Genomic DNA, 71907 nt, shown 5'->3' on the forward strand with positions numbered 1-71907 from the left:
TGTCTATTTATTTTTATGCATGATGCATTGGAGTGAAGTGCTCATAATTGAGTATAGTAGGCTTAGTGATGTAGTAGTGATCACGTTCAAATTAAGAATTTATTACTCTAAGAGACACTTTTTATCTTTATATTTACCTCATTAGATACATGTTGATGGCCACATACAAGCCACACACTTTCTGTGTGTATAAAGGCCAATATACCTTCAGCTATTTAGTTACTTCACGAACTCTTACTTCACATGTGAACAAGACAATATGATTTAGTTTTTTTATTAATTAATTAATTTATTTATTTGCTTTAATTTTTTGTTTTAATTAAAAAATATAAAAACAGAATCCTTAACCCTAAAACGTCTCTGTTTTTGTGTATCAAAACTCCCACCGGAATCAGCCTCTGTCTTATCCATGCCACAACCTTGCTTCTATTGCACCTTCAACCAATCGTGATAACCACTACGAGCCTAGCAGATTTCTTCCTTGTATTTTCATAACTGCGATTGTGTCCAAGCCGTGGCAATCTTCCACCACGAGATCTATCGTACAAGTCGCCTCCACGCCGTGCTCAGCTTGCCTCCACACCGTGCTTAGCTTTCCTCCTCGCCATCCTCAGCTTACCTCCTCGTCATCCTCAGCTCATAGTGTCCAAGACGCCTCCTCACCGTGTGCAAGCCGTCTCAATCCTCAACCATGAGATCTATCTTCATCTTGTTCGTTATCTCAGTCAAGTTGCGGTGGTTCAAGCTTGGGGCGCCATGGACAAAAGCTCGCCGTGTCCAATCGTCTTTTTTCTCGGGATTGCGATAGCGAATATCCCTAGATTCCTATCTGCGTCCACATCTACAACTAAACCCTCACCTTGACCACAACCCCATTGTCCATCACTAAAAATTAAATTTTACCTTGTCCAAATCCATAATTTCAGCAGTTATCTTGTCCACATACTACATTCACAAGTACAATGTTTACCGGTATTTGTCTTTTGTCAATGAACCTTACCTTGTCCACATACACAATTTCAACAGTAACCTCGTCCACATACTATATTCACATCCACAAACAAATAGCTTTTTCACCTTCCAAAACCTACATCGAAAGCTACATTAATGCACGTCACAATCGTGCATTAGACTATCTACAATCATAAAATTATTCAACACTCTCTTTTTCTCTTTTTAACACTTCACACCATCTTGTCTCTCTTCCACATACTTATTCAACAACCACTTCATTTTTAACATCTACAATAGTATTGTTTAATAAAATTCAACACCATACCCCACTATTTCCAATTCATCTTTCTTTATATATTTTATAATTTAATAACTATTTATTAAGTACACATGATATAACATACAAAACAACAAATAAAAACACACAACTTATTTGGTACTATAAACACAAATAAAAACATACAACTTATTTGGTACAATAAGAACAATCACACACGACAACTTTAAGTTTTTTTAATCACGAAACATTCCGAATTTCGCCCATATGTGTTTGACTAGATCTGCTTGCAGTTCGTGATGTACATTTGAATCACGTAATTCAGATCTAGCTCAGACATGATTTGCAAATACGGGTAACACCTCTGTCGAAAATGAATGTGGTGTGCTTGTTGAACCACTTGCCTCAGATTGATCATAATCGGTCCAGTGTTGAGCATATGTATCTCGTTCATCCTCAACAATCATTTTATACAATATGATACATGACCGCATGATGATAGCCAAATTGGATATGTCCCACATGCGAGCTGGTTCACGAATGATTTTGAATCGAGCCTGTAACACTCCAAATGCACGTTCGATATCCTTCCGGCATCCTTCTTTATGTTTTGCAAATAACTTGTCTGGTTCACTCTGAGAAAGTCGGATTGATTTGACAAAAGTTGGATAAGAAGGATAGATACCATCAGCTAGAAAGTATGCCATGTCATACGGATGTTGGTTGACGAAAAAGTTCACTCTCGGAGTATTTCCTTGTTCAACATCATCAAATACCGGCGAACGATCTAGAACGTTTATATCGTTTAGTGTACTCGGACATCCGAAAAATGCATGCCAAATCCATAGATCATGAGATGCAACTGCTTCAAGTATAACAGTGGTGGTTCCCTTATCTCCCCTAATAAATTGACCTTTCCACGCCGTTGGACAATTTATCCATTCCCAATGCATGCAATCAATACTCCCGACCATTCCAGGAAACCCTCGCATTTCACTAACATGGAGAATTCTTTGTAGGTCCTCTTGAGTTGGAGCTCTGAGATATTCTTGCTCATAAAGTTGGATGATTCCTTTACAGAATCGACGCAAGCACTCTAATGTTGTAGTACCTCCTATTTTGATATATTCATCGACTGCATCGGCAGCAACACCATACGCTAGCATTCGCATGGCGGTTGTACATTTTTCCAAAGGAGATATACCTTCTTTATTGGTTGCGTCAACTCGTTGGGTAAAGTAGTTGTCACTGCTTGATAGGTCTCCAACTATCCGAAGACAAACATGTTTTCGCATCCGGAATCATCGACGAAATATTGCATCATCATATGTTGGTTGATTTGGAAAGTAATCATCAATAAGCCTTTGATTTTCCGCTACATGATCTCTTTTGAAGTATTTTCTCTTGCTACGAGGCGCTTGATCTTCAACAATTTTTTTTCGACGCTCTCTAAACCGATTAACGATATACTTCTCTTCAATTTCAGACTGTTTTTTGTAAGCTTCAATATCAAAAGAAAATTTGAAGGATCCATTGGTTTTTTGGTAAGCTAAGATTTGTGTTGTTGGAAAATCATTAGAAAAATGAGTCTCCACTTATAAAAAAATAAGTGGCTGTAATTTTTGGACGTCAAACAAATATCAAATTGACATAAATAACAGATAAGATTGGATTCTCCAACAATAACTGAAAGTCATAGATTGCATACAAACAAAATTCGTAAAGTAGACATAGACATACACATTATTAAAGTAGAATGAAACAAAAACACATTATTAATGTAGAAAAAAACAAACACACATTATTAAAGGAAAAAAACAAACACACATAACTAAAACATAAAAATACACACATAAACTTGAAATCAACTAATTTCCAAATAGATCATGGCTTAACTTCTCCAACAGTGTTTGTTCTTGTCATCGAGATGCTCTTTTTCACTTAGCTTCGTGAACATCTTCATCTTTTTAGCTTGAGTCTTTTCTTTCATCAATTGGTTTGCATCTTCTTGTCTCTTGGCTATTGTGTCCAATCGTTACAATTCTTGTTATTTGAATTGTTTGAATTCATTCTACTCTTCGTTGACTATTTCCAAAGTTACGCCCTTGTTTTTTTTTTTACCTTTTTTTTGATGTGTCCCTCCCAATTGGACAAATGTTTGATCCTACAGAGTTTGATCCAATAGAGTTAGAGTCACTTGTATCATTCTCGTGGGATCTCTTAGATCAACTACTTGAGCCGATGTTTCCTCCTACGTGACTACCATAACGTGGTTGATCACGCAGAGCATTTCATTCTGACATTAAATTGAAATATTCATTCTTACTACCTGAATATATTTCATGCGCTTTTACCAAGACATCATTCTCCGACCACCCACTTTGTTGCATACGCTTAGCATTATCGTACACGCCAACCCATTTGCTCAACTTTTTGTTCATATAGTTGTAATGGTTTCTGCACGAAGCTCCATTTATACTACTCAGCAATTTTCCCCCAAAATGCTTCACTTTTTTTGTTCCTGCCAACAACACTGTCAGTTCCATATTTAATTCAACCACTAATTAGAACCAATTTTTGACCAGTGGCCCATTTTGGGCTTTTCCGGCGAGCATGAGTTGAATCCTCTTCATTTTTCTTTTGTGCGTCTTCATTGATACCACTTGTATCACCAAGACCTATTTGTGTAGAAAATTCTGGAAAATCCGTTGTTCTAATATTTAGAACAAATTCATTACCCATTGAAGTTGAAGAAATATGAGGTCTTGGAGGTAAATATGACATCATCGATCCATAATATGAAGGATAATTTGGAATAGATGATGGCATAAAGAAATTTGGTGCAAAACCAAAATTTGGTATATTTTGGGGTGTGTTTGAAGACTGGTTTTGAAACTGATAATTACCGAGATTTGGATAGTTAAAAGGAAAATTACTCGAATTTTGAGTGTTAAAGAGATCATTATTGTGATCCATTTAACTAAAAAAGGAAGTTTAAACACAAAAAAAAGAAATTTGCTTGGAGACTAATATAAAATTTATCTGAAATTGGCATTTTTTTTTCTGTATCTAAATGAAACAAACCTAGACTCTATTTGTAGACCATAAAAAATTATGAATTTTGATACAAATTTTAATTAAAAAAAAATTCTCATTACAAAATAATTGAGTTTCAATGATTTGGAGAGAAAAAAATCTCCAAAACTTAGAATAGCCAATAGGATGAGAGTAGTTCTTTTTACAAGATAAGGTTTTCGACATGTGATCACTCTCTTCCTTTTTCTTCCTCTTAAATTTTGACTGTGTATGTGTAGGTCCCATAATCAATGTATTCAACTAGTTGAACTGATTCAACTCCAGTTAATCCATGTCTGATTTTTTGAAAATTCAACAACTCCATTGTGGAGTTCAAAGCGTTGAATTTATTATTTATCTATCCTATTGCTCCTAGTCTTAAAACATCCCCACCGTTGGATTTCTTTTAAAATTTAAATTTTGTGGCCACGATTTAATCTCACCTTCCCATAAACCAACTTTCTTTAATATCCTAACCAAACCAAACAAAAGTTATTTAAACAAACTAGAAAAAAATAATTACCCAGACCAAATACTTGTGCTTGTTTCTCCAACAAAAGGTAAAAGAAAGGTTCTTTTCGTCCACACAGTGGCATCCGTACACAAAAAGTACGTCAAATGTAGATTGTGTCTTTAGAGGTTAACAAAAGACATGAAGTGTCTTTGTGTGTAACTCACTCAGCAGTTTCAGTCATTCCCTCTTGAAATGTCCAACCTTCCAACATCGGTATCAAAACTTTGAGCCATCACTTTTCATCTCCTCTTGTACTTGAGCCATTCGCAGGTAGTTCTGGATCACATGATCTGTAGTACTGCATATATCACATGCTCATGTTGCTTTCCAATACTTTACAATATGCATCTTTCGGCAACTCGTGCATTCACCGCACTTCCATGAGGACTTGTTTCTATTATCAACAATTCAACATGATCCCATTTTCTTTTCTGATCACCTGTCTTGCAAGCCTCACTCAGCTGTGACTAAGTCCATGCTCGGTTTTCTGCCGTAATATTATTCATCAGCATCGCCGCCTCTTCCACAAACTTCAAAATGGTTTTGAGTTACAAAGTAAGGAATGAGTATGAATTTCCACCCTTAAACCACATAGAAACAACAAATTTGTATTGCCCTTTACTCAAGTTATTCTACTACATAGTGTTTGAGTTGGTTGAATTCTTCATCGTATTCCCAAACCCAGCTTTGTCCTTAGAACATATATTTTTTTTCTCTAAAGCCCACCCCAAGCCTCAGATACGAAATATTTCTGGTCGAAGCTGGTCCCAATATCCAAAAAGGTTTGAGCGTTTGAACACAATCTCTTGTGCGCTTATCAAATCGTAATCCACCAATTATATGCTTATCCTTCCAGTATTAATAATAAATCTCATACAGACTATTAGATGTGAAGATGGTGAATCGAAAGAGATGAAATCTTGTGAAGATAATGAACAAAATCGTTTTATTCAGCTCAAGTTTCTAACTGTACATGTGTAACTATATATATAGCTGGTTAAGCAAAAGGAAACTTAAACCAACTTAAACTAGAATAAGATAACCGATTATAACTCTAATACCCCCCCCCCCCTCCCCTTCAAGATGGAACAAACAGATGATGAAGACCCATCTTGAGTGTCAACTGATGAAAAAGAGCAGGCTGAACAGCTTTCGTGAAGATATCAGCGAGTTGATGAGCTGACTTCACGTGCATAGTCTTCAGAAAACCACTATGTATTCGTTCACGAACCACATGGCAATCGATCTCGATGTGTTTGGTGCGTTCGTGATAGACATGATTCGACGCGATGTGTAGAGCTGACTGATTATCACAGTAGAGCGTTGCAGGACCAGTCAGAGGACAATGGAGATCACAGAGTAAGGCAGCTAAGCAAATGAGCTCACACGTAGTATCTGCCATGGACCGGTACTCTGCCTATGAGCTACTGCGAGAAACCATTTGTTGTTTCTTAGCACGCCATGAGATAAGTGAATCTCCCAAGAAGATACAGAAGCCAGTCATAGAGCGGCGAGTATCTGGACAAGAAGCCCAATCGGCATTACAAAAGGCAGTCAGACTCACCGAAGACGAGGCTGAGTAGAATAGCCCTTGAGCAGGATCATTCTTGAGATATCGAACTCTTTGAGCTGCTTTAAGATGATCACTGCGAGGAGCAGACATAAACTGGCTAAGTTTATGAACTGCATATGCAATGTCAGGACGCGTGTGAGTCAAGTAAAGCCTCTTTCCAACGATCTTCCTATAGATTGAAGGATCAGACAGAAGATCATCCGAGGAATCAGAGAGTTTGGAATTTGGTTCCATAGGAACTGAGACAGGTTTGCAGCCAAGGTAGCCAGCGTCTTGAAGCAATTCCAGCGTATACTTCCGTTGATTAATGGAGATCCCATCAGCATTTCTCGCAATCTCAAAACCAAGGAAATATTTTGCATCACCAAGATCGCGTAGTTTAAAAGCTTGTTTTAGAGAATCTTTGAAGTTCTAAATAGCAACATCATCATCACCCACGATGAGTATATCATCAACATACACCAGAGCAGCAACAAACAAAGATGCCGAGTGTTGAACAAATAGAGAATGATCAGATGATGTCTGAACAAAACCCGCAGAGGAAATGACTGTGGATAGCTTGTGATTCCATTGGTGAGAGCCTGTTTAAGTCCATAAAGAGACTTATGTAGACGACAAACTGAATTAGGAGGTAAACTGCGGCCAGTCAGCTCTGTATATCCTTGAGGAATAGTCATATAGATCTCCTCATCCAAGTCGCCATTAAGAAATGCATTACTGATGTCGAGCTGTTTAATTGACCAATTCTTAGCAGCTGCAAGACTCAGTAACAGCCGTAGAGTACCCAACTTAGCTACTGGAGAGAATGTATCCAGATAGTCCAAGCCTTCAAGTTGGGTGTAGCCCTTTGCAACCAAGTGTGACTTAGGACGCTCCACAGTGCCATCAGGATTGAACTTGTACGTGTTCACCCATTTACAACCAACGGGGTGCTTCCCTGGAGGCAATTGACAGATAGACCAAGTACCAGTATCTTCTAGAGAATTCATTTCAAATTTCATAGCTCCCTTAAACTCATCCAGTAAAATGGCTTCATGAAAGGTCTTAGGGGCAGTAACAGTGGTGATGGAAAGAAGGAAATTGCGATGAGAATCATCAAATTTGTCATAGGATAGAAACGCAAAGATAGGGTAAGATGTAGTATGAGTCTCATGGGTAGGAAATGTAGGAGTTCTATTTAAAAGATAGCAATGATACTGATCTAGAGAAGCAGGAGCCTTAGTTTGCCTTCTATTGCGTGTGTTAGGAACATCAGTGTTAGTAGATTGTGTTGAAGAGTTAGGATGATGGCAAGGAGAAATAAAAGTAAGATCAAGAGATTCTTCAGGAAGGGAAGATGAATTATCACCAAGATCAAAGAAAGCCAGAAAGGGAGAGTCAGGAACATGTAATGGTAAAACATGTTGACCAAAGATACATTATCATGTGAAGGAAGACTCTCAGAGAAAGGGAAACTAGACTCATGAAAAACTATGTTGCCTGAAATGAGAATTTGGTTAGTGTGAAGATCAAGCACTTTGTAGCCTTTATATCCGTGAGGATAGCCATGAAATACACAAGGAGTGGCACGTGGTGAGAACTTATGAAGATCTTTTAATAATGTGGAAGTGAAACAGAGACAGCCGAAAACTCTGAGATGACTATAAGATGGAGGTTTAGACATGAGAAGTTCAAAAGGAGATTTGTTTTTCAAAAGAGGAGTGGGAGTTCTGTTGATCAAATAAACTGCTGTTTGAATGCAATCCCCCCAATAGTCAAGAGGAATGTTAGATTGAAAGAGTAGTGAGCGAGCCACATTAAGGATATGCTGATGTTTTCTTTCCACAATAGAGTTCTGTTGTGGAGTGGAAGCACATGAAAAGTAATGTTGTATGCCTTTGTTTTTTTTTTAGATGTAAAAGAATGTTCGGGAGCGTTATCAGTTTGAATTGTTTTGACAGAAGTTTTGAATTGTGTTTCAACAAAGGTTAAAAATTCCGGAAAAACCGTGATGACAGAACTCTTATCTTTCAAAAGATAAACCCATGTGACTTTTGTGCAATCATCAACTATAGTCAAAAAGTATTTATACCCATCAACTGTTGGTACACGAAATAGACCCCAAATGTCTAAGTGTAAAAGATCAAATGCAGAGACAGACATGTTATTAGAAGAAGAAAAAAACAAGCGTTTTTGTTTAGCTAAAGGACACACTTTACACAAATGATCGTGACCTATGTTTTCCTAGAAAGATCTAAACATTTAGAAAGAATTTGAATTTTATTTGGAGAGGGATGTCCCAAACGTTGATGCCAAATTTCAGAAGATACGTGAGCTAGGTGATGAGTTTGAGCTATAGTTGACAAAGCTGGAGGAGGAGAATCCAAGATATAGAGATTTTGACAAAGATTACCCTTCTCAATCATGTAATCCGGAGTATGCTCCTGAAGAAAATGAAGTGGATTGTATGACAAAATCTGACATGAGTTTGAAGAAAACAGAACGGAAATGGTTGTGTTCCAAGTTAAAGCACTAATGCTCAAAAGGTTAAATTTAAAAGCCGGAACAAACAACACATAATGCAGAGTTAGTGTTTCAGAAATAACAATTGTGCCAGAGAGAATGACTTCAATTCGTGTTCCATCAGGTAAAGTAACAGTTGTGTTAGTAATTGGGTGCGTGGCAGAAAACATGTTCAAGTTAGAACACACATGGCAACTAGCTCCTGTATCTATGATCCAAGTATTTTGCGAAAAATGTAAGGTTGTTTATGATTCCTGCAGAAGCAATAAAGTTGGAAGAATTCAAAAATGTACCTGAAGTAGAAGGATGAGATGATGTGATAGGAATCAAATGAGGTTGAGGTTTCAACATGGAGATAGAGCCATCTGCGAGTTTAAGAGTACTGCCTGAAATCTGAGTGTGATTGTTCTCAATGCTCTGTGTTTTAGCCTTGAGGACACTTAGAAGGTGCTGAATTTGATCTGATGTAGCCGTCTCCAAGTGAGTACCCTGCTGATCATGCATGGTGATGCTGCCAAAATCCTTAGTGATCATGTTCACTACATTGGTGCCCTTGCTGGAAGAATGTGAGTGCCCGCAGCCTGTTGTTGAGAGGACTGTTGACCCTTGTAACCAGACGTGTTGGTCCTATAACCTTGGGGATAGCCATGTAGTTTGTAACAACGATCAACGGTATGACCAGAAAGACCACTGTGAGAGCATATAGGACGAGACTTTTGCTTGTTGTAGCCTCTACCATAAGCAGCGATGATAGGTTCTGGAGAAGTGATGGACTGAGATGCCTGAAACGTCAAATTGCTTGTGGACTTCATAGAGTGTTGCCTCTCCTCCTGAGGAACCATGTTGAAAACCTTGGAAAGCAATTGGTTTGGGTCCATCATCAAGATCTGCCCTCGTGTAGCAGTAAACGATTCATTGAGTCCCATAAGGAACTTGAGAACCCGGTCTTGCTCTTCCGTCTTCGCTAGTTGTTTGTGACTCGCACAATTCATCTGGCCACAACAACATGTATATGGTTCGTCATGGTTCTTGAGCTCTTCCGAGAGTTGCTTGAGTCTTGTATAGTACTCACTCACAGTCTGAGAGCCTTGTGTTTCAGCATAGATCTGCTGCTTGATCTCAGCTGTTCTTGGACCATCACTCTGCTTGAACTGATCGTGAATATCTTGCCACATCTGCCGAGCCGTTTCGAGATACATAATGCTCTTAGCAATCGGCTTATCCACAACATTCACAATCCAAGTGCATACAATATTGTTGCATCTTGACCAAGATCCAAAATCAGTATGAGTATCATCAAGATCTGGATAAACACCCGTAACAAACACATCCTTGTTTCGAGCACCTAACGCCAACAACATCGATCTACGCCAGCTATTGAAATTCCCAAGGCCAGTAAGCTTTTCTGAGACAAGAGAGATACCAGCATGATCCGCATTGTGAATGAACAACGGATTGGAGTTTGGATCGGAGAGAGACGGCGTCGAAGGAGGTGGAATTGGGGAATAATCGCGCGTAGGCATCGTAGAATCAAGAAACAGAATCGGAGAACTTCAAATCGCAACTAGAAGAGAGTGAATCGTCTGCTATCAAGATCGTCGCAATCAATGGCGGCTGAAGAGAAGCAGAAGCGGAAAAAGAAAGACGAAAACGGTGACGAGGAGCGAAGAAAGAAACTCGAGGATCGCAAAGAACGAGAAATCGAAGTAAACACTCATGATCGGAGCTGAGGAACGATGAACGGAAGCGGAAACGAGAAATCAAAAGGTCTCTGATACCATATTAGATGTGAAGATGGTGAATCGAGAGAGATGAAATCTTGTGAAGATGATGAACAAAATCGTATTATTAATCTCAAGTTTCTAACTGTACATATGTAACTATATATATAGCTGGTTAAGCAAAAGGAAATTTAAACCAACTTAAACCAGAATAAGATAACCGGTTATACTCAGGACCTTCATAAATTTTGAACCAGTACATGAGATTTTCACTCCAGCGATTATTCGTCCTCAGTCACTTTTGTATGATGAATCTATCCTTGTATAATCTGAAGCATCACCAAATCTCTTTGTTATTTACAGTTGCAACATAGCTCCATGAATTGTCGATTATTCTCTTGCAAAAATATTTTTTCAAGTTGAGAACATCCGTCAAAACATGTACTCGCGAAAGTATTACGTGAAGTACTACAACGACTGAAATAGAGGTTAACTGGAGACTAAGCAACCAGAAATTTATCATGGAAAAGAGAATTTTTCTTATGAAATATTTAAGAAAAAACAACTTTGTAAAAGATTTGGAAATATTCGCAAGGATGATTTGGAATATTTATTTCTTGGAAGTTGGCTTGAGTTAGCCACAAAATTTACTAAGTCTAAATAAGTTGTGGAGCTTTTATATTGAGTTAGCACATAAAAAGTATTATTATCAAAAAGGTTTCAGAACTTGTATAGTGAGTAAAACACAAATGGTTAAAAGATAAAGAGTTTTTTGGATCATATTTTATATCATAGTGCGTTTTCTATTTAAGCGAGGCTTGCAAGTTCGTTTGAAAAAAAATAGTAAATACATAGCTTTTTAGTAGAGAAATACTGTGTTCATTTATCATACTCGTACCACTCTCTATATCAGATTCATTTTGCATTTTCAATAGTTACCAAACGTAAGCAATACAGAATTCTTCAATGAACAAATATTCTTATAGGTCAAAAAAGTATTCCTCAGGTGAAAATACACTCGCTTCTCCGTAGATGAAACCGTAAGCCAGCGTCAACTTGTATAACTCCGTGAGCTCATCCATAGCAAATCAATTCTCCATCCAGTCGGATATATACTGGTAAAGAAAAGTATCTCTACAACTCCATGACGATTGCTTTCGAAATCCCCAATGGAGTAGTGTCCTTACTAAACGACAAGAACACAAACACAGTTTATAAAATTATCTTGAACCCAATATCGAAAAGATAAACTCAAATTGAAGAATACACTTCCTTTTACAAGAACTCAAATCTCAAGTCAGATCGGGTATAATTCTAAAACAGATGATAACTGCTCATACTCTCAATTCGGCTTTCCTCCAGAATTATTAACGGACAATATTTGAAGCTAACACAAACTGAGTGAAAAGCCGTGTCTTAGATAAGAGTACTGACTACTAGAGTCTCAACAAATCCCATTCAGGTTTTGTACTAGCACAAGCTCGATTTAAATAATAAAAAAAAACAAACAGAAAGATCAATTCTTCTTATCACAAGAAGCTCCTCTGTTTAGTAACCGCCTCCATCACCACCTCCTCCATAGCCACCACCACCTCCACCGTAGCCGCCACCACCTCCATAAGCCCGGGGAGCACTTGGTCTATCGTTAGCAACATTCACTCGGATGTTGCGTCCATTCAGTTCCTGAAAATAAAAAAAATCCAAAGCATTAAACCATAGAAAACACACAAATAATTACCATTTAGAAAGTTTATTGACTGAGCATTCAAACACAAACCTTTCCGTCCATCTCTGAAATTGCAGCATTAGCAGCACTCTCATCAGAGAAATTGACAAATCCAAACCCCCTTGACCTTCCGGTTTCCCTATCAACAATGACCTTAGCTGCACAACAACAACAAAGAGTAATAAATAAACTCTCACCCAATGCAACAATAATCGTCAACGTGCAACCATTACTTACAATCGATCACTTCACCGAAGTTGGAGAAAGCCTCCCTCAATGACTGGTCATCAGTTCCCCATGAGAGACCTGAACCAATCAATACCACACGAGTCAAACCAATTTTCAAAACAAATAAAACAACTCGATCTTCATAAGAACAAAGACAAGATATTTACCACCGACAAAGAGCTTGGTAGACATGTACCGGAGAGACCCGAGCATAGACTGAACGGGTACATTCCCTGTCTGAGAAACCGCACCTTGCCTCAATAGACCACCGAGATTTTTGCAGAAAGCCATTTCTACACAAATTTGAAACCACAAACTCTAAATCAATCTCAAATCCTATTCAACAACGATAACAACAAGTTCCTAAAACTCGCAGATCTAGATTCAACTTAAATAGAAAAAGAAGATCGAGAAGAAAATGGAGTAGATCGATACCTGGAGAGTAAAGCTTTGAAACTAGGGTTTTGGTAAACTGAGAGGCAGAGGCAGAGGCAGAGGAGTAGGGTTTAAGTGGTGTATATATACAAAGGTCCTAAGAATATCTCATTTTCTTTTTAAGATTTTTTTTATGGCCAAATTATTATCAGCTGGATACAGGTGTATATTGCTAGTGTGTACTAATGCATCCATAGTTCTCCACGTGTATTGTTTAGTGAATCAATCCTGGTTGTACCATTCTGTTTCTGAGTGTAGGTTGTAGTCGGTGTAGAGGAAATATATTTCGAACTTATCCGAAAGTTTTAAATTTTCGGCCTATTTTATTTCTCAGAGATTTTTGTATTGGGCTTACAAACTAATGTTTCATTCCGATCTAGGTTGATGGGCCATACAAGAGAAAATACTATTGACGTAAACAAAACTAATAAAACATATAATTTTTTTTTGTGCACCTAGTAAAATTCTTCTAAGGGAAATTGCACCAGTTGTTCAAAAAAAAAAGGGAATTTTTTTTTCTTTTTTCTGATATCCGTGGGGGATCCCAGGCGGTAAGCCCAAACTAATCCCCACGAGGTCTTCCATCTGGGCATGCACAGTTGTAGGCGGGAAGGTGGCCAAGGCGACTCGAACCCAGAATGGACACTCCAGCTGGAGTTCCATTACCACTAAACCAAGAGCTCTTGGTTAAAAAAAAAGGAAAATTGCACCGCAAAAAAATGTTATAATTCAGTGTCCGACGAAAAAACCTAACTTACACGCATATATCGTATATTTTCGTATATCGCAGGTTTTCAGATTGTTAGGTTAATTGAAATTTCAATAATTAATTACTTAGAAACCGTATTGTAGCCTGATACATTGAACCAATACTTATGGAAATGATCAATATTTACCACAAATATATTTGTAAAGTTGTTTTCTATGATCGAAATAGTAGACTTGTAGACAAAGCATAATATTTTCTTGAATAAAACTTACCGTATATAACTGATTCAAAATTGTGTATCAAGTTTTAATATATGCTGGAAACATAATCACTTTAAGGGTCTGACTGGTGACCATTCGGGAAACAAGAGAAACAAATAAAAAATAAATGTTCGGAAATAAAATAGCAGAAATGAAAAGGAATAGTTGTTCTTTATCAATTTTAACAAGGAATAATTTTGTTCTTTAATTCTCTATAAAAAAAAGGAATGAAAGAGAATGAGAGGGAATTATTATTCCTTGTGAATGGTGATTTTTTAGGAACGTTAAGGAATGCATTATTCCTCGCCGTTCTTTGGTCACCATTCATACCCTAAATTTTACGTGAGATGGATGTTATACACCGGTACTATATGAGAATCGAACAATCCACATATTTGTTAATCATTTTTTTAAATTATACTCTCTCTTTTTTGTGTGGAAGTCCCTTTATTCCAGTAGTTTAACTAAAAGTTCATTAATGCTTCTCCACCAGCAGGTCCAGGTTCAATTTTCAGAAAAAAACGTTTATTAAATAATTATGCAAACTATGGAGGAAAAACTTACAAAGGATCTTTAACATGGTGCAAGTAAACTCGGCCAGGCGTAGATCTTCATAGAGCGGCTCTTGTGATGCAGTTAGACGTAGATTCTCATAAAGCAAATAGTATTGTAGATTGTCGAATCGTCTATGTAATCTTTTTCATAATTGTAATATTCTAATAAATCAGCCTTAAAAACTATACTATTTAAAAAAAATTCGGACATATGATCTAGACGTTTAAGTCCTACTAGGTGACTGGTCCGCACCATGTGCGGGCATAAGAACATGATCGGTCCGCACCCTGTGTTCTCTCTCGGCCCGTACCTCACGAGAGGGAACACAGTAACGTCAGTATGAAGAGGCAGATATTGTGTGTATGTATAATTGCAACGTCACAAAATATTTTGTGTGTTTACGAAGATACTTTCATTCAAAAAATGGAATAAATAGTGTATAGTTCTAGAAGTAACAAATTTTATATTATCATTAATTAGAATTGTATTGTATATATTTCGTAATTCTTTATTTCAGGTGAATAATATCATTTTTCCATAAATAATAAACAAACATTTATGTAGACATATTAAAAGAAAATATAAAAAAAAAAAAAAAAAAAAAAAAAAAAAGAAAATATAATAAAAATCAAAATATTATCCATAAATAATATAAATTATGAAGTACATTTCTCGATAAAGAAAGCAAATTCAATTAGAAACTTGCAAAAAATTAAATAAATTTTGTAAGCAATTTGACGGGTTAACATTATTTGATAGATTTATAAATTTTTAAATTTTATTAAACATGAAATAATATTAAATTGACATACCGTCATCGGTCTCCTAACTCATCACAACCCATCTAGCAAATACAAAAAATAAATAATTGCAACAGTTTATTCATTTTAAAATTTGTATTTGAAAAAAAAGTAGATTAAAATTACGTACCGTGACTACGAAATATTCTGAAAAACTTGTTTGTAGACAACATTCAATATTTTTGTATGCGCCTTCCCTTCTTTACCAGTTATTAGGATTTTTAATCCAGATCTCGACTTAACTCTTGAAAGTAAAACTTTGCCTTGCATTTTCTAAGCATTTTATAAATTATTTTAAAATTATGATAAATTTATTCTTTAAACAACGATAAATAATTTAAAAATAATATTAATAAACATTTTTGGATTTTGAAATATTTAAAATAGTTATTATATAATTATATTCGAACATAATTCATCAAGTAGAGTATAAAACTATTATAATTATCTTATATAAAATTTCGTTCATTGTATTTTATAGTTTATAAATATTAAAAGTAATAAATAAAAGATTATTAATCTTTCTATAATACTTCCAAGGTAAAGTGGGTGGCAGAGTCAATGAAAGTGGGTGGCAGAGTCGATTCATCAAGTAACATATAATACTTCCAAGGCAAAGTGGGTGGCAGAGTCGATAAAAGATGAGGAGCCTTTGCGTCTAAACACATTTTTCTTAGCACACAAGCAACATCGTCGTAATACCTTAATAGTATGAGAGGAGAGATTTATGAATAATACTTTAAAGAATGAAAAGAGAATGTTTGTATTTTAAGACCTTGGGTGTCTCATATATATGTACAGTCGATTTATTTCTCATATTAATGACGCACAATATTTTGCACAATAAATAATGAAATCGTTTAAAGGAAGATATTAAATGTGTATTGTCAAAAAATGATTTGCATATGATATGATTTTAACTTGTGCAAGTAATCCATATTAGAAAAGTAAGTTATTAAAAACAAACAACCTAATTAGTAGGGGTGGACACTTTACCCGATATCCGAAGTGGCACCCGAACCCGATCCGAAAATGCATGTCAAGTTTTTTATTTAAAAAATTACATCCAATTTTTTTTTAAAATAACTAAATTAATGCCTTTTTAGTTTTAAATTTTATGTATAAATCTATTAACCATTCAATCTATTAAAAATAAAAAATTAGTTAACTGAAAGTTATATTTTTAAATATAAGAAACTTGAGAAATTTTAATTTTAATTTTTTTCTTCAAAATCTAAATATCCGAACCCGATCTGAAATAACCGAATCCGAACTAAAAATACCCGAACCCGACCCGAAGTACAGAAATACCCGAACGGGTTCTACACCTCTATACCGAAATACTCAAAAATCCAAAATACCCGACCCGAACCCGAACCCGAACGGGTACCCGAACGTCCACCCCTACTAATTAGAAACATTATAATATTTTCTAAGCAAATGTAATTAATATGATATCAACATGCGCAAGTTTACTGTTTGAATAATAAGAATTTTTTTTAATATTTGTCTTAGTTCTAAATCTTACCCAATGCTAAACTAAATCGATAATTATTATCCCCTAGCTATATATGGGCTTAACGAAATCGACAATAGTTTTGGACTTGTCTACATAAGCGATTGATTAAAATAAATGAAAAATAAAATTAAAAAAAATCGACCAATAGAATTATAACAATTTTTCTGAGAAGCTCTATATTAATGTCATGTCAGCAGAAATCACTAAAGTGACTTCTCTTTTAATGTATAGGAGGATTGTATATGTGTCGTAATTCTTTATTTAGGTGAATAATATTATTTTTCCATAAATAATAAACAAACATTTATGTAGACATATTAAAAGAAAATATAAAAAATCAAAATATTATCCATAAATAATATATATTATGAAGTACATTTCTCGATAAAGAAAGCAAATTCAATTAGAAACGTGCAAAAAATTAAATAAATTTTGTAAGCAATTTGACGGGTTAACATTATTTGATAGATTTATAAATTTCTAAATTTTATTGAACATGAAATAATATTAAATTGACATACCGTCATCGGTCTCCTAACTCATTACAACCCATCTGGAAAATACAAAAAATAAATAATTGTAACAGTTTATATATTTTAAAATTTGTATTTTAAAAAAAGTAGATTAAAATTACGTACCATGACTACGGAATATTTTGAAAAATTTGTTTGTAGACAATATTCAATGTTTTTGTCTTCGGCATCCCTTCTTTACCAGTTATTAGGTTTTTTAATCCAGATCTCGACTTAACTCTTGAAAGTGTAACTTTGCCTTGCATTTTGTAAGCATTTTATAAATTATTTTAAAATTATGATAAATTTATTCTTTAAACAATGATAAATAATTTAAAAATAATATTAATAAACATTTTTGGATTTTGTAATATTTAAAATAGTTATTATATAATTATATTCGAACACAGTTCATCAAGCAGAGGATAAAACTATTATAATTATCTTATATAAAATTTCGTTCATTTTATTTTATAGGTTATAAATATTAAAAGTAATAAATAAAACATTATTAGTCTTTCAATAATTTCGAGAATAGTTTCCATAAATTGTTATTTGTAATATTCGTTAGATTATATGGCAAGTGATGTTAAATGTCAATAAGTTAAACAATTCTTCTATATTTGGAAAACATATATATATATATATATATATATATATATATATATAACAATGACAAATTAAATGGTAGAGTATGTAAACATCTGTTTTCTACCAGCGTGAGTTGGAACACCGCCGTATTTAAGAATCATAAGGGCCTCTACAGGTCTTTATTCTTCGCCTTCACCATCCCACTTCAGCGGCTTCAGTTGAACCTTCCTGTATATCCTTGAGTAATTTCCTCCCTGCGCCATTCCAAAATATTCTCTGCTGTGAGAAAATGACCTCATGAATTAAATAAAAAATGCATAATGCTAGCTTACTTATAAGATAGTATATTCAACAACAAAAAAATGATATAAGATATTATTACTAAATGATACTATGTAATACTTTCCCGGACAATATTCAAGAAAGAGAGAGAAAGTACTAAAGAACCTCTTCAAGAACTGCTTTAACTTGGCGAAGCTTCTCAGCATGTTCAATCAAGGTTTTCTGGATCACTATCACTCTCACGACCTGGTCTACATATAAAAAAAGGAAGACCATATTGTCGTTACCAGTATTCAACACATGAAAAGGATAGACCAGACATGCTTTTTGTCACCTAGAACACAAAGAGTTGAGTTCAGGGTTCTAAAGATGATGAGCCTTTGCGTCTAAACACATTTTTCTTAGCACACAAGCATCATTGTCGTAATACCTTAATAGTATGAGAGGAGAGATTTGTGAATAATACTTTAAAGAATGAAAAGAGAATGTTTGTATTTTAAGACCTTGTGTGTCTCCTATATATATACAGTCGATTTATTCTCATATTAATGATTTTAATATTTTGCACAATAAATAATAAAATCGTTTAAAGAAAGATATTAAATGTGTATTGTCAAAAAATGATTTGCATATGATATGATTTTAACTTGCGCAAGTAATCCATATTAGAAAGGTAAGTTATTAAAAACAAACAACCTAATTAGAAACATTAAAATATTTTGTAAGCAATATAATAAATATGATATCAAAATACGCAAGTTTACCGTTTGAATAATAAGGAAAGTTTTTAATATTTGTCTTAATTCTAAATCTTGCCCAAGGGTAAACTAAATCAATAAAATTTAATGATTTCAACTTGCGCAAGTAATCCATATTGTGAATAAGTGATTTGCATATTTAATGATTTCAACTTGCGCAAGTAATCTATATTAGAAAGGTAAGTTATTAAAAATAAATTTTGTCAATAAGTTATTTGCATATTTAATGATTGAGTAAATTAGCTCAATATACTGCAAAAAGTGAGATACCATACAATGGGGGGAAATTGGTAATGATGGGGGGGAAAAAATTAAGGGGAAATAGAGTATGGAGTGCAAATAAGGGAGGTTTGGTGGGTAGGGAATACAAATTCTCTTAATGATTTCAACTTGCGCAAGTAATCCATATTAGAAAGGTAAGTTATTTAAAACAAACAACCTAATTAGTAGGGGTGGGCACTTTACCAGATATCCGAAGTGGCACCCGAACCCGATCCGAAAAACCCGAACTGAAATCCGAACCGAAGTAACAAAATACCCGAACGGGTATTGAATAAGAAGAGATTGGATACCTGAACCCGAACGGATAATACCCGAATCCGAATGGATATCCGAAGATAACCGAACATATGTATAATTAACCTTATATTTTTAGTTTACATCTCTCATTTTATATAAAATATTTATATTGATACTACACATACTTTAAGTTCATATGATATACATACAATTACGAAAAAAATGATTTGCTACTCACTTAAAATGCATGTCAAGTTTTTTATTTAAAAAATTAACAAAAAGTTACATCCAAAATTTTTTTTAAAAAAACTAAATTAATGCATTTTTAGTTTTAAAATGTTATGTCCAAATATATTAACTATTCAATCTATTAAAAATAAAAAATTAGTTAACTGAAAGTTATATTTTTAAATATAAGAAACTTGAGAAATGAAAATTTTAATTTTTTTTTCAAAATCTAAATATCCGAACCAGATCCGAAATAACCGAATCCGAACTAAAAATACCCAAACCCGACCCGAAGTACAGAAATACCCGAACGGGTTCTACACCTCTATACCGAAATACCTGAAAATCCAAAATACCCGATCCGAACCCGAACGGGTACCCAAGGCTAAACTAAATCGATAATTATTATCCCTTAGCTATATATGGGCTTAACGAAATCAACAATAGTTTTGGGTTTGTCTACATAAGCGACTGATTAAAATAAATGAAAAAGAAAAATTCAAAAAATCCAATCAATAGAATTATAACGTTTTTCCTGAGAAGCTCTATATGAGTGTCACTTCAGCAGAAATCACTAAAGTGACTTCTCTTTTAATGTATAGGGGATTGGACCTATGCTTAAACTATATCAACGCTCTCTTTTGCTAAAAGTTTTTATATTAACGTTTTAAAAACTTGTTGGACTTATTATTATGATCAACTCAAACATTCTTCCTACTCTTTTATCTCCTAGCCATTGTATATGATAAATTCATTTCTATTTAAACAGATCTAATGGAGATGGAAAATAGTCATAGTCTAAACACTCATCTCTATTGTCTTTACTAAAATGAGGTTTCTAATCTTTAATCCAATGGTTTATTTCGTCAAGTTTAAACAAAGCAAAAACAATACTATTGCTTGTGTCGAAGACAGAAGAACCAACGACTACTCTATTATAAAAAGTTTTTATGCAGTTAAAGTGTGAATTATTATATTTCCTACTTTTTTTACTTAGAAGTATGTCACTATTTTTTTTACGGGTTTCTCGTTAATATAAAATGTTTATAACAATGTACAACACATGGCCGATTTATGTTATGTTAATTGTTAATCCAAAGTTTGTCCAAATTCATTATAAGATTGCCACGTAAGTAATAAGAAGATGTTAGGTGTTGACACTTCAGTAAGTTAATATTGTAATTAATACAAAATTGAAGTTACATTTTATTTTAAAATCATCAAATAATATATAGGATATATCTTTTTATAAAACTGGTAAAGCCTGCAAAAAAACAAAATTTTAATTAATAATTAGTAACTGTGAAAAATAAGACGTGGTCCTTTGTTATTCACACACTCTCACAAAATAAAATTTTCAATGGTAAAATTTGGAAAAACAAATAGATTTCTTCTCAGATTTGAGCGATGAAAACACCACCGGATGCATTTTAGGAGAAGTTTTGTGGAGAAGAAGATCGTTTTAGAAGGCTTTGTCTGTGACAGAAAAGAGAGGCTCTCGGATTTGAAAAGCGACAGTCGCGAAAACACCGAAACATATATGTATCTAAATCTGAAGTAATTTTCTGTTGCAAGTCGGTATGTGTAAACAATGTAACCCAAAATTTTGAGGAATTGCATTTGGACTCTACTGTTCATTCTATTATGGTCTCAATTTGTTTATCCTACATGAATACAAATGATATAATTTTTAGAAATCTGAATATGAAGTAATTTTCTGTTTTATCATTTTATGTCTAATTCATTATTTGTAACCGCATTAAACCAGAAGTTTGGGCCTTTGTGTATGTTCTTATGAGCTTAATATAATACCCATTAACAAAACTAAATATAATAATGTTTAGTGGTGTCAAATACACTATATTGGTTAAGCAGCGATGTATATAGAATACTACTTGCATGATAAAATATAATAGATATGTCTTACATGGTTTCCATTCTACATTGTTGTTCTACTCTATTTAAGATTTTCCATGTACATACATTTCTGTATCCATGCTAACACATTTACTTTACCTTAGGTGTCTCAGGTTTAGCTTGAGCTGATCAAGGCTGCCTTAAAAGATGACAATTTGGAGATTTTGCGTGCATCACAGTTCGAGAAATTATTGCAGATAGATCCCATACATTTTTTGTAATGTTTGTTCATGATATTTTGCCCCGACGGTTAGTAACTGTAAAATTTAGTCAATATAATATTTGCTAATTTTAGACATATGTAGTATAGTATTTCTACATCATTTGATAATATCAGTAACTTGTACTATACTATCTTACATGTTCCAATGTATATACATATTTATTTATATACAATGTTCCAAATTATTAATTTTTATAATATTTGTTTGTCAATTTATTATCATGTTCAATGTACTTATAGCTTCAATTATAAATAATTTTTCAAATTATAATGTTGTCTTCTATTATTAAAATATAGAATATGAAGGTAACACAATATTTATTATGTTTATTGTAATTTCACCTTGAACATTAGCGCCACCACAACCATCAATTGTTTGACCGTTGCCACTGTCTTCTCCTTCGTAACTTTGATTATTTGGCAAATTCACTGTTATCACTTTCTAGTTCGCATGTCTATTCTATAATTTATAATTTATAATTCTATAGTATAGTTTAACATTACATACTATTATATACTATTTTTTATTTTGATATTTAAATTTAAGGTTTATATTTAAGTTTAAAGTTTATAGTTGAACATAGAGTTTAATGATTAAGGTTTAGGATTTGGTATTTTGACGGTAGAGTGAGGTTTGGGGATTAAGTTTATTATTTAAAATAAATTAATTACTTTACATAATTGTTTGACAATTCATTAACTTGTACTATACTATATATTATCTTTTAATTCATTTGTATATTCATTTGTATTCAATGTTCCAATTTATTAATTTTGTATACTATATGTTTATCAACACTAATATAAGTTTCATACTATTTTTCACTAATATAAGTTTCATACTCTATGAATAAGTATGTGGTATATAAGTGTGTGACGTGGACTTTATTGCGCGATGGAATTATAAAAAGTTGCGTTTCACTTTTGTCCATAGCTATAATCAACAACGTCATCTATTTTTTCATTTTTCATTTTTCATTGGGTACTTGCAAGTGAAGGCACTTACAACAATAAGTGTGTGTTTGAGGTTGGAGCAAGACATCTTTTTAAAAATTATTGACAAAGAAGTCATGATTGTTTGTGGGAAATGATCAAACGTGTCCAAGGTATTACCATATGATTAGTATCATCCATATTTTTTAATTTTTTTTTGGTGAAATCATACCTCACTCACCATTCACCACATTAAATGACATTTTATCAAATTTTTTTGCAAACATTGATGACACATCATTTAATTTTGCTGACGTGAATGTTATTATACAACAAAGATATAACTTTTATATAAGATAAAAGTTACTCATTTTGATTTCTTTTTGGTTAATTTTATTTATAAAATTAAAGTATAAAATGGTTACTTTGTTTTACATTTTATTTTTATAAAATGATTGCTTTTGTTTTTAATTTTTAAATGAATATTTAAAAAAAAAAATTTATATAAAATGACTATTTTTTGTTCATAATTTTTCTCTATAAAAAATTAAAAGTCATTTTTATATTAAAAACTAAAAAAATGTTGATTGGGGATTGAAGACTTGCAACAACGATTTTCATCAGGATTGTATTCATGAAGTGAATTGCGGAAAGAATCAGTTTAGATAAAGATATGATTAGGATGGTCAATCAAAGAATATACAGTCAAGCAAGGTTGAATCTTTGGAAATCAAATCGATCGATTTCCAATTTTACTGTAGTAAAGAGAAGATTGTGTTTCATATGACGAGGTGATTGAGATTCGAGGGGATCAGGGAGATACAGCTAGGATGATGATTAAATAAGAATTGCAAGATTAACATATGGATTCTCAAGGCAAGGGGTTTTGGAGATGTGATAGGAATGTTCTTCAATGTTTGAACCAAGTTCGGTAGGAAACAAGTAAAAGAGACGAGACTCGTCGGTGGGTTAGTTCAAAGACGTTTTATTAGATCAGTAAATGGTTTGATTACAAGTAAGAAAATAAGAGAAAGAGTAAGCCGGTGCTCGGAGAGCTCGGCCGGGAAATTTCAAGTTGGCAAGAAAGTAAAAGAGTAAAACCCTAGTTTCTAACCGCCAAGTAAGTGTGTGTGAAAGGTTTGGATCCCTCTTCTCGTCACCCCTCCTTCACCTTTTAAAATCGAGCTCCCTTCTCCCGTCTACCCTAGATCATCTTGTAGTAATGGGCTTTAGCTTTCCTCGGGCCTGATAAAATGCCAGAGTAATCAGCCTTACAGCTTAGTCGACGCCGGTAGTTCATGGAGCCGAGATAAGTGGTCAGGAGCCGAGACTGCACATTTAGCCGTAATCCATAAGCAGTTTCCTTAAGCATACGTCTTGGGCTGTCTTGCCAGGCCAAATCATCTATCTTATGGGCCTTGTGGAGGGACACAATGCATCTCCTACAATAACCACCCAGTTCACTTGAGAAGCGTAGTCATTCTCAAATGAATTTGTGGGGTAAGGTTTATGAAGATACATGATTTGGACCGAAAGTCGGATGAGAGCGGTTCTTCGTTTGTAGAGACAGAGACGTTCATCGGTTTCTCGACATTGGTCAAAGAGTAAGACCATTCTGTCGTCCTCTCAGGTAGTCTTTGACTCTGGGACCGTGAAGTTCTCTTGAGACCTGGTTAGGCACTTGAACCGATGATTCGGGTTTGACTCAGTTTTGAGGTTGGTTTTTGCAGAATAACCAGTTCGATTTCAACCGGGCCTCCTCCTGGTCTCTCTGAGAAGCCGAAACGTCGCGAGTAATGGGTGGGACTTTTGAAAGTTTCTAGGCCCAAAAGGCCTCATTAGACCTAATGTTGACATTCTTAGAGATTAGCGTCGTCTCTCTTATAAATAATCCACTCCGCCTCGTTTTCTCCATTCTTCTCCGTGTCTCAGGTTCTCTCTCTCTCTAGCTCTACTTCTAGGTTCTTTGCTTAAACCAGAACTAGGGTGTTAGATGATACAATATTGTTTGCTTCACTTAATGTAAATTCTTAGTTAGAATTGTTTGAGACAGATACAGAGTGAGATGTGCTTCTGTACACCGGATTGTTTGGAGGCTACAACCAGCTTTAGTCGACCGGTTGGGCCGTTGCTGGAGGGTCGATAAATCATCTACGGGCGGTGTCCAAGCACTATCTCGAGTGGTTGATTTTTTTGTTCTGTTAGTGGGCAGCGAGTGCACATCTCGCTAGGACCATTGCTTATTGCTTGGGTACTTTAGGTACCGTCTTTGTCATGTGTTAGATTTAAAATATACTCGGGTCCATGGAGTTCGGGGTAGCATCCCATACCTCACTGAGCGACTCTCTTGTTGGACGAACTTGGTGCTACTGGACTTTTCTTTCGGATTTTATTGGGCTTGGGTGAGTGTAGTTAGGTTTATGGGTTTTATATTTCGAGATATTGTTGGTGGCCCGTCTTCTTCAGCGAGGAAGAGACGGGTGTCACATTGTTGTATGATGATGCGTCGAGAATGACACTCTGTCCTCCATATAGGAGGTGACAAGTGTCACAATTTTGGTATAAGAGCGGGGTTCTGTCCCGGTTCTGACCCGGGATGATGATTAGGGGATTCAATTTTCATTGGTTTTCAATGTTTAAAAAAAATATGTATAATTTAGAAATTTTGTATGACATCATTCGTCCTTCGAATAACAGGGTCCCAGCCAGATGTTCACCTGTTGGGCAATGTCTCAGTTTGTCAGATTGCTCAGGAGTTTATCAGTTTCTTCTGTCATTGTTCCGAGGTTATCCAAGAGTAGATACATGATGTTGTTGTCGCCACCCAACTTCAAGACGTCGCTCCACGAGTTTTGATACAGGAAATTATGTGGTATGAGATGTGAGCCATTAGTTGGCATGTGTTATATGTGTGTATTAGTATATTCACTATTTTAGAGGTATGTTTAGTTTGTAAATATGTGGGAATCTTTTGGATTGGGGGTGCAGAAGCTTGCGTTGTGTTGATATTGGAGTTACGCTTGGTTTTGTTTGCCAGTTTTTGGCATTGTTGACCGTTTCAGAGATGTGTCAGTTTGGACAGATGGCATAGGAAGTGGGAGCTATTTATATTCATCACGGTATACCAGTTATGCTTGGAGGGCCGATTTGTTTGGATTCTCTTCAAAGATGGAGCTACATTTTTACGATGTCATCCTTGGAATGGATTGGCTGTCACGACATTGAGTAGTGTTGGATTGCCTGAGGGCAAGAGTTCATATTTCTGGAACAGATGGAAGTTTTTATTGCGTGCATGCTACATGCTTATGAGTTATTGGATGTAGGAGTAGTGGAATTTTTGGCGACCATTTCAATGGTTATGGATGATGGACAACATGAGTTGTAGGATCTTCCAATTACTGCAAATTATGAGGATATACTTGTGGCCTTTAGAATGGCCATCACCAGACACAGGAGACGTTCTTACGATTGAGTTGGAACCAAGGACATCACCGTTTTCAAGAGTTCTATACCAATTAGCGCCAGCAGAGATGGTCGAGCTGAAAGAGCATATGGAAGATTCATCAGACAAGAGTTTTATCAGAACGAGTACTTCACTATGGGGAGCATTATTATTGTTTGTAAAGAAGAAAGATAGGATTTTCAGTCTTTGTATCAACTACATAGACTTGAGCATGGTAACCATCATATTGATGAGTTGTTGGATTAGATGGAGGGAGCTTCATAGTTCTCGAAGGTTGTCCAAGGGTCAAGACACCATCAGATTGCTATAGCTGAGGAGTACATACAGATTGCGAATTTCTATATATGGGATGGATATTATGAGTTGTAGTGATACTATTTGGCTCGACGAATGCACCGTTAGCATTCGTAAAGCATATGAATGACGTTGTCGTGAACACTTGGATAAGTGCACGATTGTATTCATCGATGACATCTTGATTTATTCTTGGAATTGAAAAGAGCAAGGTAAGCATTTGCGGATTGTGTTGGGACAGTTTTGAGAGCATCAGTTGTCCGCTAAGTTAAGGAAGTATAACTTCTGGCAGAGGAAAGGGTTGATTTTTGGGCAACGGGGTTTTGGAAGCAGAAGTTCGATGGATCCAGAGAAGATTAATACAATTTTGGAGAGGCCGACACCTAAGAGCGCTACTGCGATCCATAGTTTTTGGGTTAGCAGGGTACCACTGGAAGTTTATCAAGGGTTTTGCCAGTATAGTAATGTTGAGACGCGGTTTACATGCAAAAGTATAAGTGTGATTGGAAAAGTTTTTGTTCAAGGAGTTCATTGAATTGAAGCATAGCTGACAAAGACACCATTTTTGGTTCTACAAAGGACGAGGTTTATTAAGATGTGTCATATATTGGCTTGGATTGTGGATTGATGTAGGAAGATCAGGTCATTGCTTATGCATCAAGCCAGAGACGCTATAGTGGTATTTGTGTTATAGTTTTGGAGATCGTAATTGTACGGGAAGGAAGTCCATATTCTATGGGATCATTAGAGTCTGATATTTATCTTCACTCATTAAAGATTTCACTTGGCAGTGTAGATGAATCGAGTTGACAGAGACTACGGTTTGGATATCACTTATCATCTAGAATTGGCCAACCAGGTGGCAGATGCCTTAAGTAGGCACATGGTCGACGTATCGGGAACCAAAGAGGTTTATTAGTTTACTAGGACACTTGCTAGTCTCAGATTGTGTGTCATTACTGTCGAGGGAGAGACAGATGGCCTTGAGGCTTTGGAGCAGGCAGATTTGCTATGCAGGATACACCAAGCATAGGATAGGGTTTTGGCTTAGGTTAAGCAGATCGAGATTGGGAGTATTTGATGTCATACAGTTTTGAGCAAGATGTACATGTACCTGTACCAAAACCGAGTTTGTGTGTTGGACGATAAGCTGTTGGAAAAGGGATCTTACAGCAAACACACCACTTGTATTTATCTATCCACCCGAGAAAAACTAAGAGGTACAAGATAGGAAGTCCTACTATCATTGGCCTAGTATGATAAAGATTGTAGCTACACTGCATCGTGGTGTCAGGCATGTCAGATAGTTATGTCTGAGGATCGGGTACCTATTAGGTTATTGTTGAGTTTTCTTTTGCGAGAGTGGAAATGAGGCATGGTGATCCTGGATGTTATTGTTGGATTGTCGATCACCACATGTCGAAAGGATGCCACATGGGTAGCCATGGATAGATTTACCAAATCATCTTAATTCCTAGTAATTGAGATGGCAGACCGAGCTGATCAGTTGACACAGACTTATATTGGGGAGATTGTGAGGTTGCACGGAGTTACTATCAGCATTGTATCGGATCGAAATATGAGTTCACGTCTGCATTTTGGAGAGTATTTCAGAAGGCACTTGAGACAAAGACCTGCATGAGTACAATTATCATCAGTAGACAGATGGTCAACCATAGAGGACTATTCAGACTTTAGAGGATATGCTCAAAGATTACGTTTTACAGTGAAAAAGAAGCTAGCAAAGCATCTACCTCTAGCAGAGTTTCCTACCTTGACAGCTATCATTCATGTATTGAGATGGCACCATATGAGGTTCTTTATGGTAGGCATTGTTGTATACCACTTTGTTGGACCAAAGTGGGGGAGTGACGTGAGATAGAATCATCAATGGTTCAAGAGACGGTAGAGCAAATTGACATGTTCAAATTTTGGCTTTAAGAAGCCCATGGCAGTTAGAGGAGTTATGCAGCTAAACGTCGTAAGGATTGGAGTTTCAGGGGATCGAGTAAACCTGAAAATAAAGACATTTCAGGGAGGATCTAAGACTTGAAAGCTAAAGAAGCTTAAACTGAGGTTTATGAGACCATATTCTATTGTGGAGCGGATTGGAGCAGCTGTTTATAGATTTGATTCATCAGCAGAGTTATTAGACCTCCATGACGTGTTTCATGTGTCTATTTTGAGAAAGATTGTAAGAGTGCCATAATTCATTTTGCATCAGCCGCCAAATGGCCTTGGTAAAAATTTGTTGTACCGTGTTAGCCTGTAGAGATTTTGGATCATCAACTGAAAGCAGTTCAAGGAATGTCGACCGTGTTTGTCAGAGTTTGTTGTGAGAGAGATGGGATTCAGGAGGAGACTCCACAGATCGAGCAGATTTATTATTCAGAGTTTTGTTGCAATGATATTGGACAGTCAGCTCAGATTTGAATTCAGGGATGAATTCTTTACTAGTGGGGAAGAATTATAACGACCCAAATTTTAGACTTGAAAATCTTGGCCCGTCAAGGCCCAAGCCTATTCTCGAAGGCCCGAGTATTTTCTATAAATACCCATTCCTCCAGCCCACCATCATCTTTGTTTTGTCCTCATAGTTCCAAAAATAATAAATCAAAAAGAGAGTATTAAGAAATAGGAATGTGGAGTTTTTGTAGACTGAGCCAACAGGACTCGCCGTGGGAGCCAAAGCAAGCTGAGACCACGTTAAGCTCATCACTGCCAATCCCACCCCAAGAAACCGCCGGAAAACCGCCATGCAATTAAGCTTAGTTTCGTCCGTTTAGTAAATCGTCAATATCTGTCTAACCGTTGTGAATCTCGCATATGCACCAATGTGTTCCTCTCGACGAGACAAAGCCGTAGCCACCGACCACGCCTCAATCGGAGCTTGGACGAAGTCGCTAGGGCCTCCAGAAGTTTTCCCTCCGCCTGTGCGTGAGCCACACAAGTTGCCGGACCATCACCTCGCCACCGCCGGACCACCGCCTTGCCGTTGCCGGACTGTCGTCAGCCGCCGCTCGCCACCGCTTTGCCGCCATCAGACCACCGCCTCGCCGCCGCCGGTGACTCGTTGACCGGTCAAGTTGGTTTGGTTCATTAATTTAATTTCGGTTAGTTTAAACCGGTCGGTTAAAAATTAATTGGAATCCAGTTATGTCAAACCAGTCGGTTTAAATCAATTCCAATGTGGTCAAAGGTTGACATTTGACCAGGCAGGTTGACTTTTAGACCAGACTTTCGTTTATCCGTTTTCAACCGTTCGAAAGGCGTTTCGCCCTGATTTCAGATTTGGAGTCTATTTGAGCAGCTGGAGTTCATAGACACCACTTTTCCATATTGCTAAGGTGAGAGCTATTTTCGAACTTCTCGTACACGGCTTAGAATTTTGAACAAATATAGTTTAGTTTTTATATGTTCCGACTCTATGAATCGAGTATGTCTTGCGTCTTGATTGGAGTCATTGCGCGCTTAGTTATTTAGGTTCTTTGCTTAAACCGGAACTAGGGTGTTACATTCAATATTGTTTGCTTCACTTATTGTAAATTCTTAGTTAGAATTATTTAAGACGACTACAGAGTGAGAGGTGCTTCTGTATGTTAGATTTTTTGGAGGTTACGGCCAGGTTTAGTCGACCGGTTGGGCCATAGTTGGAGGGTCGATAAATCATTTACGGGTGGTGTCCGAGCACTATCTCGAATGTTGTTTTCTTTTTTATTTTGGCCTGTTAGTGGGCAGCGAGTGCACACCTCGCTAGGATCATTGCTTGTTGCTTGGGTACTTTAGGTACCGTGTTTGTCATGTATTAGAATAAAATTATATTTATTCAGAGTGCTATGTCCGGGTCCATGGACTTGGGGATAGCATCACATACAATGAGCGATTCTCCTGTTGCTCACCCCTCTCTCTTCCCCATTTCAAATGAGACAAACAATTATTTTATATTTGGATGGACTTGGTTCTACTTGACTTTTCTTTTGGATTTTGTTTGGTCTTGGTTGAGTGTAGTTGAGTTTATAAACTTTTATATTTTGAGATATTGTTGGTGGCCCGTCTTCTTCAGCAAGGGAGAGACGAATGTCACATTGTTCTATGATGACGCGTCGGGGATGACCATATAGGAGGTGACGGGTGTCACATACCTGGCTTTGAATTTGAGTTCCTTGTGGTACTGGACCTTCAAACCTGTTGTAGGAGAAATTCATCCACGCCAGAAAAGTGAGTTTCCCGAAATCCAGTGGCATTAATTCTCTTTCGTATGTTTGTTTCAGTTGTTCTCTAGCTGTCAACGCGTGGCTGAAGTATGTTATTGAATTCTTGTCCTGCATCAAAACGGCTCCTAAACTTAAACCTGAAGCATCCGACTGCACTACGAACACTGGTTGAAAATCTGGTAAGGCCAATACTAGAGCACGGACCATAGCATATTTCTATTTTTCATAGGCTGTTTGTGACTCCATAGACCATGAGAACTGGTCTTTCTTCAAAAGATTGGTCAATGGCCCGGCAATGATTCCATAATTCTATATAAACCTTCGGTAATCCACCAGCCCTAAGAATCTTTTCAGTTGTTTAGTAGTTTAAGGTGTTGGCCAGAGTTAAACAGAAGCTCTCCTTTTCTCTTTTAAATGTTTGAATTAACTTCCAACGGCTTGCCATGTCATTGTTATCTCCCAAGTCACTCTGGTTTTTCTTCTTGCGGTAATACGCATTCTGATATATCTATCAGGTTGATTCGAAACAACATAAGAAATCTGAAAATGAAGAAACAATTGATTTATACCGACTTAAAACATGACTTGCATTACTTCAGGCCAGGTGTCCCTGCGACAAGATGATAGAGTTTTACCTATCGATTCTCTTGTAACAACTCAATCACAACACTCCAAACACTTTATTGAATCAATGAGATAGCGAACTACACTTTGGATCTCGAACCGTTGAGATGCGTCGGCTTAACCCGAGCACAATCTCCTCAAGAACACTGGCTTAACCCAGCTGCTCTCACTCAAGTCTCGCGACTCAATTCTAAATCCAAAGCTGCCCTTTTCGGAAAGGACGATTCTGTATATTTATACTTGCTGGCTCGTGCAACGGCAAAGACTCTGGGACAGTTAGAGTATCTCTTCAAATGCCAGCTCAGCAAATAGAGCTACTGCAAGCTTATCAATACCCCCCTCCTTTTGACAAGCTTGCCCTCAAGCTTGGGTATGAAACACGGCAAACATCTCTTAAGGTTGTGCTGCCATGACTGAAAAGAACAGTGCACTCACAAAGAAGAGAGATGTTGTTCTTCCACCGGTGCCAAACTTTGTGAACTTTGTGCAGTATAGTCTGAGCTATTGACAGAACCAAAGACCTGAAAATGCTCGCAGTATATGATCTGGTTTGCAAGTTGGTGAACCACAGCCTGTACCATGAGTGTCGTTGCCAAACAAGTGTATTTAGCAAACTCTCTTCTGCCTGCACTGAGAAGCTTCTTTTCTTCCCAGTATCTTTCGGCAAACATCCCATCACCAATCTGCCTAAAGCTTCCTGTGACTTGTTCTTCAACCCTACGAGAAGTGTGTCTTGGAATTTATACTTAAGCATCCAAGTCTTAATACACTTTCTCTGCTTATGTCTTCGTTGTTCTTGCAAATGTAACAGACTTTCAACACATGTTTGCATAGGCTTGTTCCCATTTGAAAACTGCATCAACATCACCTTATTGCTTGACTGCTCCCAACTAGAATTACCAGACATGGTCTGAGACTGCAGACAGACCAGAAGAAACAGATCAAAAGCTGAAAAAGTCTGAAATATCTCAGATTTATTCTTCCCCCAAAAACAACTTCTGTCACTGTGCCCTGCTGTAGCTTTGTACTTAAATCCCCAATCTTTGCACAATTTTGTCTTCTGTACATCTTCTTTTATGAACTGAGACAGCAACGTCAAGACAGTTTCTAACGTAGCATTGCCTGATAAGCCAGTTACATAATCATGCATCTGTCTCCTCTTTTCAGTGGTGGAAGCTACGACAGAAGAGACTTTGGAAGACCTTGTACAGTGCTCAACAAGTACCATATGACTGGATTCAGTATCAGCAGAAGATGTCACACAAACTACTGAGTAGGTGGTTGTGCCACAGCTGAAAAGTTCTGAAGTCAGCTCCATTATTGAATTCAAGGCGTCATTCACTGTGATCCTCTGTTTACCACAATTTTTTTTGTTGTGAAGTCCTGCAAGATTTTCTGGTCTTCTGTCTACGAATCAACCTCCCATCAGGAACCTCATCATCTGCCTTTCTTAGCCTAACATATGTTCTCTTGCTCACACCACGATCATCTTTATTGGTAATACTCACCAAGGAATTAGAACTCTCCTGCATAACTGAGCCCATTACTTTGTATTTCTCCACCTGTAAAACATTCTTTCTCTCATCCTTGTATTTGAAATGCACAGCAGCACCATCGTTTCTAACAATACTCGACAAGGCATCAAAGATCTCAAAAGTAGCAGAAACCATTCCCTTGGTCATCTCCACATTTTGAAAATTTGTTTCCTCATCTTTGTATTTGAAATGCCAAGTCTTAAGATACCTCTTGTTCTTCTTCTTACTTGTAACCCTTATAGAATTTTGATCACACCGTTGATGTACACAAAAAAACTTCAACACAGTTGGCTCACTTTCTGTCTGTCTGAGACTAACATCCGCATTCTCATTCTCACCGTTACCGGTAATACACACCAAAGCAGCAGCCTCTGAAACATCGTTGGCAACAGAACCCCTTCCATTAATCTTCTCCCAAAGTATGTCATCCATTCTCAGCTTGTGCTTCAACAACAAAAGTTTCTTTCTTTTGTGCAGCCAACCAAATCTCATATCATTCACCATTGCTAAACCCAGAAGCGCACTGCTTATACTCAACTTCATCTTCTTCTTATATTTAAACCGCCAAGATTTTGGAAACAAACGTTGCTTCCGCGTCTGCTTTCTTGTTTTGTCTCGAAGAAACTTTTTGTTTACCAGCTTGGATACATAAGGTATGGACTCAAAATCGAGGGATGGTGGTGTAAATTCATCCTCTGTTTGAACCTGAAGTTTCTCAAACGTTGTACTTTCTACTGGTCCAAGTGGCAGAACACAAGTAGGTAAATGTGATTCAGTCCCAAAGGTGTCAGATAACACTTTCTCACAACTCAATTCTGTCTTAGCACTCATAGACACTGTTTCCTCCGTCAGTATCACGTCTGACTGGAAACTACGCTTGGTTGGAGAAAGGTGAGCAAGTAATCTCTTCTTAAAATTTGACCAATCCATAAAAGCACCCTCTGTCACCTCCTTAGTATACCAATCCAATGCAACTCCTTCTAAGCTCGCAGACACAAATTCAAGCTTGTCCTCTTCGCTAACTTGGAAAGATCTGAAGATTCGTTCTACTCGAGATATCCAACCATAAGGCATGTCACCGTCAAACTTTGGCATATCCTGAGGATGAAGATTGGAAGATTTGGAAACTCGTTTGCCTTTTGATTCAGTCCAAGAACGAGAGCTTCGCAATTGTTCCAAACCTTTCTCAATTTCCATATTGTACTTTATATTCTCCGGATCATCATCGCTTCCAAACCGCAACCACAAAGATTTCTTCAGTGCCTCCCAACTGTTAAACAACCACAATGATTGTCTCCACTGGAACCACGATATAGCTTCACCATCCATGAAGCTTTGAGCGAAATTAAGCTTATCATCATCATCCGTGAAATCCTCTCGCACAAAGAACTTCTCCAACCAAGAAATCCATGATCGCAAATCATCTTCGGTGAAGATTCGGATCTCTATACTCTCCGTAGCTACTGATTCTGCTCCCGACGTCACCACGCGATTCTTCGATTCTCTCATCGTCGCGATATCAGCTTCAGCTTCAGCGATCCTCCAAACAACAAATCACCAACGATCGGATCTTCTTGCGTTAGATAGGATCCGAGCTCAACTTCACCGTCGCAGCAATCGAATGGCTCACCGCACCAATTGATAGAGTTTTACCTATCGATTCTCTTGTAACAACTCAATCACAACACTCCAAACACTTTATTGAATCAATGAGATAGCGAACTACACTTTGGATCTCGAACCGTTGAGATGCGTCGGCTTAACCCGAGCACAAACACATAAAGGGAAATAGAAAACTAAGCCCACCAAAGCACACAGATTCTCACAATAATAGTGGCAAAACAATACAACAAAAGAGTTACCATATTAATTTAAAAACGCATGAAGACTAGATATCAGACAACAGATGCTTGTGTGATGCAAAATAGTATTAGATTCTCATGAACCAGCCATGTCTATATGAAGTAAGAATATGGCCGAGGGTGAATCCACAGAATACACCAGGTAGATAGGCTATTGCAGCAGCAGTCCAGCTCAACACTTGATCTTTTTCTTCATCTTCATCTTCTTGCTCTTGATTTATTGCTCCTTCTCCTCCACCGCAAGTTTTTTGGAGAGGAACACCGCACAGCTCAGGATTCTCAGCGAATGAAGAAATATTCTGGCTTTGAATTTGAGTGCCTTGTGGTATTGGACCTTCAAGCCTGTTGTATAAGAAATTCATCCACGCCAGAAAAGTGAGTTTCGCGATCTCCGGTGGGATTTTACCTGATAATTGGTTTTGAGATAGATCCAATGACTGAAGACTTGTTATATTTGACAAAGAGGGTGGAATACGGCCTGTGAAAGCGTTGTTTGACATGTTGAGCACAATCAGTTCCTTCAGTAAACCGATGGATTCGGGAATGCCTCCTTGGAATCTGTTTCCAGAGATATCGATGGTTTTGTAGATTGTGAAACCACTCCCAACCAGCTTCATATTCGATCCCTTGTTTGTCAGAGCAACGGACGCCTGATAGTACGGTTTGCCAACTCCTGAAAACCTATACTGCGAATCACCTTCGAAGTATACAACCGGTAATGACATTGCGCCCCAACCAGCAAAGAAATCTGATTGCAAGACCCCAGTGAACCTATTTCTCGAAATGTCAAAGATTCGCAGCTTGGGGAGACTGAAAGAACTTATTGGTCCGTGGAATTCGTTAGAACGAAGGACAAGAATCTCTAGATTAGGCAACACTCTCAACCAGAATGGAAAGGTGTCGCTGATTCTGTTCTCTTCCACGAGTGCAGTTAATCAGAGACTTGGGCAGTCCTCCTGATAACCTGTTGTAACCAAGATCAAGTGATATCAGCATATTACTGATAAAATCTTCAGGAATAACACTAGAGATGCTGTTATTCCGAAGATGCAAGACCGAAAGATAAGTACTCAAACAAGGAGGGATGGAGCCACTAAAGTTGTTGTTGGATAAAACAAGTCTTTCGAGATAAACTAAGTCACATATCGTCCTTGGAATCTCTCCCGAAAATAGATTGTCAGAGCCAAATAAGTAGTTTGTAGAGTTCGGTAACAAAGGAAACGGTTCTCGGAAAGCGTTTGAGCTTATATCAAGCGTAACTACTCCCCCGGTTCTTTGAATAACGTCGGCAGATCCATCAAAACCGCTTAAGTAGTTCTGAGAGATGTTAACATGCGGTATTTCCAATCTCCAAAACCACTCTGGTACTTTGCCTTCAATTTGATTGACAGAAATGTCTAATAACAGCAATCTGGTTTGGCTTTGTAGGAACTTGGGAAACTCAACGATATTACAGGATGATAAATACAAGAAACCTAAATAGGGAAGACGGAGAGTTGAGCTGAACTTCAAATCATTCCCTGAAAGGTCTAGATAGCTAAGCGACTTAAGATGTGAGAGATAACTCAAGTCAACCATGATTCTTGTATTCATATAGTTGAGTTCAAGAGTTCGGAGCCCGGCAAGTTTTGACAAAGATCCTTGGATTGGCGCATCGAAATTGTTTTCTCCAAGAGACAAAACTTCAATATTAGAAGGTGAAGAAATATTCTTAATCTCAATAGGACCACTGAAGCTGTTTCCTTCCAAATTAAGTTGAATCAAGGAAGGGATCATAAACAGAGGTGACGGTAAAGATCCATAAAATAAATTTCCATTTATATCTAAATACTCCAGATTGGTGAGGCTACTCATGTTAGATGGGAGCATACCTTTGAACTTGTTGTAACTTAGGCTTATCTGAGTGAGCTCGCTTAGATTGAGTAGAACAGCAGGAAAGTTCCCACCAAGATTGTTATATCTTAGTTGCAACTCTGATAGTCGGTTTAGGTTGCCCATTGAATCTGGTAGCTCTCCGGAGAATTGATTAACAGAAAGATCAAGATCAGTGAGGTAAGAAAGATTTCCGAGCGAAGAAGGAATTTTTCCAAAGAAATTGCAGTAGCGAAGCTTCAAAACCCTTAAATATTTGAGGTTTCCAATGGAATCTGGTAGAATGCCCGGAAGATTGTTGGAGCTAAGATTAAGACTCTGAAGGTGTTGTAGTCTAAAAAGGCTACTATTAGATCTCAAAGGCCCGTTGAGGGAACTGCCCCACAGGTCCAACTCCACCACCGTACCTGTCTTAGAATCACATGAGATACCATCCCATGCACAACAATCAGTGTTGTTCCTCCACCTCTCTGTCTTCAAATCAGACTCCCACCAAGAGGAATCTAACTCTTGGACAGAGAATTCACTCTTGAACTCCCATAGAGCATCTCTTTGGTCTGGAGGACACAAATGCTTAGCAGAAGAAGCGAAAACAAGTATTAAATCAGAAAGGGAGAACAGGAAACACAAGCTCCATATTATCATCTTCGTATCAATGCAAGAATGCATTATATTTTTCCTCTTTGTTTTTTTTTCTACTCCTGTGAAAGAGTGATGCTTATGAGTTATCTCTTACTACATTTATGGGAGAAAATAGAAAGCTTGACTCTTCAACAATCTCCTTTGAAAATAATTGGTGGATGGTCCACAAAGTCCTACAATCCAGATTTAGATATTAAACAACGTGGAGGATGAAAGGTTAGCCCACATTGTTTATTCTTTTTGGTATTTCGGGTATCGGGTTCGAGTTAGATGTTTTAGGTATTTCGGGTATCGAGTAATTTGAATAGAGGATTAGAGGATCCCGTTAATACATGACTTATTTTCGGTCGGATTCAGTTTGGGTAGTTTCGGGTTCAGTTCATATAGTAAAACTAGAACAGGAAAATATCCGGAAAATTTTGATTCTCATTTGGTTATGATTCTGGTTCGGTTATATTGGGCAATTCAGATAATTCGGGTTAAATATTGGGCATTTGGGTAAATATAATTAACTAGGATGATTCGGACTAAAACTCTTGGATATTACTTTAGATAATTCAGATACTTTCAGATACTTTCCATAGTTTAGATACTTTATAATAACTTTTTTCTTCAAATATTTTGTATGCTTTAATAGATTTTTAAATTATAAAATATATATTTCTTAAATGTATATATAATTATTTTTTTAATATATTCAGGTAGCCGTTTAATTTTTGATTTGGTTCTGGTTAGGTTCAATTATTTAAGATATAAAAATATAGGAACCATTAGAGTATTTGAGAGTTTATGTCTGGTTATGGTTTTAGTATTTCTGTTTGGGTTCTAGTTTTTGTCTTTGGTTTGGGATTTTTTTCCAAGACCTAGTTAAGCTCTTTGATTTAAACATAGAATAATAAAGGTATATTTTTCTCTTTGCTACAATGGGTAGGTCCAAAATACAAATCAAACTTTGTTTTGTGATTTTGGCAAAACATTCCTATTTTTTACGATTTTTGCGAAAAAACTCATTTTGAAGTTTTGGCGGAAAACCAAGGGAAATTTTTTATTTTTTACGATTTCGACAAAAAAAAAGATTTGTTTGTTGGTTTTGACTGAAAAACTTTGCAGGAATACTCAATTTACAATTTTTTGGCTGAAAAACTCAAATTTGCAATTTATAGAACGTTGATTTTGCGGTTTCGGTGAAAAAAATTGATTTGGCGAAAAAACTTAATTTTTGTTTTAGCAGAAAACAATGTTTTGACGGTTCTAGTGGAAGACAATGTTTTGACGGTTCTAACGAAAATATTGATTTTGCGGTTTTAGCGAAAAAACATGATTTTATGACTTTTGCTAGAAATTTATTTTACAGCTTTAGTAGAATTTTGCGAGTTTTGAGGAAAACTGATTTTACAATTTTGGTAAAAAAATATATTTTACGTTTTTGCAGGAGGTTTTAATTTTTGGTGAGAAAATTGAGATATCTGAAGTAGACTTAGTTAGACTTATTAGAAACATGGACGTAAAATTCAAACAAAGTACAAATATCATATACATGGACGGAGAATGAAGCTCCTATTTGGAATACTAGGTTGAGACATACATTTTGTGGAGGATGAGTTTGGTAAAAAAAAGATATGATAAAAGTATTAAATCATGCATAGTATGCAATAGTGATTATTGTATTACAGATAGTATAAAGTGGATTAATAAGTATATAAATCCAATAGACAAAAAGAAAGCATTGAATTATCATTCAGTATGCTACAATTAGGCCATGCTCACTTACCGTACTGACCCTTTTGTATAAATATTTTGTGTGGGCTAAAAACATCTTATGGGCTCATCGCAGCTTGATTTTATTAATTTATTGGATATATTTTAAAATAGTGTAATTGAAGTGTCTACCATAATTTGAAAGCTTGCTTATACATTACCATATATAAGCAAGCCTTCTCAAATCTTTTTGCAGTGTCTGCCATAATTTGAAGTATAGATTGCTAATCTCCATCATCATCAAATCTCTCTTCAGTATCTACATTGAACAAAAGTACATCCTGACTTAGATCATCATCATTAAAAATATAATTTGAACTTATATGTTATCATGACTTACCTTGCATCAACTTCTCAGCCTCTGCCTCGATCTGTTTCTCAACATTTTTCTCACCATCCTTCTCAGCCTCTGCCTCAATCTGTGTCTCACCATCATTCTCAGCCTTTGCCTCATCACCATCCTTCTCGGCGTCTGCCTCATCACCATCCTTGTCACCATTGTCCTCACCCTCCTTATCAGCCTCATAATCATCCAAGCCCTGCTTCTCAGCCTCTTCATCACCCTCCTTATCACCATGCATCTCAGCCTCTTCATCACCATCTTTATCTCTTCTTCTGCCTCCTGAAGCATATCCGGTTTCAGCTTCACCAAACTGGAATGACCAACTTTCTCTCTAAATCTTGTCTTGTTCCAACTCCTTTAGTCTTCTAGCAAGAATTGTTTCGTCTCTCAATGCAAATCCATCGTCCATTCTTTTGTTCAACTCCAAACTCTACTTCTCTTAAACTCTCACGACCTGCCTCGCCTCCTGCCTCGCCCCCTGCCTCAAATCCTGCCTCGCCTCCTGCCTCACCTCCTGCCTCACCCCTTGCATTGCCTCCTTCCCTGCCTCCTGCTTGCTCTTGTTACTCTCGGGTTCTCACATTCATCTCAAATAGATCTGGACAGAAAATTTTACTCCCTGGTTCTAGTAGGATCTTGTTCCAACTGTCAACAGCTATGTCTGGCGTATCCGAATCATCTATCAGCTCCAAGTCTTCATAAGTCCCTTCATCCATTATTTCATACAAAAGGTCTGCTTCATATCCTTCTGGTTCCAAAATACTGATAATCTCCTGAAATATGACCAACAACAAATTACACGTTTAATTAACTATGAACTTGAAGAAAATGACATAAACAACACTTAAAAAAATTATAAGCTTTTACCTTTGTGTTTCCTAGCGTCCGATAAATCATGTCAAGTGGAAATCATGTTGTTCCGGTCCTCTTGAACTTCCATTTGAACATTCTTGGACAACCATCAAGACAGTTTGGAACAGGCTCTCTGAATCTTTCTCTAAGGACAAGGATACATTCAAATGCTAATATCTGCACATCATTTCACACAATCACATTAGTTATGTTATAACAAATATGCTTATAAAAAATAAATTCTTATACCTCTAGAGGGTTGATAAACCTAGGAAATACCCACTGTGCATTCTCTGGGATCCCATCACGAAACTGATCCCTCACATGAAAAATCTCCTTCATGCAATCATCAAATGTGTAACGGTCCCATAGAAATTCGGTGCAAAACTCCAGATCTTCTGCTGCTTGGAGAATGAAATACTCAATGAAGTATCCTCCTTTTGACATTCCTCTTAAAACTCTAGCCAGAAGGTAAAGAACTGTCATCCTCAGACGATCGCCACTACCATCAAACTTCATCTTCTGAAGTTTCTCTAAGACATCCACTTCTGTCACTTGCAGACCCTTTTCCTTCTCATCCTTTGTCTTCTTCACCTTAAAATGCTTTCTCGCAAACTTCATGCTCTATGCTCAGATAGTTTTCTGGATATGAGTGGCAGTATAAGCCAGAGAAGAGGCTATGTTCCCTGATGGAGTATCTAATTGGAACACCGTTTACCCCAAACCAAGCTTGTCGACCCTTTCCTGTATGCATAGTACGAAGTAGCAACATCCACAATCCCATAACTTTTCTTGTTTGGGTACAGTCCATGTGGAATATATGTTTGAACTGAGGATGATCTTGAAACCAATTCTTCTCTGAGATCTCAAGTTTTTCAATCGTCTTCAGAAAATCGTGTTGATGGCACCTCTAGGAGAACTTGCAACCCTTTCCATAGTCGCTCCGTTTGAAGAAAAAACCAGCAGGTTTGTCAGCTTCTACGGTCATATCATCCCTCTCAACCTGAAAAGCACAAACAAAATACACTGAATAAATAACTGAGTTATACAACACAAAATCACTTAGTTATACCAGTTACACTAATTAAATTAAAAATAATATTACTAGTTCTACCAGCAAGCCTAGTTATACAATGACAACACCATCTCATTAAATAGTTATACAAAATACTTCTCTAGTTATACCAGTCAGACTACGTATAAAAAGCGTAGTTGTACCAGTTATATTACTTATAAGAAAATTGGTTTTACTAGTTATCCTGAATCTCTTTACAACATATTATTACTAGTTGCACCATTTTCACTCTTTTAATTGTACTAGTAATTCAATACTCAGTTGTATTAGTTAGACTAATTATACTTTTCATAGTTGTACCAGTTATATTATTTATAAGAAGTGTGGTTGTACTAGTTAATACTAGTTCCATTGATTCTGTTTACAACATATTATTACCAGTTGAACTAGTTTTATTCTTTTAGTTGTACTAGTTACACTACTTATATAATTACTACATATTTCTTAGTTCAACCCTATCGTAAATAATTCTAAAACCATTTTAAATTGACTTGCTTACCGTTCTTGGCGCGTCATTATCAACGGCAACCTCGAGTGCGTTTGAATCTCTATTGTTAGATCCAATCTCCTCACCGTCCTGCTTGTCTACACGATGTGAAGGACTCTTTGTGGAAGAGCCTGAGGTTACTCGAGGTTGTTGTGGATTCTCGGCCTCACTCGCTGCATGAGTTGGTGTTGGCGATTTTTGTGGCTGACTCGGAATCACTGGGCGTGGTGTACCCTTACTATTGCCCTGAGAAGGCAATTCTGCTGCTGGTGTGGGGGAATGAACGCCTTGATGTTCCAGTGGAGATGCTGCGGTTTCTCTCACACGGTTTCGAGCCCTCTTGGTTGGATTAGACGAGGACCCACCATCCAGACCACTGTCTCGCTTCCTCTTCTTCTCTGTGGTCTCACTCCTCTTCGCCACATTTTTCTTTTTCTTAACGGCGACTTTCCTTTTCGCTGCCGCTTCTTTCTTTTTCTTAACGGCAGCTTTCCTTTTCGCTGCCGCTTCTTTTTTTTCACGCCGGCGTTCTTCTTCTTCTCTGACGCTCCCGCTTTTTCTTTCTTCTCGGCGAGCCGAGTTTTTGGCGACATTGCACATACTAATTTGGAGATGGAGATTGTTGTTTTGAGATGATTGTGCTTGAATCTGAGTTTGATTACAGATGGGAGTTTGAAATCGTGGTGGTTATGAGAGAGAGTTTGAAATCGTGAATAGGAAAAGATGAAATTGGGAATTTAGGGTTTTGAAGTTGGGTCGGGTTAATGGGTTTTGGTGGTTGGGTTTGTAAATTTCTTGGTTACCTTTTTCCCTTATTTTCGTTTTTTTCTTTTAATTTTTAAACTAAAATACATGTGGTCCATAATAGGATATTTTAACCTTTTTGACCCTTCCCAGCATTTGATCCCTTTTTCCAAGACTTCGCTTGCTCTCTTTGAAGTTTGAATCTAAAGACAAAATTCACACCACGTCACCTTGCCCTTTCTAGATGTCAAATCAAATGGTTGAACACAAATCTTAAGTCGGGTTGGGTATAATTCTAAAATAGATGATAATTTCTCATACTCTCAGTTCAGATTTCGTCAAGAGTTAACAACGGGCAATATTTGAAGCTAACACAAACTGAGTGAAAAAGGTGTCTCTTAGATAAGAGAGTAATGACTACTAGAGTTTCAACAAATCCCATTCAGGTTTTGTACTAGCACCAGACTAGATTTAAATTATAAAAAAAAACAAACGAAGGTCCAAAACAAACAGAAAGATCAATTTCTTCTTATCACAAGAAGATCCTCTGTTTAGTAACCGCCTCCATCACCACCTCCTCCATAGCCACCACCACCTCCACCGTAGCCGCCACCACCTCCGTAGCCGCCACCACCCCCATAAGCCCGGGGAGCACTTGGTCTATCGTTAGCAACATTCACTCGGATGTTGCGTCCATTCAGTTCCTGGAAATAAAAAAACCCAAAAGCATTAAACCATAGAAAACACACAAATAATTATCATTTAGAAAGTTTATTAACTGAGCATTCAAACACAAACCTTTCCGTCCATCTCTGAAATTGCGGCATTAGCAGCAGTCTCATCAGAGAAATTGACAAATCCAAACCCCCTTGACCTTCCGGTTTCCCTATCAACAATGACCTTAGCTGCACAATGACAACAACAAAGAGTATAAAATAAACTTTCACCCAATGCAACAATAATCTTCAACGTTGAACCATTACTTACAATCGATCACTTCACCGAAGTTGGAGAAAGCCTCCCTCAATGACTGGTCATCAGTTCCCCATGAGAGACCTGAACCAATCAACACCACACGAGTCAAACCAATTTTCAAAACAAAGAAAACATTCCGATCTTCATAAGAACAAAGACAAGATATTTACCACCGACAAAGAGCTTGGTAGACATGTACCGGAGAGAACCGAGCATAGACTGAACGGGAACATTCCCTGTCTGAGAAACCGCACCTTGCCTCAATAGACCACCGAGACTTTTGCAGAAAGCCATTTCTACACACACAAACCCAAACCCAAACCAAATCTCAAAAACCTATTCCACAACGAGAATAACAAGATCCTAAAACTTGCAGATCTAGATTCAAGCTAGACGGAAAGTGTATATAAAAGCTCCCGATCCATTAAAGACGAATCGGGAATATTATGAAAGACACAAATCAAAAGCATTATGAGGCGTACGAAAATGAAGATCGAGAAGAAAATGGAGTAGATCGGTACCTGAGTGGTAAAGCTTCGAAACTAGGGTTTTGGTAAACTGAGAGAGAGAGAGAGAGAGGCAGGGGCCAAGGAATAGGGTTTAAGAGGTATATATATATATATCTCATTTTTTTTCTTTTAAAGATTTTTTATGGGCCAAATGATTATCATCTGCGTACAGGTGTATATTGCTAGTGTGTACTAATGCATCTATAGTTGTCCACGTGTATTGTTTAGTGAATCAATTTTTGTTGTACTATTCTGTATCTGAGTGTAGCTTGTAGTCGTTGTAGAGGAATTATAATTCGGACTAAAGTTTTTAAAGTTTCGGCCTATTTTATTTGCTCAGATACTTTTATTGGGCTTACAAACCCGAAAAATCTAGTTATATAAAAGAGAGTTTAGCTCACTCCTGGACCCTCCACATAGAAATCCATGTAGGAAATTCGTCCGGTCGCGCCACGTGTCCACCCTTCATCCGCATCGTTTCATTTATTCTGAAATTATATGGGCTTTTATCTTTACTCATTCTCATCTTGCTGTCGGGATTTTCTAAAACTTATTCTTAAGCTCAGTTAAGTACTTTAGGTTTTTTCTTCGTCGTCTTCTCGCTTTCCTTTTGCCGATTTATTCGATCAGAAAACAAAGGCATTTATCAACTCACCGTAACATCGTCTCCACCTTCCATTAAAATCCCTTAAATCCAAGCTTTAAGGTGATTACTCCACTACTTTCATTCTAGAGCATTTAATCAACTTCTTTGGATTCCCAGCCAACTGACTGAAGCTGTGAGTATAAATATCACATCTTTCACCCATGAGCAGCACAAATTCAACAAGATCGAGAAGAAAAGTTGTTCTAAATGATACACTCTTTATCAAATAGGAATCTACTTGGATACGCTTGGTCGCGAGGGAAGCAAATCCAGAGGTAGCAGATGCTCGAAAGAGAATTAGAAGTAGCTCTACGATATCAGTTAAATGTATTGGCTTAATCTTCAACGATATATTGTTCATCAGGTAAGCATAATCACTCTCATTCTGTTATTTTAAATCTCTTTGGATTGATCACTAACAGCATTTTAGTAACCTAGGAATCTAATGTTATTCTCTTTTTGACACATGAGAGTTGTGTAGATTTGGAGACTTGGAAAATTCTTTTTGTGACATTTTAAATGATATCATCTTTTTATAAGATAATATGATTTTATGTGTTTGTTTGCGGTTGGTCTGAGAAAAGCTGGTAACGTTTTTTTGTTTTTAAAGCTGGTAGCTTTGGTTGTAAAGCTACGTTTGAATGATTGGATCCTGCTATGCTTCTCTGTTTTCTTAGTTGATTCAAAAAGGTGATATTACAAGAGTTCAAGCGTGGGTCACTCTGAAACGTCCCGAACTCCCAATGGACTCTTAGGTGCCACTACTCACTCGCCTCACTCCACCAATAGAAAAGCTTTATTGTTCTTCTTGCAGATTCAAAGTACGTTTGGTTCTCCACGGTGCAGGATGCCGCAATAAAAAAAATCCCATCCTCTCATTACGGTCACATCACAATCTTCGAAGGTTCTAAAGTCTGCAAAGCTCGATCGGAGATTACAGGTGTTTAGAAGCTTATCAGCAGCATGCTAATCCCATGACATCAGTGATGAAGCAATAAGGAGACCAGCAAGTCTTAAGCAGAGCTTGAAACAGGTGGCTCGAGTAGAGAGTGGAGACGATTGCTCAAGGGAAGCCTATATGGCTACTTCTAACAACCACTCACTGGATGAATCAAGCGCACAGAGTTGTAGAAATAGTCTAAAGTAACGACATGATTATCGAAATTCATGCAGATGATCGTATATCAATGTCTGTTTTGAGTTACTCCTCATCCACCTTTTCCTTTAGGTATTTAAAAACGAACAAAAGAACAAATACAATCCCTTATATACTAAAGCGCAAGTCGCCTGGCGAATCAGAGACTGCCATGTGGAAAAACTTAAAAAAAAACCTTTCAACAAAAAACCAAAAAAAAAATAGAAAAAATTAAATTTCTTTTTGCATCCTACTTTTATGTAATTCAGATTTTCAACTACTCTTCTTCCTATTTTTTCTCAAAAATCTAAACCCACGTTAACTTGCATATTTTGAGACGGTTTTCTTCATCTTTTATATAAATTGCAAACCTACTCTACTATGTTTTTTTACTTTGCGTCTCTGACAAACAAAATTTATACCCCCGCCTCTTCAATATTTTTTTTTGGTTTTCATTTGTTGTTAAATTATCAAAATGAAGAACTGCATCACGTTATCAAAGGAAGAAGAAGTAAGTGTTCTATTGTTATCAAATTTATGTTTCTTGCAACAATAATATAAAAGTGTACGTTATCAATCTTATCCATGTGCAACCATAATCAATGTGGGTTTTATTTGGCTTATAATATAAATCTAGATATCAATTTTTGAATCTGTTTCTCTCAGTTATACTTTAAAATATTCTACTACATATTTTCTATAGATGGAGAGAACAAAATGTTAAAGAAGATGACAAGAACCTGCAACTCTGCTCAACCATCTCAATATTTGATAAATCATTGACAAGACAAACGCATGAGATAAAGGTGCGTAGGGGTTAAACGTGAAATAAAGGTGCTTAGTGGGTGAAAACTATGTTTATATTTAGAGGTTGATTGTTTGCAGATTTTAGATTGGTTTTTGGTTTTTGTTTTTCAAAAACTATTTTTTTTTCCAATCAAGATTTTTTTAAAAGTGATTCCCTACAATTTAGGAAAACTAAAACTGATTTTATTGCCAATCAAGATTTTAACAAAAGAGTTTTCCTATAAAATAGGGAAACTAGATTTTAGATGTTTAACAAAGTTTTCAATGATAAACCAAAATCCATCTTTTGTTGGTTTTTTAAAATATGCACAACTACCTTTTAAAATATATAAATATAATATATCAACACTAGTTAAATACATATGTTTGTTAAACTTCTTACTTACGTACTTTTCTTTTATTATATATATATATATATATTAATATTTTACAATTTTAGTAAAATTTATTTCTTTAAAAAATCACTAATTGAAAAACAAGTTAATATATTTTAATTTCATTTTAACAAATATAATGTTTTAATAAAATATTATATATGTTTATTTCTTGTTTATTATATTACTATAAATTTTGAAAAAATAAATGTAAAAATATAATTTGACATATTTTATTATTATTAGTTTTTAAAACCATTTTCATCCAATGAAGATTTAATAACTAACAACACATGCAGAAAATAATATTTCTATAGCTTTAAAAATTAAAAAAATATATATATAAGAAATTTTTCTAAATAGTTTCCAATTTTTAAATATTTAATTTTGAAAATACAAAAGTATATTTTATGAAAGATTTATTTGCAAGGCAAATACATAAAAATTGATGAATCAAGTATAATTTCTCTTAACAATGTTTTTATGAGTTGTTCATATCTCAATTAGATAACATAAAATGCTTACAAAAATATATCATCATATCTATTTTTAAAACAAAATCCTTCTAAAATATCTATTTTAAAACAACATCAGATATTCTGTAAACCGTTTCCAGCTTATTTTTTTTATATCTTATATATGTGTGTTAAAAATTATAAATTTATATGAATTAAAATTATGATAAAATAAATTAAAATATAATCGATTTGACCTGTGCATAGCACGGGAGTACACTAGTATTCAATAAAGCTTTAGTCAGTTGTTAATTTAACATTTATTTTCATCAAAAGTAAATAATTATGATAAAAACTATTAGATCATAATTATTCTATCTCACACAAATGCATACTTTGGAAGAAAAAAAAACCATTAAACAAGAAAAGGCTACTATATTTATATAGACATAATTAATTTTATTTTTTTAAATAAAGATCCACAAGTTGAACACAATTAATATATTTACATATCTTTGATAAACATTTTATTTTCAAAAATGCTATGACCATTAAACAAGAAAAGACTACTATATTTACATAGATATATCTATTCTATTTTTTTTTTAAAGCATCCACAAGTTGAACACAATTAATATATTTACATATCTTTGCTAAACATTTTATTTTCAAAAATGCTATCTAAATATATCTTAAACTTCTATAAATTTATTAGAATAAATATTAGACAGTCACATTAAAAATTTCTATTAAAATAACTTAAAATAAATAATATTAGAAAACTTCAAAGCTGTGCCCCTCTGTGTTTATATTTTAGTTGTTTTACACTTTATTTGTCTGATATTATGCAAACTTTTCAATATATTAATAAAATAATCTAATAGCATATAACCCAAAGACATTGAAAAATATGTTAGGATCTTCTGTAAATTAATTACTTAATTAATTAAATCAGTTGCTTAATTATTTTAAGTGAATAAAATATATAGTCTTATAAATTAACTTTTATAAGTAAGATAAACAAATATTTTGGGGTCCGATTAGTTGGGTTGTAAGTGCATAAATTTTGTTGTAAGAATTTAGTTTGTAGATCTAAGGTTTTAGTGATGTAGTTGTAATTTTTTTTAATGTAGAAAAATATTATAAATTTTAAACTGGTTTTTAAGAAAAAAATATATTTTAAAAGGATTGTAGTTTTAAAGAGGAGGGTCAATTAAATTACAAAAAGAATAATTATACAAAATTTATATAAAAACATAAGTGAAATGAAACATTTCTACAATCCAACCAATCAAACAAGTAGCTAAAATTTAATCAACTTTTTTCATTTTTCTCATCACCTTATATATAATTTTGAATAAAAAAATATCAGAAGTTTAAATATTAATTATTTTTAAATTCGTAAGACAAAAAAATAAATAACTGAAAATAATTTATAATTGTCTAGCTACTTATATTTTTATAATAGATTATGATATCTAGATATTTAAATAAACATAAGAATATATAATAAAAATAAAATTTAAATGAAAAAACCCGGGCGTAGCCCGGGCTGATCCTAGTTTACTCTAAAAGACACAATTCAAATTTCCAATTACGCTAAAAGACACATTGGACATTTTTTTTTTTTTGGTATGAAATTGGGAGGATTCTCCCAATGTTTATTAAGAAAGAAACAAACTTCAAACTACAACACGAGTCTGCTGTGGTCTTAGTGAACCATCAACATCTTCTTGCAATAAACTACTAACCTCCAAAGGAGCAATGTCAAAGTTATGAAAACCAAAAGGAAGAGAGAGTGCCAAGTTAGCCAAACCATCAGCCACGCGGTTTGCCTCCCTGTACACATGAACGATCCGGACCAACCAGTCCCTTGTCAAGAAGCCATGGCACAAGCGTACCAGGAAAGATAGCGGATGAGCCTCTCCAATCCCTATCGTGAGAAACTCCACCACCATTTTAGAATCCACATCCAACTCCAGTCTACTTATGCCTTTCTCCCAAGCGATCACAAGACCATAGTAGACTCCCCAAAGCTCTGCCAAAGGTGCAGAACACCTTCCTATATTAACAGCAAAACCACCACACCAATCTCCCTCTCCATTCCGCAATACTCCTCCTGCAGACGCCGCTCCCGGGTTACCATGAGATGCTCCATCGGTATTCATCTTCATCCACCCCACTCGAGGAGGTATCCATCCTATCAGTATTTCCACTCTACTCCTTATCCCCATACGTTTGTTCTCCTCCTCCTTAACTGATATCACTTCTTTCGATAAGTTACGTAAGAATTGCACTCTATCCCTCCAAAGCCGAGTATCACCAAACACATTCCCACATCTCCACTTCCACCCCCACCAAACAGCCAATGCAAAACTAGTCGCCCAAGGAATCCCGTCTCTCTCGTTTTGATCACTGAGATTCCGGTAGATCCATTCAAGCAACGACATCGAGAAGAAAGCATGTCTCTTCGTAGCTGGAACAGTTCTACTCCATATCCCTTCCATTGCAGGACAATCACGAAGTACATGTATGATCGTCTCGATCCCTCCTCTGCAGACCTGACATACATCAGTCCCACTAAGATGCCTCCTGTATCTTTCCGCATTCGTCATAATTGCTTGATTCCCCACTAACCAAAGGAAAATCTTCACTCTCTCAGGTGCAACTACGCGCCACATAGTTTTAAAAAAGTTTCCCATATATGGTCTTGGAGCATCATCCCGAGTAATCAATTCATATGCAGATTTCACAGTAAACTTTCCATTGGAGGTTTCTCCCCAAGCCAAACGATCCTGCACTCCAGGAACATTATTCACCACCATTGCTGCAAGTAGAAACTGTGTTTCCTCAGTAACAAAGGGGGCTATTCTAGCCAGGTCCCAGCCTCCTCCTTCCATCCATAGTTCTCTGGCCGTCAGAGTCTCATACCCCTCCGGGAGATCTGCAATTACCCCTGCCGTGAGAGGTTGATTCGAGATCCACCTATCTGTCCAAAACCTAATGTCTCTCCCATTACCAATCACCCAACTGTTACCAAACAAGATCACTTCCCTGATCCCCATTGCTACACTTCTCCAAGTTGATGACACATTCTTACCCACTACCATCCAAGATAAATCATGGATATCTCCCACAGCGTACTTATTCCGAAGAACCTTAGCCCATAGACTTTCTTTATCATCCAACAGACGCCATCCCACCTTCGCGATCAGCGCCTTATTAATATCTCTTGATTTTCTTATCCCAAGTCCTCCCTCAGTTTTTGATTTACAAATCTTACCCCAAGCAACCAAATGTTGTCCACCACCCCACACAAAACTTCTGGATAGACTGTCTAGCTTCTCAAGAGTACTAACAGGTAGACAAATTGTACTCATTGTATGCACCGGTATTGAAGATAAAACCGCCTTAGTCAGCGTCACCCTTCCTGCTAGGCTAAGAGTTTGCTTCTTCCAACCTGATAACCGTGAAGCCACTTTCTCAAGCACCTCCCCAAAGGTATCTTTGTTTATTCTTTTTTGAAGAATCGGCATTCCCAAATATTTCCCTAGTTCTCTTGTTGATGCGATTCCACTCTCCCTACTTATTTGTTCCCCCTGTTCTCTAGAAACATTCTTAGAGAAGAAGATCTTAGACTTTGGGAGACTTACTTTTTGACCCGAGGCTCTACAGAACATCTCCAACACACCTCTTATCACTCTCACCTGAGCAACTGAAGCTTCTGCAAAGAGAATCAGGTCATCGGCAAAACAAATATGAGAAAGTTGCGGTCCACCTCTCGACAATCTTATAGGCTTCCATTTCTTTTCTTCCACTGCGCTCTCTATCAAGTGACAAAGCCTCTCCATGCATAAAACAAATAAGTACGGGGACAGGGGATCCCCTTGTCTCAATCCTCTGGCAGGTTTAAAGGATTCTGACTTCTCACCATTCCACAGGATGCTCATTGAGGGACCAGAGACACAATCCATAATCCTTCCAACCCAAGCCTGTGACAAGCCCGCCGCCTTAAGAGTATCTTCCAAAAAGTCCCAGCACACCCTGTCATAAGCTTTCTCTAAATCAAGTTTTAATAACATCCAGCCTTTTTTTCCTTGTTTTCTTCGCATAGAGTGAACCGCCTCCTGCACTACCACAATATTGTCAGCACTCAATCTACCCGGGATAAAGCTAGACTGAGCAGGTCCAATCAACTTAGTCATCATACTCTTCAATCTTCCTACCATAGCTTTCGTAATCGTTTTGAACAACACATTGCATAAGCTAATTGGACGAAACTGGGTAATACTCTCTGGCTTCATCACTTTCGGGATCAACACAACAAGGGCATCATTTGTGCCTTCCGGTAACTTTCCAGCTTCAAAGAAAAGGAGGACAAACCGTATTACTGAAGCCCCAACTGTGTCCCAGCACCTTTGATAGAAGACAGGCTGAAACCCATCAGGTCCTGGCGCTTTAAAACTTCCCATGGCTCTGACAGCCTTCTCCACTTCCTCTGCAGAGAATGTTTTGTTTAGAGTCTCATAATCTTGACTCGTCAGCCTCACAAAACCCCTCCCTGGTAATCTTATTGGTTCGGTCTCCACATCCTCTAGAGAGTATAATCTCTTGAAATAATTTACTGCAAGCTCCTCCAATTCATGGGCATCTGTTACCCAGTGATTATCATCTTTCTTCAACGCTTCAACCCGATTACGCCTCCTCCGTATAATTGTCGACATATGAAAGAACTTAGTGTTTCTCTCTCCATGAGCAACCCACTTCTCCCGCGATTTTTGAAACCAAATAAGTTCTTCCTGTTCGAGAACTCTTTCAAATTCCTTCAGTAGCTCCCCCTCCTTCTCCAATAACTCATCTGTAGGATTCTGCTCAATAGCCTCTTGTACTCCCTTAATCTCCATTACCAAAGTCTCCTTCTTCTTTTGAACATTCCCAAACACTTCTTTGTTCCATTTTCGAAGTTTCAATCCTAATCGCATTAACGCCTCTCTAGTATCAATCTCACGGTCCCATGAAGCTTTTAAGAGATCCTGAAACTCTCTATGCTGCAGCCATGCCGCCTCAAAGCGAAAGGGCCGTCTGCACGCGTTCCCTTGTACCCCTGGCGTGAGCTGTAGGTAAAGTGGAGCATGATCCGAAGCCAAGAAAGGCAAATGCGAGACTCTTGCTTCCTGCCACTTAAGCCGGGAGGCAGCACAGCATAACACTCTGTCCAACCTCTTGGCCACAAAAGTACTCTCTGTCTTCCCTCTCTTCCATGTAAATTGGCTTCCACTAAATCCCATATCAATAAGTGACATCTCATTGATCCAATCCCCGAATGTTAGAGAATCCTCAGACAATCTCCCATTCCCACCACTCCTTTCATCCAGTCTCACAATCGTATTAAAATCTCCTCCAATAAAAACCGGACCAACAACATTATTGAGAACCTCTTTCAATGCGGCCCATAAACCACTACGGCGACTTGGCGTAGGAGCAGCATACACCACTATCACATTGATCACCTCTGTCCCACTCCCTACTTTCGCATGAATAAACTGATCTGAAGACTCGACAACCTCGAGCTCGCCTATTTCCGACCTCCATAAGAGCCACAAACCACCACTTTGCCCACACGCATCCACTCTAAACGAATTCTCGAATCCCAGACCCCGACAAATACGACTTGCAGCTTCCCCACCAGCGTGAGTTTCAAAAACTGCCAGAATATCCGTACTAAACTTCTTCACCAAATATCGAATTGATCTGCGAAATTGAGGTTTATTTGCCCCCCGGCAATTCCAGAAAATACACTTCATCCAGACTTTATAACTGTCAATCAGAATTCCCGGGGCAAAACGTTATGCCTCCATGCTCTTCAGGGCCTCTCCCACTTGATCCAAATGAGGATCCAAATCATCAGTGAGTGAGATCTCTTTTCCCGTACTCCTCTGTTCCCCAGCAAGGCTGGAATGACTCTCCTTCTCAGCTGAGTCCCCATCTCCGGCGAAAACCCCACCTGGTCTACCGATACTCTCCTTCTCAACTCGTAAACGTTTTCCGTTCACCGTCATGTCGATTTCACCTCTAGTTGGACCAAAAACAAGTCCCCGCGTTGGCCCAATAACTTTCGATTTGGGCTTTTGGACATTTGGGTTTCTCATATGACTTGTCTTCTTCTCTTTAGAGCCCACTCGAGTAAACAACTGGTTTCCTTTGTTCCCCGTTGCACCAAAGGCCATTGCTTCCACACGCGTTCCACTCGAGTCTCCCAACCTCATGTTCACATTGTTTTCATTTTCTTTATTTTCATCATTTCTTCCCTCCTCATCCTCTCGTACCTCTGTCACCTCTTCCTCACCTAAACTTCCGAATCTATTCGACACCATTACTTCCTTCGCCACATCCGCATTACGTACTTCTCTTATCTTACTCCCACTCATAGCTCTCCCATCATTACTTCTCATAGAGCTCCCTGTACTCCTTTGTTGCTCAGCCTTTCTCCTTGAATGTCTCGCTGGTGTAAAGTCCGTCTCATTCCCTGTTACTTCGGTACTCTGAAGGTTCATGTTCAGTGGATTGGTCACAGGTGCAAGGGCTCTCTCAATAACATTCCGTGGGCATGCGTGAACTAGGTGTCCATACATACCACATGTCGAGCAAATAGTTGAGATTCCCTCATATGAGACAAAGTACCTCTCACCATTAATCATTACTGTCCCCTTCAATGGTTTATGGAGATTAATCTCCACGCAGATTCTGGCAAATCTAGCTCTCTCAAAGTTTAAAGTTGTCAGATCAACTTTGATCGGTCTTCCAAGTCCTTTCGCAATTCCCATCAGAATTGTTTTATGGTAAAAGTTCACTGGGATATTCGATAAACGCACCCAAACTGGCGTCGTGACTATCTCATCTTTCAGCGGATCGAATTCAGGAGACCATGCTTGTACCATAAGATAACTCATTGGACCAAAAGACACATTGGACATTGAAGACACTTTCCCATGTTAAATTGACCAATAAACTCCTTAACCAGTATGTAAGTGAGCCTGGTTACATCTCATAACTAGAAATAACTGATTAGAAAATGAACCATTCAATAATTCATTTTTTTAAACTTCAAGTCTTCTTCTGGAAACAACGAGACCAACTCCCTTCTTTTTTTTTTTGTAAATTCAATTCTTTTGCTCTAGATCTAGAAATTGTAAAAATGGAATGTGTTAAATCCTCACTTTTATGATTTTTTTTTTTGTTTTCCTATTCTTTCTTTCTTGTATCATGATTTGAAATTCAAAACTTATATATATGAGAATCAAACAAGTTAAACGACAGTGACGGTGATGACCACCACAAAACATCGGGGCCGGTGAATCAGGCTTCGTTGCTTTACAGCCATGAAAGAACAATTGTCTCTTCTAAAGCTTTCTTCTTTATCCATGACCATCCGCTTCGATCTAGTGTACTCCTGTGCTTTATTGAAGAAGTAAGTGTTCTATTGTTATCAAATTTATGTTTCTTGCAACAATAATATAAAAGTGTACGTTATCAATCTTATCCATGTGCAACCATAATCAATGTGAGTTTTATTTGGCTTATAATATAAATCTAGATATCAATTTTTGAATATGTTTCTCTCAGTTATACTTTAAAATATTCTACTACATATTTTCTATAGATGGAGAGAACAAAATGTTAAAGAAGATGACAAGAACCTGCAACTCTGCTCAACCATCTCAATATTTGATGAATCATTGACAAGACAAACGCATGAGATAAATGTGCGTAGGGGTTAAACGTGAGATAAAGGTGCTTAGTGGGTGAAATCTATGTTTAAATTTAGAGGTTGATTGTTTGCAGATTTTAGATTGGTTTTTGGTTTTTATTTTTCAAAAACTACTTTTTTGTCCAATAGTAGTTGATAACTTACTTCCTCTTGATGAACCAAACAGGTTTTTGTTATGTATTTCAAATATGAGACTATCCAAATTCATTTTGAAGACACGAGACAAAATGTCAGCTCTGTCTTCAGATTTTAGTCGTCGTTGCTGTAGATGTCTTGTAATATCCGGCCATTTAGGATTGCAAGTGAATGTAATGAATAATTCTGGATATCCAAAAGTTTGACAAACAGCCATTGCATCCATGTACTTTTCTCGCATGTAACGTGCACCACCCACATATGTTGAAGGTAAGACGATTCTCTTTCCACACTTTGTAGAATCTTGGTTTCCACTTGATGCATAAGCTGAAACATTGCTGTATTTATCTGCACGTAAGGCCTTTTGGTTTAACTTGAGATATCTAATTCTTTCTGCTTCTATCATTGTAAAACCATCAACCAGAAATTGCTGAAAGAGTTTCCCGGAGAACATAAGAGCACTGAATTGGTTATAGCGCTCAAAAATTCTGTATGCAAAAAACTCCCTCATGCTAACTTTAGACCGTGGCTTTTTTGATGTTGTTGTCGTCCTCTTGAGATGTAGATCAATATGATAACCATCTTCACCAAATGGAAATAACAATGGATACTGTAGAGGTAGATATGCAGGGTGAAGCTCACTTATCCTGGTCAATTTATTTCCCTTTGTTTCCACAATAATATCTCGAGCATCTATTTCTTCATCAAAATCTCCCACAAATAATGCAGCAACTTCTGAAGTTGTAGGAAGATTATAGGTTTTCTCATTTGTCCCACGTCCAGAAATCAAAATTATCTTCACATCCAATGACTGTAATGCATCACCAAATCGATCCCTTGCGGTTCTGAGTATCTTTGCGTATGGTTTACATTCATCCAACATAGATTTAATAGCTTCCACAGTATCATCACGTAGGGTTCTAGGCTGAGAATTTGGTGCTCTTCTTTTGGAGCTGTGATATCAAGGTTTATGTATTAATAATTATTTTAAATCGTACTTTACGTAACAAAAGTTAAAACCACAATCACCTTAATAATAAGTAAATATAATATTTAATAGTTTATTAATTTACCTGAAAGCTGATATTCTGTTTCTTACTTCATTTTCAGTATCAAATATATACAATTGTGTAAAAGCAGGAGGGAGTCCTTCTTCAGGCAGCAAGCTTCCAATTTGATGAAAGTTTTGACCATGAAGCCTAAAGACAAAAGGTCCACGTCCATTGTTCACAGAAGCATCAATTTCTCCACCCATAGAGGTAAAAGCAAACATTGAATTATATGCCCTTATGTTCTCTATGAAATTAATGCTTTCACTGTCTCCTCTGAATAGAAGATCCAAAAGTACTTGAGGCAACACTGGAGGGGGAGGCAATTCGATTTTTCCATGCATACAACACATTGAAAACTTCGGAGGTATACAATTTCTTCTTTTGTTAATGCGCTCATTGTACCACATCAAAGCATTACAGTGTTCACACAACCAAGTTGCATCACCATAGTCTTCATAGCCTATTAAAACAATCACAAAGTAAAATAAAACTTGCAGACCATGAAAACTTGATATATTAACAAACTTACTGATTTGGTTCGAATTTGTTTGAGAACTGCAATGAAATCGTGGAGTATTTGAGCTACTGCTTTGTGCTGTCCGTGCAACTTTAGTTTAGAAGTTATGAGATTGGAAGGTCAAAATAATTGAGATGCCTAAACTATTAATTTAAATGTTCTATAATTACTCCACTAACTGTAGAAATATTATTTAGGGGCGTACCTGATACAACCTTTGAAGAAGAAGCAAATGTGCTTGAAGTGAGTGGAGTTATATTTTCTGTGTTTTAAATCAAGGCAAAAATGAGAAGATAGTCGGAAGAATATAATTGATATGGTGAATAAACTAATTTACCATTGCAATAAGTTGTATTTTGGCTCTGGCTGTTGCAATTTGCATGCTGCTGCATTTGGATTTTTTCCAATTCTTGACTATTCATATTGGTTCCTGCAACAACAGATACGAATTAGTCATATCAAAGTCGTATGGCACAAAGTAAGCTTACATACCATTTGTAGTATCAGTTAGTGGCTGCTTTCCTTTGTTTTTGGATCTACTTTGATAACTGTTGGAAGAACTTCCGAATTCGTTTTCTATAACACAGTACAATACATGATGCATTAGATGCAGATTCATATTTTGTTTGAATTTGATAGTGAACTTAAAATAAAATACCATTGCTGCAGATTGTGTTTTGCCTTCTGATGTTGCTGTTGCCTTCTTCATTTTTCTTCCTTTTTTTTGGATTGGGAATCTTCATTCTTCCACCTTGCTTTGTTGCCTATGTTAAACGTGTGATAGCAAGATAGAGAACTGGTGATTGCTTTTTAAACAAACAATAACCAGATAGATGAAAATAATATAATAACACTCGTAAGTTCGTAAGTTGCGAACAAAACGTTTACAGCATTTTATACTGACTCTTTGTGATGAGGAAGTTATAGAAAGTTGGATATTTCAAATTTATAACTTCCCTCTTAGGCTGAATAAAAATTATGAAACTTGTTTTTCTTTTTCTGTATTTTTAATTCTTCAATTTTTTTTTCAGTTTACATTTTCAAGTTTAACCCATTTCATATTTTTAATATAGCCATGTTACCTAAAAAATTTCTTCTTCACTATATAAAAACTTTAAATTAGAAAATATTAATTTTAACTTTAATTATTAATGTTTTCCCGTACACATGGGATCAAATTTTTACAGAATCTTGAATAAATACTCCTGCCAGATCATGTATTGTTTTTTATTTATGCTCAAAAAGATAAGGGAAGTTTAATTGTAATATTTAAAATGATATTAAAATTATATTGAAGTTTAGAATACCTGATTTAACATAAAAAGAAATATATTACATAGAACAAATAATTAAATAGTATATTTGATACTTAAAAATAAAACTGGACACAAAGCCATAATTTACATAATATAAAAAGTAACTCTTCTGCAACGTTGCTTGAATCTCTTTAAAAGTCTTCTTCGTAAAACATGGATTCACCTCTTCCACTTTCAGTAGCCTCTTCTCTCCCTAGTAAGAGTGACCAACGATTGAAGCAAGAAATTTGTGCTCCAGCAAATACATAGAGTCATACCTTTTCTGAGGATCTTTTTCTAAGCACTTTCCTAAGAAGTATCTCGCACTATTAGATAACCACATGGGTAGCTCAGGTAAGACACTGCAGTTGCCAATAACATCTTTCAATTCCTTCCTGTCAATTTAGCCAAGTTCACTCCAATGCTTCTTCCCAGTAAACATTTCTAAAATAGTGCATCCATAGGACCATTTATCAGCACAATAATCCAAATTTCCAGAACATAAAAGCTCTGGGGCCATGTACAATAGTGTCCCTCTTGCAAACCCACAATCATCCCCATACTCATCTGAGGTTTTTCTCAATGCTAAACCAAAATCAGCAAGCTTTGGCTCAAATCCATTAGGCATTAAACAACCAAGTATAGATGAGCTATTAACCGGTTTGAGCAAGATATTAGCTGGTTTAATATCACAGTGGATGATTTTCTTTGAGTGTACATAGTTGATACCTTTGAGGATGTGTAGAGCAAATAGCTGAACATCGGACTCCACCATCCATGTTCCTCTGAACTTGAGAAAATCTGAAATACTCCCACCAGAACAGTACTCAAGGATTAAGTTGTAGTCGCTCCCTAGGGGTCGAGTTTCAGCTGGTGTTTTATTACTACATAGTAAGAGATAACATGAGGAGATGAAAGATCCTTCAAAATTCGTTCTTCATTACACAGATTGAAGGAAGATGAAAAAGGTGCACTTTTGATGGTGATTTTTGATGGCAAAGCATCACCATTCACATAATCATTTCGTATGACTAAGTAAACAACACCATGAGCACCTTCGCCAAGACAGATAGAGCGTACCCATGAAGAACTTACAGAAGCTTTAGGAGTTTTGGGTAACTTTCTTCATGCCGCTTCAAAGACACTATGATCAATGATTTGTAAGCTACTCTCGCTTTGATCATTGTTGGGTGGAGGTGCCGTCAGACCAACTGGAGATTTAGAAGCCGTGGATAGCTTGTAAACAGCCGCTTCAAATGCTTTTTGACTGATGATTTGTAGGCTGCTACCAAGTTGATCATGATATTTTTTTGGTGTGGTCACAACTATCTTCCTTTTTTTGTTTGTACTATGGCGGGAGGAAAGTAGGAAGATTTTCATGTTTTCTGCAACTTAAAATCAGAGAGAAAGAAAGTTCTTATGTAAAGAAAAATGTAAAACTTTGATAAGGATAAAGAAGACTGGAACGTACGGGCCCAAACTTATAATCCTTTAATAGACATAGAAAATAATAATGTTTTCAAAACCTGAGTAGTTGATTTAGTGGGGTAAGAAAATGTTAAAGTGGTTTGTTTAATAACAGTTATGAAAGATAGTGGAGGTGAACATGTTTTTAATATAACCTGCACGCATGCAGTAGGAAATATTATACACAATTGTATATATTTAAAAAAATCACACATGAATCAAGGTTGTGACTTATGTTTTAATATATAAGATGTTTTCAAAATCTAAAAAAGAAAGTGTAATTTTAAAAATTTGAAACTATTAATAGATTATTTACAAACTAGTATTATACCCCTACTGCGTACGGGAAAAGACGATGATTAGTTTGTTATGTTAAAATAGTATGTTTTTAAAACAATTAAAATAGTATGTTTTGTAACAAAATTTACTAATGGACTCATGCTAATATCCAAATGTATTGCAAATTTGTAGACAACATATATACTTGAGTTCAGTTAGAATGATAATAACATTCTTTTTTTTTGACTGACTAATTTGTTAAGAAATTTTTATCTGCAGGTTTATTTGTTTTTAAAGAAAATATATTTAAATTATACTGGTTGCAAGGTTTTTTAGCTCTAGTTATGTTTCTCATACAACAGTTCCCATGATAATTATGATTAAATATAAAGAAACTATCTTATGTGTTGTAAAACATGCTTTATAGATACACAACCGTCTACATTAAATCGTATTTGTAAATTCATTTCCGCTCCCACCCTGAGACTGCAAATATTTAACCAGATTCCAATTTTATTAGAGCAGACTAAGTGTTAAATAGCAGTTATGAATTTTCAATTTTAAAATATGTTCATTGGACCATTTGGTAAATAAACCAAAAAAAATATTTTTGCTATTCAAGCAGCCTTTCAGCATAAACTACGAAAAGATGATAGTATAAGTGTCATCATCATGACTTATTTTATTTTTACCAGAAAACAGAGATAAATATCAATCTGGAAGCAGGGGCAAAATTAGAGTAATTTTCTAATGGGTGCTAAATCTCATAAATGACAAAAGGGGGTCATACCTTAGTCGTAGATTTTTGGGTTTGAAAAGAAAAACAATCTTCAGTTTTCCAGAAAAAAAAAACATTGCATGTCACCGATCGAGGCTTGACGGAGGTAGAAAACTGTCATATTAGAAGTAGAGGAAAGAGTGAGATCCAAAGAGATTAAGATAGAACAAAAAAATGAACTAATAACTTATCTTGCAGAAAAAGCGTTGCATGCCCACATTAAGTATGTGTATTACTGAATCAGAGAAGATATTTAACTTTTTAAAGCACAGCAGAGAAAAAGAATATAAATAATGGAATCAAGGTTAGTTATTTGGAAACTGTTGGATCGCGGAGGTGTGGAAACGGGAAAGAAAACCGTAGGAATGTGGAGTGAAAATATATTTTTGATTTTTGTTAATGTGCAACTTATATCTTTTTGCTTTTCATTTATTTTTTTTCTTATTTTAAATTATTTTTATTTCTTAAATGATGTGGCAAAACTTAATTGGTAGAGTGACTTGTGCTTTAGTATATAGAGGATTATCCTTAATAATAACTATTAAGTATTGTTCTATATATATCTGTGTTAAAACCCTAAACGGCGACTTTTTTTCCTCTCCCTCTATCTGTCGGATTCATTAGCTGCTCTGTCACGTGGGTTTGTCTTTCCCTTTATCGGTGATCCATCATCAGAAGAGAATGAAGAGAAGAAGACTGCAGCAGAGGGAGATTCCTAATGATGTGGTGATGGAGGAGATCCGTGGGAGACTGCCGGCAAAATCTCTGATGAGATTCAAGTGTGTGTCAAAGGTTTGGTCATCGCTTATCAGCTCACGATATTTCAGCAACCGTTTTCTCACAGTCCCAACCAGACCTCGTCCTCGGATTTACATGTGTTTGCAGGATAACAATGACTACAGTAACTCTGTAACACTATCATTGGCTCTAGACACTACTAATCCTAATCGCTTTGTGGTTGACCACAATCTGACCAGCCCTCGGGTGGGAGGCTACGTCTTACAAAATCTTTGTGGCTTCATGTGCTACTCCTTTATAAGCAAGCCGCGGATCTATAACCCTGCCACCCGACAACTTGTCACCTTACCTGCCCCCATCAAATCCCAAACAGAAGAAGACGCATACGGTTACTATTTTGGATATGACCCAGTTATCGACCAGTACAATGTTCTCTGGTCAACTGGTGTCTACGTGAAACATTTGGGAGAGATAAGGTCAGAGCATCGGGTCTTTGTCCTAAAAGCTGGAAGAGAAGGTTCCTGGAAAAAGGCGTCTCCAACTGCACCAGACTTTCTTCCTCACATTCCGGCCAAAAGAGGAATGTGTATTGATGGGGTTATATATTACATGGGTTGGACTGGTAGGTATAATTTAGTGCTTGTGAGCTTCCACATTAGATCCAGAGACTTCAAAATGATCCAAGTACCTCGTAGGGACGGAGATGAAGTGCTTCTAAGGATGAAGAATGTGAGTCTTATAGAGTATGGTGGCAAAGTAACTATCATTGACCAAACCAATCTTAGGGAAAAGGGTAAGCTTGATTTATGGGCTGTGGAAGATGCTGGGAACAAGAACAGCTGGTCAAGGAAAACTATGGTTTTGCAGTCTTCGCAGCTACATTTGGTTATTAATAACATAACTATATACAACATGAAAGGTACAACTCACGATAACAAGGTTTTCTTTATACCAGAGGATATGTTTTCTCCCTTTCACATTCTCTCTTATGACCTTGGAAGCAATGATATGACAAAGATCGAAATAAAAGGAATACCGGACCACTGGTTTAGTATTGATAAATCGACCGTTAACGTGATGTTGATGGATCAGAGTGAGAGTCTCGTGTACTTGGAGACTTGAATTAGACGTTACTTTCTACCTCTCTAATGCATTTTTGTTAATTTTGTTTTGTGTGTTAGACTAAATACACTTCTGTTATTATTAATTGCTGGTTTTATATGATATTTTATAGAGTTTAATCGTGTGTTCTTGTATTGGTATCAAGCACGCACCCTCTTTCGCGTTGTTTTTCGTTAATTATGGTCTTTTAAAACCGTACGTATACGTATTGCCTTTCTTGTTATCTTGTGGTGTGCATAGTAGTGCTTCTCATAGTTGTTTTGGCTGCACCTTTGCATTTGAATGTAACTATGCATGAATTTGAACTCGGATTGCTTTATTTTCTTAGGTCATGTATTATAAGAAAATACGGTATACATGTTTCCACACTTTGTGAACTGCAACATACACGTTTCTACTTTTCGAACTATGAAAGGATCAAATGAGGTGCTTATCAATGCTTCTGCCTGCCAAATACAAGAGCAGCATGGCGATTAAGATCTTGCACTACTAATTCTCATTCTGTGGTTCAAGAATGATTGTCTTACCTGAAAAGTTAAATTAGGCACAATATAATGCAATGATAATAACCTCTAAAAACACACAAATTCTGTGCAGCTTAATATTTCTTAGGATAACTGTGTGTTATAAATTGCATGCATTTTAGTTGTTTATGGGAATAGTAAAGAAAAATTGAGAAGCACAATTTATTAAATCTAAACATCGAGCACAATGTAAAGACACCAAGAACTTATAACTTCAGTTGTCAGTTTTCTCCAGTCCTTTAACTCTTGGAACACATCGGTACCCAGCAGAATAAATTGGTCCATGCTATAACATACAATGCGACTTACTCAAGAAAACCTGTAGTGTAAATCATGTATAGCTAGAAATACCATTTTGGCTACAGAAACAGTCTCTATCAGAAACCAGCATTGGTTAGAGCTCTCCTCACATCTTTTTGGGTTTGAAGTTTGGGTCATTAGTTATACCCTTGAAAGTTGAAACCTATACTTTCACTGCCCTTGCGTCATATAATTTTTCATACTTATTGTTTTGCAAAATCTCAAAGTTCCACATTAGTTCTTTGTTGTCTGCATCTTTTAAAATGTTTTTTTTTTAAACAAAAATGTGTGAGTTTCATGCAAGAAACAAAAGGTACGCAAGTAAGAAATAAGTAGAATTTATAACTTCATATGCATACGTGATACGTGATACGTTTGTTGTTGTATGTGATCTTTCAAAAGTTTTTAATAATTCTTTGATAATGGGGCCCACACATCAAATAAGCTAGGCCTGGACATTCGGACCGTCGGGTCGGATTCGGATCGGGTCCTTTCGGGTTCGGGTCTTTCGGATCTAAGAGTTTAGGACCCGATAGGGTAATTTCAAATTTTCGGTTCCGGATCGGTTCGGATCGTACCGGGTCCGGGTCGGATCGGGTCGGGTAATTAGAATTTATTGGTTCGGATTTGGTTCGGTTTCGGGTCGGGTTCGGTTCGGATTCGATCTAAAAAAGACCTAAAAATACAAAAAAATATCTGAAAATATTTATATATCCGAAAATATTCGAAATTTATTCAAAATTTGTGTTTTTATTATATTAAAATGTGTATATATATTAAACTATGCGAGATACAACGACAATTTGTTGTCTCCTAGTGTTTGACCTCCCATGTTCTCTAGACAAATAACTTGTCTTCAATTCCTCCTTGATGCATTTTATTTAGTTTACATTATTAATTTGGATACCCATCGGGTTTGGGTTGGATCGGGTCCAAGACCTGAGGGTCCTCTGCAACAAGACCCAATAGAGTAATTTGATCGGGTCGGTTTCTACCCGAACCGAGTTTTTCGGATCGGTTTCGGATCGGGTCTTCGGGTCCGGATAAAATGCCCAGGCCTAAAATAAGCTCCTTGAGCGCGTGCATGTAAACGACCAGTGACACGCGTGAGAGGGGAGAGAGAGAGAGCCAAAGCGGTTAAGCAAAATCTTGCACAATCTGTTGCCTCTCCTTGCAGAATAAATGTTGATCGTTGATTATATGAACGGGTAAGATTAAAGCAGATAACATGAATTTGTAATCATGTCTGTATACGTGACATGCAAGAAATGAAACTCTCCTTTTTTTTTTAATATGATAACCATATTTAAAACCTTTTTTTTCTTCTAATTTTATGCAATTTAGTGTTTCTTTGTATAATTGTGCTTTTTTCTGTGTGAATTCCCTCAGATTTAATTTTGGGAATGATAAAGAAGAAGTGAAATCACATTTATTATGTTTCTAGCTTTACCGATTGTAGTTTGATAGAGGTTTACCTGAGCAATCTCCTAAGACATAATTTCGCCTCTACAATGGTGTGTAGTTTCTTAGACGTCTATCTTTAAGATACAACTATCGATCTCCGTACATCACACCCGTACCGAAATCCTAGCAAACTTTACTTTGAGTTTTTCTTCAGAAACTTGTTATGGGAAAGAAGAAGATTAAATCCAATTGATTCTCAGTAATCTTCTCTCTTCTCTCCTTCTTCTCTTCCTTTCTCATATTGCACTTGATCACTTTATATAATGACTGAAGTGGTGCCTTTAATCAAGGCATATGTTAACTCAAGCGTTGCCTTTTAATCAACACATATGTTGACTCATAACCGACACGTTTTGTCTGAAACATTGCTTCCTTTAATTAATTAAAGTTCAACAATACCCCACATTTGAATAGAAAATATGTTCAAATATATCTGAGAAAGTAGAATCAATATGCATCGGAAAAGGTGTCTTTTGGACTTGAACCTTTCCTAGTAACAACTTATCGGATTTACTTTGTGGGGGGGGGGTAATGAACTATAGTCTTGAATTAACCACATTTTATAGTAAACCTAGACACTAAGTGAAACACATATCTCATCAGCTCATTTCTAGTTTATAAGGTTGTGTTCATTTTGGTCATGAACATATCCTGACTTCGTGAGAGCTCTAGAGAATTTAGCCATATCAATTCTCAAGTGCGACCCGACACCATTCCCATATAGGTAATGTTAGTTAAAGATAGTCCATTCTATATCTCTTCTACAAAATATACTAATATTATTAAGAATAAATTATTCAAACCTTAATCATCAATGGATACACATTATTATTTCATAGGAATGAGAAAATGTGTAAAACATCTTGAGTCTTCCTCAACTAGTTTTTCTATTTAACCTAGACCATGGGATCTCCAATGTTGCTAGGTTAGGTTTCCATCAAGTAATGACTCATTGTGTTGGCTTGAGACCCATTCCCCTCGAAGTGAATACGACTTGCTCTTTAGGTAGGCCTTTAGTCAAAGCATCAGCCAAGTTTTCCTTTGATCTAATGTAATCCAATGCTATCACCCCATTGAAAAGCAATTGTCATATTGACAGCCAAGTCGAGATCTTGTTTTTGGCGAAATCCCTTTGCCACTAGTTTCGCTTAAGCTTCTTTGTAAATATCCATTTATGTCCAATTGGTTTATTACTAGGAGGTAAATCAACCAATTCCCATGTATGGTTACTCAAAATGGATTCCACTTCACTTTGAATTGCTTCTTTCTAATAAGGCAATTTCTCAATAATAGAAGCAACCAGAAACGCTTCATTCAGCCCCAAAATTTCATCCCTCAATTCATGAGCAATAATTTGAAAAAAAAAATTCACTTGTTTCACCACAGAAGCAGTGTCACTCATCTTAAAGTTTAAGAACTTTCCCACGAATGAGTCTTAATGCTTGCAACTTCAGACTTGTATTTCTTCTCAAATGCTTCCCACAACTGTTTTGAAGTTTGGATTATATGATAAACATCATAGAGAGAATCGTCCAAAGCGTTATAATATAGTTCTTGCACAAAAACTCGTTTTGCGTCCATGCCTCTTATGTTTTAACGATTTCATCAGAAATATTACCTTATACAGGTAACTCTGGTCCTTCAGAAGTCAAGCACTGTGCCAGATTCAGTGTCGTGAGATAAAACAACATATTTTGTTGCTATATTTAGAAATCCACTCCTCGGAAAACAAAAGGCTTCTCTATGTGACTTTTCATAATTGTAGTAGATTGATCCATCTTGCTTTCTTTGAAAAGAACAAAGAAAAAAATTATGTGTTAGATTGTTAATTCAAAGTACAGATGCAAATCAATTTTACGTATACTAATATGTTTGTTTTACTTCACACTCGTACATAATTTATAAACTTTTATAAATCTTACTCAATTTATAAACTCCTATAAAAATTTACAAGAAAATTATGTTTCTTCTTTTCGCAACTTAACTTACTATGGTTTGATAGAGGCTTGCCTGAGCAATCTCATAAGACAGAACTTCGCCCCTACAATGGTGTGTGTAGTTTCGTAGGCGTCTGTCTTGAGGATACAACTATCAATCTCCGTAAAACACACCTGTACAGAGACCCTAGTAAACTTTACTTTGAGTTTTCCTTCAGAAACTTGTTATAGGAAAGAAGAAGATTAAATCCAATTGATTCTCAGTAATTTTCTCTCTTCTCTCCTTCTTCTCTTTCTTTCTCGTATTGCACTTGATCACTTTATATAATGACTCAAGTGGTGCCTTTAATCAACGCATACATTAACTTAAGTGTTGCTTTTTAATCAACGCATATGTTGACTCATAACCGACACGTTTTGTTTGAAATGTTGCTTCCTTTAATTAATTAAAGTCCAACACTATTTTGTGTGGTATTCCCATATGGCAGTTGAAACGGGAATCAAAGGAGACTAATAGATGAGTTTTCTTGTTGCAAAGAGTGTAACTAGTGTTCATTTTGGCCAGTCCGATGTTGTAGTGAGATTTGCGGTTTGGTTGGCATCTTTTTGATCTTGAGAAAAGATGGTCCTATATTTATGTCTCTGTTTGAGTGATTACTGGGAGTTTATTGGTGAATTTTTGGTTGTTTGTACTAAGCATAGTGTAAACATGATTTATATGAACCATAAGATCTTTAACATTTAAATTAATCTCACAATAGAACTATAAGGAATATTAGCGGAGTATCTCTTTCATTGTTGCGGAAATTTTATTGAACGGCTTCAATTAGGAAAAATGAGTTCTTGATCTTTTAATTTGGAGTTAAGACTTCTCTCTCCTTGCATACAAAACTTTTTATGCTTGTTTCTATTTAGATTGTGATGCCTTTAGAATAGATCAAATACATCTATTATAGGTGGAGAGAGGGACCTTACTTCCTTATCAAGTTTTGATTACGTTTTTATCAAGACTTTTTTTCTTTTATGTTAAGTTTCATCTTTTAATCTTAACCATTCGTTAAAGTTGAGTAAATGACAAATGTTTACTTTAAGTGACTCATTGAACTTATTCTCCTTATGCATCTTTCATTAGATTTGTCCTTCATATCACTTTCCTCTTCTAAAACATTTGTAACTTATAGTTTAGTCAAAATATTAAGAAATAAAATTCATTTATTTCTCATTAGATTGGTTATCAAGTTTTTTGAAGTTTTAATAAAATAAGTTTACCATAAGACCACATAATGATATAGAAATATTATTTTAGTATTGAAAATATTTCTTACATAGATGTGGTCTGTGTTTGACCCCAGATGGTTGTATTCTGGTATATTTTGCAGTGTAATCCAAACAATATAATCCATCCTTTGAGAAAAAAAGAAGTAGTAAGTAAATTTTCAAAATAATATTGTTAACTTGTTCTTTTCTTTCATGATTTTTTTTTGTGAAATTCGATCCGGTGTTAAATCCAAAAAAACCTTGTTGCTTAAGCGAGGAATGTAACATTGTTACAAGATACATAATAAATTAAGGCACTAGTAATTCGAATAGAACATGTGAATGCTACCATAAATTAGCATTACAATGAATATAATCCCCTATATATTAATTGAGAAAAATTACGACTTCTTTTTGTATCCACATGTCATTACTAGGATGATTCTTAGAATCATTAGAAAAATAGGTTGGTCCATCTAATTATGTAATAATTTTTTTATTAAACTAACCATAAATTTATTATTAATGTTCTTTATTATTTCCTTAAATAAAAGTTATGGAATCGCCTAATGTGGATAAAATATATATGACAATTAATGATTTTGAATAATAAAGATTTGATAAAAATTGGTATATCTTCGATCATATTTGTTTAATTTTAAACTATTAAAATAAATTAAACAACGACATTATCCATATTAATAAAAATTAAAATTTTCTGTATATGTTATATTTTGAATTTTTAAAAATAACTATAAATTATTAAAACTGTTTAAAAGTATCACATTCAAAACTTTTTTGATCCATGGTTTAAAATTTTTGTTATGACAAGATACAAATGCTTACAAAATCATATAAGTAAAGTTCTAGCTTAATTAATTATTAAAATTAAAATAGACATATATAACGTTTTAAATTAAACTATATACCATATAAAATACATAAATGTTTTACTTTTGAAATTTGCTTTGAACAATTTTTTTTTGATAAAAGCTTTGAACAAACATTCACAACTTAATTCAAAAAAATATAAATTAATGAAACTATTGATCCCACAATGAAAATTTTGTTATCAATAATTTAAAGTTTTTGATATAAAAGATATAAATTATAAAAAACCATATGAGTAGAAAACATCATTTAATAGACATTAATATTAAAATATACTATATATGTTAATATCATTTAAATTTAATTATATATCCTATGCAATAAAAACATTATTGTACGGATTAAAAAAATATATTTATATGTTCGCACCAATTTAATTGTATATGTAATAGTTACAGAATTTTTAATTATTCAATACATATTTATTATTTCATAATATGTAAAAACATATAAGGAAAATTTTCCATAATAGCATTTTTTAGTTTTTGTCTCAAAAATAGCACTAGAAGGGAAAAGTCACAAAAATAACATTTATTAATAGACTAAATATCCTTAATACCATTGCTTTATCATAAATCAAATAACCGAAAAAATCAGAAACCTCTCTCCTCTTCGATCTCTCTCACAGTGGCGAATCTCTTCTCTTCGATCTCTCTCACGGTGGCGAAGACCACGAAACGTCGACTCCAATTTTGTTCCATCATCTCCGGCGTAGAACACTGTCATCATATCTGACGAAGCGCACGAAGATTTGATTCTCCAACGATGGACATTTCGGTATGATTCCTCTTCAAAATCGAAATCAGGGTTTTTGATTGAAAATTTGGGAATTTTTCCTTCTTAGGGTTTTCGAATTGAAATTTGGGGATTTCGATTTTTTGTTCTTTATATAATAGATTTGAGTTTGTTTTGTTGTCCAAATCAAACAGAGAAGACATAATCAAAATTACAAAGAAGGAATCTCATGAAGCTTCATTTACAGAACTTGGCTTACGAAAGAAGATGAGTTCGTGACCTAGGTTTTGAGGTAATGTATATTTGATTCCGTTCAAATCAAAGGCTGCTAAATTTTGGGAACATAGGTTTTGAGGTAATGTATCTTTGATTCTGTTCTTTTCTAGACAATGCTGATTCCATTGATTATGTGTGGTATTTTATCCGTAATCCCAGTGTTCATGAGTGTGACTGAGATGAGTTTGTTTGTGAAAATTTGTGGGTTTTTTTTTTTAGTTTCAGGAAGGTGTTTCAAACTTTCAGGATAGCTTTTCAGAAAATCGGATACTAGAAAATTTGAAATTTTTTTTGGCTTGGTTACGCAGGACCGAAACGCGATGGGAGATTCAATACCTGTCATGCTAAGACTATGCTTTTGAACTTTTATGTTGACTTGGACAAGTAAGAAGTTGTATTGAATGATTACGACATTTGTTTCATTTAGGTTGTTATTAAAGAAATTTTAGGATGTCTTGAAGCATTATCAGTAATTCTATCAAGAAAGTGTTAAAATTTGTTATCATTGTAAAACACATATCCTATCTAGGATATCTTATGGTACTTTTAGGATGGGTTTCCAGAAAATAAATGAGTAAGCATAAGCCTTTACTTCAAAAATGAATTAATTGTGAATGTACCAGGATTGAACTCGAGAACTCTCGTAAATGGAATTCAATCCTAGTGTGCAGCCGCTACGCCAAGAGTGTTATACTTGCCAAGTGTTATAATTAAATCAATATAAACAACATATTTATATTTAATTAAAACCAGAAAAAAAGAATTTGTTTCCAAAAGAAATCGAATGCGTGTTTAATGTGCGATACGAGTTGTGTAAGAGTAGAGGGCTAGCTGCTAGGCTACGGTGTATATTTGTTTTGTAAAGATATGTGAACTTATTTATTCACATATCTTATCTAAGATACCATTGGTGATATTCAGGATGGGTTTCCAAAAATCGAATATGAAAATGAGATTACCAAGACACAAGACCACTAAGCCAATGTATGATATCTCAAAATGAGTAAGCTTTTAAAAGCAATATAAGAAATTCTCTTGCTGATTGATACAAAAATTAAAAAAATGTTCAGATTCCATTAAGGAAAAAGTGACCATAAAATATGATGTGGGTTTCATAATACATAAATATTAGTCTTAAAACATAAGAGGGAAATTGATAACATCAGATTAATCATCCATCCAACATTTCAAGCTTTTGCCAGTCAAATAATTTAACCTTGACATTAGCCAAGTTTCATTCGGCTTCAATGTGCTCTGCTGCTAGTTTTTTCAACTCAGTAACAAAGTCAAAGTTTTCAGCTTTGATAATGACATCAAGCAAATCAATTCGCGAAGAAATATATTTTACTTTGCTCGAAGCGTCATTCCATTCAGATTCAGATTGCGTTTGTTCCTTGACCAAGCGGAGAATCGACCTATAATGCTCCTCGGAATTTTGGAGGGAAAATGCATTTAAACCTAAATTGTATATTGCATAAGTTGGAAAGCATCCAACTTATTCAAGATAGGCTTCCAAAATGAAATATATATGTGGCCGGTGCATATCACGTAACCATTAAATAAACAACATCCAGAAAATGATCAATAAAAATGTAATTCATCAACAAACCATTGAAATGAAAAAGAATAGAACACAGATGAATATGAAACTTCATCATATAGCAGGAGAAGCAAATGTAACAGTAGTTTTCTTGTTACAACTAGCTCAATCACTAATAACCTGCAGGATTCAATTTGTGTGTAAGGTTTAGTACATGATCAGGAAGCATATCCTGAATACTCTAAGAAAGAAGAAAATTATACAAACACAAAAAAAAATAGAAACGATATACCTATTTTTCTCTCTGCACATTAGAACCAAAAACTGGAATAGCATTCAAAAGAGCAGGAGAAGC

At 35.9% G+C, this 71907-nt stretch overlaps 7 protein-coding genes and 1 pseudogene across 7 annotated transcripts; 1 reads left to right on the forward strand and 7 right to left on the reverse strand.

Annotated features, from left to right (window-relative positions):
* Positions 1 to 1518: 1518 nt before the first annotated feature.
* Positions 1519 to 2403, reverse strand: LOC106413237. The gene has a single exon (XM_048737394.1). It carries the CDS (start codon positions 2401 to 2403, stop codon positions 1564 to 1566), a length of 840 nt encoding a protein of 279 aa, XP_048593351.1. The 3' UTR covers positions 1519 to 1563.
* A 9450-nt stretch (positions 2404 to 11853) lies between these two features.
* On the reverse strand, positions 11854 to 13154 carry LOC106399692 (glycine-rich RNA-binding protein 2, mitochondrial). Its single transcript, XM_013840153.3, has 5 exons — positions 13006 to 13154; positions 12738 to 12863; positions 12580 to 12648; positions 12394 to 12500; positions 11854 to 12299 (listed from the first exon to the last, which is right to left on the reverse strand). The coding sequence occupies exons 2-5, from the start codon at positions 12859 to 12861 to the stop codon at positions 12165 to 12167; spliced, it is 435 nt and encodes a 144-aa protein (XP_013695607.1). The 5' UTR covers positions 12862 to 12863; positions 13006 to 13154; the 3' UTR covers positions 11854 to 12164.
* An 11856-nt stretch (positions 13155 to 25010) lies between these two features.
* Positions 25011 to 42718, reverse strand: LOC106441754 (annotated as a pseudogene).
* LOC106413269 (neuromodulin-like) lies at positions 41181 to 42432 on the reverse strand. The gene is made up of 2 exons (XM_013854074.2): positions 41845 to 42432; positions 41181 to 41273 (listed from the first exon to the last, which is right to left on the reverse strand). Exons 1-2 carry the CDS (start codon positions 42430 to 42432, stop codon positions 41181 to 41183), a joined length of 681 nt encoding a protein of 226 aa, XP_013709528.2.
* Positions 42719 to 42955: 237 nt separating the features above from the next.
* On the reverse strand, positions 42956 to 44186 carry LOC106399701 (glycine-rich RNA-binding protein 2, mitochondrial). Its single transcript, XM_013840159.3, has 5 exons — positions 44073 to 44186; positions 43722 to 43847; positions 43564 to 43632; positions 43375 to 43481; positions 42956 to 43280 (listed from the first exon to the last, which is right to left on the reverse strand). The coding sequence occupies exons 2-5, from the start codon at positions 43843 to 43845 to the stop codon at positions 43128 to 43130; spliced, it is 453 nt and encodes a 150-aa protein (XP_013695613.1). The 5' UTR covers positions 43846 to 43847; positions 44073 to 44186; the 3' UTR covers positions 42956 to 43127.
* Positions 44187 to 53323: 9137 nt separating this feature from the next.
* Positions 53324 to 54451, reverse strand: LOC125576883. The gene has a single exon (XM_048737395.1). It carries the CDS (start codon positions 54449 to 54451, stop codon positions 53324 to 53326), a length of 1128 nt encoding a protein of 375 aa, XP_048593352.1.
* An 897-nt stretch (positions 54452 to 55348) lies between these two features.
* Positions 55349 to 57658, reverse strand: LOC106413278. Its single transcript, XM_013854081.2, has 6 exons — positions 57631 to 57658; positions 57442 to 57525; positions 57287 to 57379; positions 57155 to 57211; positions 56454 to 56892; positions 55349 to 56333 (listed from the first exon to the last, which is right to left on the reverse strand). The coding sequence occupies exons 1-6, from the start codon at positions 57656 to 57658 to the stop codon at positions 55349 to 55351; spliced, it is 1686 nt and encodes a 561-aa protein (XP_013709535.2).
* A 3587-nt stretch (positions 57659 to 61245) lies between these two features.
* LOC106349570 (F-box/LRR-repeat protein At2g40920-like) lies at positions 61246 to 62732 on the forward strand. Its single transcript, XM_013789565.3, has one exon. The coding sequence runs from the start codon at positions 61450 to 61452 to the stop codon at positions 62626 to 62628; it is 1179 nt and encodes a 392-aa protein (XP_013645019.2). The 5' UTR covers positions 61246 to 61449; the 3' UTR covers positions 62629 to 62732.
* The last annotated feature ends 9175 nt before the right edge of the window (positions 62733 to 71907 follow it).

Source organism: Brassica napus, chromosome A8 (assembly GCF_020379485.1).
Source record: "Brassica napus cultivar Da-Ae chromosome A8, Da-Ae, whole genome shotgun sequence".
NCBI lineage: Eukaryota > Viridiplantae > Streptophyta > Magnoliopsida > Brassicales > Brassicaceae > Brassica > Brassica napus.

Excerpts from the sequence above, each read along its gene's own strand:
- LOC106413237 (XM_048737394.1), bottom strand. The coding sequence starts at position 2,403 with ATGCGAATGCTAGCGTATGGTGTTGCTGCCGATGCAGTCGATGAATAT.
- LOC106399692 (XM_013840153.3), bottom strand. The coding sequence starts at position 12,861 with ATGGCTTTCTGCAAAAATCTCGGTGGTCTATTGAGGCAAGGTGCGGTT. Across the intron at positions 12,501-12,579 it reads CTTCGGTGAAGTGATCGATT|CTAAGGTCATTGTTGATAGG; the intron begins GTAAGTAATGGT and ends GTTGTTGTGCAG. Across the intron at positions 12,300-12,393 it reads TTTCAGAGATGGACGGAAAG|GAACTGAATGGACGCAACAT; the intron begins GTTTGTGTTTGA and ends TTTTATTTTCAG.
- LOC106413269 (XM_013854074.2), bottom strand. The coding sequence starts at position 42,432 with ATGTGCAATGTCGCCAAAAACTCGGCTCGCCGAGAAGAAAGAAAAAGC. Across the intron at positions 41,274-41,844 it reads ATAATGACGCGCCAAGAACG|GTTGAGAGGGATGATATGAC; the intron begins GTAAGCAAGTCA and ends TGTGCTTTTCAG.
- LOC106399701 (XM_013840159.3), bottom strand. The coding sequence starts at position 43,845 with ATGGCTTTCTGCAAAAGTCTCGGTGGTCTATTGAGGCAAGGTGCGGTT. Across the intron at positions 43,633-43,721 it reads TACCAAGCTCTTTGTCGGTG|GTCTCTCATGGGGAACTGAT; the intron begins GTAAATATCTTG and ends TGATTGGTTCAG. Across the intron at positions 43,281-43,374 it reads TTTCAGAGATGGACGGAAAG|GAACTGAATGGACGCAACAT; the intron begins GTTTGTGTTTGA and ends TTTTATTTCCAG.
- LOC125576883 (XM_048737395.1), bottom strand. The coding sequence starts at position 54,451 with ATGTCCAATGTGTCTTTTGGTCCAATGAGTTATCTTATGGTACAAGCA.
- LOC106413278 (XM_013854081.2), bottom strand. The coding sequence starts at position 57,658 with ATGAAGAAGGCAACAGCAACATCAGAAG. Across the intron at positions 56,893-57,154 it reads TTCTTCAAAGGTTGTATCAG|GCTATGAAGACTATGGTGAT; the intron begins GTACGCCCCTAA and ends TTGTTTTAATAG. Across the intron at positions 56,334-56,453 it reads AACAGAATATCAGCTTTCAG|CTCCAAAAGAAGAGCACCAA; the intron begins GTAAATTAATAA and ends TTGATATCACAG.
- LOC106349570 (XM_013789565.3), top strand. The coding sequence starts at position 61,450 with ATGAAGAGAAGAAGACTGCAGCAGAGGGAGATTCCTAATGATGTGGTG.